The following is a 72,089-nucleotide window of genomic DNA, read 5'->3' on the forward strand; positions in this document are numbered from 1 at the left end:
AGATTTTACTCACCGGTAAATCTATTTCTCGTAGTCCGTAGTGGATGCTGGGCGCCCATCCCAAGTGCGGATTCTTTGCAATACCGTTGTATATAGTTATTGATTATCTAACGGGTTATTGTTGAGCCATCTGTTGAGAGGCTCAGTTATATTGATACTGTTAACTGGGTATAGTATCAAGAGTTATACGGTGTGATTGGTGTGGCTGGTATGAGTCTTACCCGGGATTCCAAATCCTTTCCTTATTGTGTCAGCTCTTCCGGGCACAGTATCCTAACTGAGGTCTGGAGGAGGGTCATGGGGGGAGGAGCCAGTGCACACCAGGTAGTCCTAAAGCTTTCTTTAGTTGTGCCCAGTCTCCTACGGAGCCGCTATTCCCCATGGACCTTACGGAGTCCCCAGCATCCACTTAGGACGTTAGAGAAATAGGGGCTCTTGTAAGACAAAGCCGCTAATTCAGACACCAGCCTTGCGGATGCCAAGGCCAACAGCATGACCACTTTCCAAGTGAGGAATTTCAACTCAACCTTCTGTAAAGGTTCAAACCAATGAGATTGCAGGAACTGCAACACCACGTTAAGATCCCTTGGTGCCACTGGGGGCACAATAGGAGGTTGGATGTGCAGCACGCCTTTCACAAAAAAGTCTGAACTTCTGGAAGGGAGGCCAATTCCTTTTGAAAGAAAATTGATAAGGCCGAAATTTGTACTTCAATTGAGCCTAACTTTAGGCCCGCATCCACACCTGCTTGCAAAAAATGGAGAAAAAGCCCCAGCTGAAATTCTTCCGTAGGGGCCTTCTTGGATTCACACCAAGACTCATATTTTCTCCAAATATAGTGGTAATGCTTCGCAGTTACTTCTTTTCTAGCCTGAAGAAGTGTGGGAATGACTTCACTGGGAATACTCTTTCGGGCTAGGATTTGGCGTTCAACCGCCATGCCATCAAACGCAGCCGCGGTATGTCTTGATACACGCATGGCCCTTGCCGTAACAGATCCTCTCATAGAGGAAGAGGCCACGGATCTCTTATGAGTAATTATTGAAGATCCGGATACCAGGCCCTTCTTGGCCAGTCTGGAACAATGAGAATCGCATGAATCCTTTTTTTTTCTTATGATCTTTATCACTTTTGGAATGAGTGGAAGTGGAGGGAACACATAGACCGGTTGAAACACCCACGGTGTCACTAGGGCGTCTACCGCTATTGCTTGAGGGTCCCTCGACCTGGATCAATATCTCTGAAGTTTCTTGTTGAGGCAAGATGCCATCATGTCTATTTGAGGAATTCCCCAACGACTTGTCACTTCTGCAAAGACCTCTTGATGAAGACCCCACTCTCCTGGATGGAGATCGTGTCTGCTGAGGAAGTCTGCTTCCCAGTTGTCTACTCCTGGAATGAAAACCGCTGACAGAGCGCTTGCATGTCTTTCTGCCCAGCTGAGACCTTTTGTGGCCTCTGCCATTGCCGCTCTGCTCTTTGTTCCGCCCTGGCGGTTTATGTACGCCACTGCTGTTATGTTGTCCGACTGAATCAAGATGGGCAGACCGCGAAGAAGATGTTCCGCTTGCAGGAGGCCATTGTAAATGGCCCTTAATTCCAGAATGTTTATGTGCAGACAAGCTTCCTGGCTTGACCATTTTCTCTGGAAATTTTCCCCCTGTGTGACTGCTCCCCAGTCTCGGAGACTTGCATCCGTGGTCACCAGGAGCCAATCCTGGATCCCGAACCTGCGTCCCTCTAGGAGATGAGAGCTGTGCAGCCACCACAGGAGGAAGATTCTGGTCCTGGAGGACAGGATTATTTTCCGGTGCATGTGCAGGTGAGACCCGGACCACTTTTCCAACAGGTCCCACTGAAACACTCTGGCATGGAATCTGCCAAACTGAATGGCCTCGTAGGCCGCCACCATCTTCCCCAGCAACTGAGTGCATTGATGAATCAACACTCTTGCTGGTTTCAGAATCTGTCTGACCAGGTTCTGAATTCCTAGAGAATTTTTCACTGGAAGAAAAACTCTGTAATTCTGTGTCCAGAATTATACCCAAGAATGACAGCCGTGCTGTCGGAACCGACTGTGATTTTGGCAAGTTTAGGAGCCAACCATGTAGTTGCAGAATTGACAGGGAGGGCGTAATGTTCTGCAGCAATTGCTCCCTGGATCTCGCCTTTATCAGGAGATCATCCAAGTACGGGATAATTGTGACTCCCTGCTTGCGCAGGAGAACCATCATTTCCACCATTAGTTTGATGAAAATTCTAAGAGCCGTGGACAGACCAAACGGCAACGTCTGAAATTGGTAATGACAATCCTGAACAGCAAATCTCAGGTAAGCCTGATGCAGGGGATATATGGGGACGTGTGAGTAGGCATCCTTCATGTCGACCAACACCATAAAGTCCCCCTCCTCCAGACTGGAGATCACTGCTTTGAGAGACTCCATCTTGAATTTGAATTTTCTAAGATAGAAATTGAGGGATTTTAGGTTCAGAATTGGTCTGACCGAGCCATCCGGCTTCGGGACCATGAACAGGCTCAAATAAAAGCCTTCATTCCTGTTGTGACGGGGGTACCGTGACAATGACTTGATTCTGACACAGCTTTTGTATTGCATCGCATACTACCTCCCTTTCTGGAAGAGAAGCTGGCAAGGCCAATTTGAAAAATCGGTGATGGCATGTCTTGAAACTCCAGTTTGTACCATTGGGCCACTATTTCTAATACCCAAGGATCCAGGGCAGAGCGAACCCAGACCTGACTGAAGAGTTTGAGCCGTGCCCCCACCGGTGCGGACTCCTGCAGAGGAGCCCCAGCATCATGCGGTAGATTTGGCAGAAGCCGGGGAGGACTTCTGCTTTTGGGAACCTGCCACAGCCGGTGACCGATTTCCCCTTCCTCTAGTAGCAAGGAAGGAAGACCCTCGCCCTTTTTTTTTATTGGGCCGAAAGGACTGCATCTGATAGTGGGGCATTTTCTTTTGTTGTGCAGGGACATAAGGTAGAAATGATGACTTACGCGCGGTAGCCGTAGATACCAGGTCAGCGAGGCTGTCACCAAACAAGACACCACCTTTATACAGCAGAGACTCCATAGCCTTTTTAGAGTCAGCATCAGCATTCCATTGACGAATCCACAATGGCCTCCTAGCCGAGACTGCCATGGCATTGGCCCTTGATCCTAAAAGGCCAATATCCCTCGCAGCTTCCTTTAGGTAGGCTGCTGCGTCCCTGATATAACTTAATGACAAGAGAATGCTATCCCTGTCCAGGGTATCAATCTCAGAGGATAAGTTATCCACCCATTTTTTATTAGCGCTACTCACCCCCCCCCCCCCCCCATGTTTTGTCCCTGATAGTTGTACAGTGGAGAGGAAGGCTCAGTGTCTCTGCATCTCTGTGGAGAGAAAATGGCGCTGATTAGAGCTGTGAGGGCTAAGCCACACCCCCTTAATGGCTCGCTTCAGTCCCGCTTCTTACTTCATATTTATACTGGCGGGGGTTCTGAATTTGTGCCCAGGCACTTATTAAACGTTTGCCAGTGGTCAGAGTCGAGGTTTTCTGCTGCCCAGGGCGCCACCCCTGAGCCCTTCAGTGCCGCTGTGTGTGTGGGAGCATGGCGTGCAGCGTGACCGCCGCGCGGTACCTCAGACACTGAAATCTTCTGCCGTCTAACTGAAGTCTTCTGATCTTTAATCTCTAATACTCACCCAGCTTCTTTCTTCTGGCTCTGCAAGGGGGGCAACGGCGTGGCTCCGGGAACGAGCATCTAGGTACAGCTAGCGATCAGACCCTCTGGAGCTAATGGTGTCCAGTAGCCTAAGAAGCAGAGCCTTTGAACTCGCTGGAAGTAGGTCTGCTTCTCTCCCCTCAGTCCCACGAAGCAGGGAGCCTGTTGCCAGCAGTGCTCCCTGAAAATAAAAAACCTAAATTAAGTATTTTTCAGAGAAACTCTGTAGAGCTCCCCTGTGTGTCCAGTCTCTCTGGGCACATAATCTAACTAAGGTCTGGAGGAGGGGCATAGAGGGAGGAGCCAGTTCACACCCATTAAAAGTCTTAAAGTGCCCATGTCTCCTGCAGATCCTGTCTATACCCCATGGTCTATGAAGTGTCCCCAGCATCCTCTAGGAAGTATGAGAAATGGATATATATAGAAATATTTAGGGTGGAATTTAGTCTCTAGGTCGACAGTAACTAGTTCGACAGGTCAAAAGGTTGAAATGAGTTTTTAACTTAATTTTTTTTACTTTTTCATACTGAACGATCCACGTGGACTACGATTGGGAATAGTAACCTGTGCCGAACGCAGCGGTAGTGGAGCGAGGCACCTTGCCCGAAGCATGGCGAGGGGACACGGTGCACTAATTGGGGTTCCCGGTCACTGTACGGAAAAAAACAACGCAAAACCCCCCATTAAAAACTCATGTCGACCTTTTGACCTGTCGACCTAAACACTATCGCCCCTATGAACCACACCCATTAAGGGTTGCTCTCTATTAATAAGCGGGAGACTTGTAATATTTCTCAACAGCAATTTTTATTTAAAAATATATATTTATTTTCAGCAGACAACACACAAAAAACCCCATAGTAACAGCGATATCACATATGAAAACAGCACATAATTAGAATGAAAAAACAACACATATAAAGTCAATTTTAAAACCACTTATTCATATGCTCCAATGTATCTGTATTACATTTGCAACTGAGTCATTAGTTTGCTAGAGGTCAGCAAAGCAGTAACCACATACGCTGCCAGTTCTCAGAGCTTGCAAATGTTTTTATTACAGATATGGAGCAGCTTTGATAATAAGCCGATATACAGTAGATGCGTGGTTAGTAATCAACTAGCATCCCAGTATATAATATTCACATGCAAGGCTCCATTGTGACTCTCTAATCAAAGAGTGACTTGTATTAAAGCTGTTCCAGCCGCTATATTTACCCCAGCTGTAGTGCAAGCGTTGCCACGCTATATGTATTTTGCAGCCACATATTTGTAAATCTTTGGAACCGTGCAAATGGAACAATTACATATTTTTTTAATACTAGTATGACGCAGCACCCCAGCTGTATGGAGACTGTGAGTCCAATGGGGATATTCAATTAGCCGTGGATTGCTGGAGCAATCCAATTAGCGGGAGTTATCCCACATGTGACTGCTCGATGTTGGACAGAACCTCGTAAATCAGTGTAAAAATGGTAAAAATAAGATTTTAATTACCGGTAAATCTATTTCTCGTAGTCCGTAGAGGATGCTGGAGACTCCGTAAGGACCATGGGTAGAGACGGGCTCCGCAGGAGACATGGGCACTTTAAGAAAGAATTTAGTTCCTGGTGTGCACTGGCTCCTCCCTCTCTGCCCCTCCTCCAGACCTCAGTTAGAGAACTTTGCCCAGAGGAGATGGACAGTACGAGGAAAGGATTTTTGGTAATCCAAGGGCAAGATTCATACCAGCCACACCAATCACACCGTATAACTTGTGATAACAATCCAGTAAACAGTATGACAATAACATAGCATCAGTTCACGCCCGATGCAACAATAACATAACCCTTATTGAAGCAATAACTATATACAAGTATTGCAGAAGAAGTCCGCACTTGGGATGGGCGCCCAGCATCCTCTACGGACTACGAGAAATAGATTTACCGGTAAGTAAAATCTTATTTTCTCTAACGTCCTAGGGGATGCTGGGGACTCCGTAAGGACCATGGGGATTATACCAAAGCTCCCAAACGGGCGGGAGAGTGCGGATGACTCTGCAGCACCGATTGAGCAAACATGAGGTCCTCCTCAGCCAGGGTATCAAACTTATAGAATTTTGCAAAGGTGTTTGTACCCGACCAAGAAGCAGCTCGACACAGCTGTAGTGCAGAGACCCCTTGGGCAGCCGCCCAAGAAGAGCCCACTTTCCTAGTGGAATGGGCCTTGATCGATTTAGGTAACGGCAATCCTGCCGTAGAATGCGCCTGCTGAATCGTGATACAGATCCAGCGAGCAAGAGTCTGCTTTGAAGCAGGGCCCCCAAGCTTGTTGGCTGCATAGAGAACAAACAGTGCTTCTGTTTTTTGGACTCTAGCCGTCCTGGCTACATAAATTTTCAAAGCCCGACCACATCAAGGGACTCGGAATCCTATAAGTCCCGTGTAGCCACAGGCACCACAATAGGTTGGTTCGTATGAAAGGATGAAACCACTTTTGGCAGGAACTGAGGAAGTGTCCGCAATTCCGCTCTATCCATATGGAAAACCAGATAGGGGCTTTTGTGTGATAAAGCCGCTAATTCCGACACTCGCCTATCTGAAGCCAGGGCTAATAACATGACCACCTTCCAAGTGAGATATTTCAACTCCACCGTTTTCAGTGGTTCAAACCAGTGTGACTTTAGGAAGTCCAAGACCACATTAAGGTCCCAAGGTGCCACCGGAGGCACAAACGGAGGCTGAATATGCAGTACTCCCTTAACAAAAGTCTGAACTTCTGGGAGAGAAGCCAATTCTTTTTGAAAGAAAATGGATAGGGCCGAAATCTGGACCTTAATGGAGCCTAATTTAAGGCCCAAATCCACTCCAGTTTGTAGAAAGTGAAGGAAACGGCCCAGATGGAATTCTTCCGTAGGAGTATTCCTGGCCTCACACCAAGAAACATATCTTCGCCATATACGGTGATAATGTTTTGATGTTACTTCCTTCCTAGCCTTTATCAGCGTAGGGATAACCTCAACCGGAATACCTTTTTCCGCTAGGATCCGGTGTTTAACCGTCATGCCGTCAAACGCAGCCGCAGTAAGTCTTGGAACAGACAGGGTCCCTGTTGCAACAGGTCCTGCCTTAGAGGAAGAGGCCACGGATCTTCAGTGAGCATTTCCTGCAGATCTGGATACCAGGTCCGTCGTGGCCAATCTGGAACAACGAGGATTGTTCTCACTCCTTTTCTTCTTACTATTCTCAACACTTTGGGTATGAGAGGAAGAGGAGGAAATACATAGACAGACCGGAACACCCACGGTGTCACGAGGGCTTCTACTGCTACTGCCTGAGGGTCTCTGGACCTGGCGCAATACCTCTGTAGCTTTTTGTTGAGGCGGGACGCCATCATGTCTATCTGTGGCAGTTCCCACCGACTCACAATCTGTGCAAAGACTTCTGGATGAAGTCCCCACTCTCCCGGGTGTAGGTTGTGTCTGCTGTGGAAGTCTGCTTCCCAGTTGTCCACTCCCGGAATGAACACTGCTGACAGTGCGCTTACATGATTCTCTGCCCAGCGAAGAATCCTGGTAGCTTCCGCCATTGCTGCTCTGCTCCTTGTGCCACCTTGGCGGTTTACATGAGCCACTGCGGTGATGTTGTTTGACTGGATCGGAACTGGTTGGTCGCAAAGTAAGGCCTCCCTTGACATAGGGCGTTGTATATGGCCCTTAGTTCCAGGATGTTGATGTGCAGACAAGTTTCTTGACTTGACCAAAGACCCTGGAAATTTCTTCCCTGTGTGACTGCTCCCCAACCTCGGAGGCTTGCGTCCGTGGTCACCAGGATCCAATCCTGAATGCCGAATCTGCGTCCCTCGAGAAGGTGAGCACTCTGCAGCCACCACGGGAGCGACACCCTGGCCCTGGGGGACAGGGTGATCAACCGATGCATCTGTAGATGTGATCCGGACCACTTGTCCAACAGATCCCACTGGAAAGTCCTTGCATGGAACCTGCCAAAGGGAATGGTCTCGTATGAGGCCACCATCTTTCCTAGGACTCGAGTGCAATGTTGCACGGACACCTGTCTTGATTTCAAAGGGTTCCTGACCAGAGTCATAAGTTCCTGGGCTTTTTCTATCGGAAGATAAACCCTTTTCTGGGTCGTGTACAGAATCATGCCCAAGAAAGGCAGACGAGTCGTAGGAACCAACTGCGACTTTGGGATATTGAGAATCCAGCCGTGTTGTTGTAACACTTTCAGTGAAAGAGATACGCTGTTCAGCAACTGCTCTCTTAATCTTGCTTTTATGAGGAGATCGTCCAAGTACGGGATAATTGTGACACCCTGCTTGCGCAGGAGCACAATCATTTCCGCCATTACATTGGTGAAAATCCTCGGAGCCGTTGAGAGACCAAACGGCAACGTCTGAAACTGGTAATGAGTCCTGTACCGCAAATCTTAGGTACGCCTGATGAGGTGGATAAATGGGGACATGAAGGTACGCATCCTTTATGTCCAGTGACACCATAAAATCCCTCCCTTCCAGGCTGGCAATGACCGCTCTTAGCGATTCCATCTTGAACTTGAACCTTTTCATGTATAGGTTCAGAAATTTTAAATTCAACATGTGTCTGACCGAACCATCCGGTTTCAGAACCACAAACATGGTTGAATAACCCCTTCCCTGTTGAAGGAGGGGAACATCGACCACCACCTGCTGAAGATACAATTTTTGTATTGCATTTAACATTATCTCCCTCTCTAGGGGGGGGGGGGGGGAAGACGGTAGGGCCGATTTGAAAAACCGGCGAGGAGGCACCTCTTCGAATTCTAGCTTGTAACCCTGAGACACAATTTCTATTGCCCACGGATCCACCTGGGAGTGAACCCACATGTGGTTGAAATTCCGAAGACGCGCCCCCACTGGCCCCGACTCCGCCAGTGGAGCCCCAGCGTCATGCGGTGGATTTTGCAGAGGCCAGGGAGTACTTCTGTTCCTGGGAACTAGCTGTATTGTGCAGCTTCTTTCCTCTGCCCCTCCCTCTGGCAAGAAAGGACGCACCTCGGACTTTCTTGTTTCTTTGTGAACGAAAGGACTGCATTTGATAATGCGGTGCTCTCTTAGGCTGTGAGGGAACATAAGGCAAAAAAATTGACTTTCCAGCCATAGCTGTGGAGACCAGGTCCGAGAGACCTTCACCGAACAATTCCTCACCCCTGTAAGGTAAAACCTCCATATGCCGTTTTGAATCGGCATCACCTGTCCATTGCAGAGTCCACAGGACCCTTCTGGCAGAAATCGACATAGCGTTTATTCTAGAACCCAGCAGACTAATGTCTCTTTGTGCATCTCTCATATAAAGGACAGCGTCTTTAATATGACCCAGGGTCAATAAAACAGTATCCCTATCTAGGGTATCAAACTCCTCAGATAAGGTATCAGTCCATGCCGCTACTGAACTACAGACCCAGGCCAACGTGATTGCCGGTGTGAGCAAGGTACCTGAATGTGTATAAATGGACTTCAGGGTACCCTCCTGTGACAGGTCGGTACCGTACGAAAGCACTTTCCGCTTTCGCGTCCCGTTGGCTGCGCACAGATTGGAAGGTCAAGTCACACGAGGCCTGACCACATAGGGGATTCCCGCTTACCGTCAGTAACCGCCTGTTACTGACTCCACCCACTGCGTTGTGGGCGGGTTTTTGCTGCCACCACCAAACTCCTAACCTGCCGTGGCGTTTGGAACCACGGTTCTGCTCTGTATGTGCCGACGCACTGCCTTACCACACCTGTGTGGTGTTGACGAATCCCCACTAGCCACTTGCTAGGCCTCTACCGGTAGCTGGCGGAACTTGGAGACGCTAGGTGCTTCCCTGGACAGCCGGAGGATGGGGCTAGGTTTGGCCTAACCCTGTTGGTCACAAGATGAAGCAGTCTTCTTGAGGCAAAAATGTTTATTGGCTCAATAACCTTTAAAAAGGCTCCTCCCTATTGCTAGGGGCAACAGCATACAATCAGATGTTTTCAGCAGAATAAGATGGAATAATACACAATCCTATGGGCCAACTGCCCTCCTTTTATCCCTCTCCAAGACCCCTTACCACAGGGGGTAAGCCCGCCCTGTGGTGCACAACCAATCAATGTTTACCCATTGTCCCCTATGGACAGTGGTCGGTCTCCTTTGACTCTCCCATCTTGGAGGATCGGGATACGCCCAGGTGCCGTTCAGTCTAGGCTGGGGGCGAGTTTTCCCTCCTAAACTGACTTCCAGAAACCTGCCCGGGACCTAGCCCACTGGCTGCAGCCTGGATTTGGGCTCCAGAGCTGGGCTGCCTGGCTCCCCGGTCCAAGTTTCTAGGCCACTACAGGTGATCTCCATGGAGCTCCAAGAAACCACTCAGCTTGTTTCATAGCTGAGCTGCTTCTCTTTCTCCCTGTGCCCCTTGGAAGTGTGAGGCTGGATGGGATAGCATTCCGTTTTTGGGGAAAAGGTCTGGGAGAATCCATCAGCCTGCACAGCCATGGATTCCCTCCTCCTGGGACACACAACCAAGTAAGTGCAATTTACCTTTAAATACATTACATTTAAATCACACTGTACATGTTATAATTTAAATACACTCTGAGCCTGCACAGGCTCCACATACCTAGGCACTGCAGTACCTTACAACACACTGTACTTTCTATTATGTTTTACACAATGTCTGGTTTGTGGAATACTGTGCCCTAGTCCTGCAGCCTGGCTGCTAGGACCCTGTCTGTGCTGGAGGTATGGGGCTGGCTTCCCCCATCCTCCAGCCTGCCTGTAATGCCTGCCACTGGGGTCCAGGGAGCTGGCTCTCCCTGTCCCCCCAGTGGGGCACTCATTTTGTGGCCTCGCCGCACTGAGCGGCGCACCCCCCTTCTGAACCCAGGCGGCTCGGAACGCTAATCCCGGACGCCGTGGCTCTGTGCCGCTGAAGCGCTGAGGCGCAGGGAGCTACGCTCCCTGTCCCCAGCGTCCAGTTGCCCTCACCTGCCTCCACCGCTAGGGAGCCGGCTATCCCCGTGTGCGGTGCACCCCCCTTGCCGCCCGGCAGCCCTGCCGCGACTGGCCACCTCCAGTGTGCTGAGGCGCCGGGAGCGGAGCTCCCGTCCCCAGCACAAGCAGACCCAGAGCGCGCTGCAGTGGGAGCTGAGCTCCCAGCCGCAGCGGCTCACCCTTCTCACCGGCGCGCACACTCCAGTGCGCCCGGGGCTGCACCGACCGCTGCCGGGAGCGGAGCTCCTGGACTCCGGCGGTCAGCGGCAGCCCTCTCCCCCGGCGCGCACACTCTGCTGAGCGCGCCGGGGGCTGCCCTCACTGCCGTGGTCTCCGGAGGGGTCCGGGACCATGGCACTTCTAAAAATACATGTCTAAAACAGTTTCTAAAACCCGGCGCCTAGCGCCCAACACATTTCAAATCTGGCGCCAAGCACCCTTTGTCCTTTAAAATGGCGCCGGGCACTAGGGGTTAACCCCTTCAGTGCCGCGGCGGCCATTTCCCTCGTGGCCATTCCCCCCCCCCCATTCAAGCGGGTCAACCAGCGACCCATGTCCCAACGATTTGGTCCCTGGTCCCGCAGTCCTTAATGAGGTTACCGGGAGTTCTTTGGGGGTTCAGGCTCCTCCTGACGTGACAGTCCATCTGCATTGCTATGAGCCTTGCCTTGCTTGTGGATAATATGGAAGTCATAAACCTGAAGAGCAAGGCTCCACCGCAACAGTCTGCCATTTTCCCCCGTGGTGTGCTGGAGCCACCGTAATGGATTGTGGTCCGTTACCACCGTAAAATGGCGGCCATACAAATAGGGCTGAAGCTTCTTCACAGCCCAAACAATAGCCAAACACTCCTTTTCAATTGTGGCATACCCCACCTCCCGCGGTAGCAGCTTTCTGCTCAAATAGGCCACAGGGTGCTCCTGTACATCCGGCCCCTCCTGGCTCAGTACTGCCCCGAGTCCGTACTGTGACGCATCAGTCTGTACAACAAAGTTTTTACTATAGTCCGCCGCCATCGGTACTGGGGCTTGTACTAGAGCGGTTTTCAACAACTGGAATGACAACTCACATGCGGTCGTCCAGTCAACTATCTTGGGGAGTTTCTTCTTCGTCAGATCAGTCAGGGGTTTGGCCACGGAACTAAAGTCGGGGACAAAACGTCTGTAGTACCCTGCGATCCCTAAGAAAGCCAGGACCTGTCTCTGGGTTGTGGGCCGGGGCCACTCGCGGATTGCCTCCACCTTCGCTGGTTCCGGCTTCACCTTACCTCCCCCCACACGGTGCCCCAGGTACTGTACCTCTGTCATCCCCATTTGGCACTTGTCTACCCTGATGGTCAGACCTGCCCACCGAATCCTCTCTAACACCAACCCCACATGCCCCAGGTGCTCTTCCCAGGTTCGGCTGAAGACAGCAATGTCATCCAAGTAAGCCTGGGCGAACTTTCGGAACCCCTTCAGCAGGTCATCGACCACACTCTGGAAGGTGGCTGGCGCATTCTTCATCCCAAATGGCATGGTTTTGAACTCAAACAAGCCAAAGGAGGTGATGAAGGCGGACCGTTCCTGAGCCTCGGGAGTCATTGGTATCTGCCAATACCCCTTGCTCAGGTCGAACGTAGAGATGTACTTCGCCCCAGCCAGCTCGTCTAACAGTACTTCAATGTGGGGTAGGGGATAGGCGTCTGATTTGGTTACTTCGTTCAACCGGCGGTAGTCTACGCAGAACCTGGTTGTCCGGTCCTTCTTGGGAACCAGTACAACGGAGACGGCCCAGGGACTGTTGGAGCGCGTGTTTACGCCTAGCGCTAACATCTCCTGCACCTCTTGGTAGATACTCGCCTGCGCCTCTGGTGAGACTCGATACGCGGGTTGCCGAATCGGCCTATGCTCACCAGTGTCTACATGATGGGCACGTAGAGAAGTCAGGCCGGGCTTCCTGCTGAACTGGGCCTCAAAGGACTGCAGCACTGACTCCACAGCTGCTCCCTCTTGGGGTTACCAAGCTCACTGCTCCAGCTAACTTCCTCTACACCACCCTCACCCTTGGCATCCGCGAGGAGGTCAGGAATGGGATCTTTTCTTGGTTCCTCCATCGGCAGGCAGCACACAGCGGCTACCGACTCCACACGCTCGTGGTATGCCTTCAACATGTTTATATGGTAGGTATGCTGTCTCCTACCATCGCTGTCAAATGACACCACGTAGGTGATGTCGCTTAGGCGTTTTGCGACCATGTACGGTCCCGCCCAGGCAGCCTGGAGCTTGTTCTGACGTGTGGGCACCAGAACCAGCACCTTCTGCCCTACTCCAAAGACCCGAGCACGCGCGCCCTGGTCATACCAAGTCTTCTGCTTGGTCTGTGCTTCCGCAAGATTCGCTTGCGCTAGTCCCATGAGATTCTCTAACCGATCTCTGAGCTTCAACACATACTCCACCACGGACTCATCCTGGTGGATAAGCTCCCCCTCCCAAGACTCCCAGAACAGGTCAAGAGGTCCACGGACTCTACGGCCATATAGTAACTCGAACGGTGAGAACCCAGTCGACTCCTGCGGCACCTCCCGATACGCAAACAGGAGGTGCGGCAGGTATCGCTCCCAGTCCCCCCCCCCTCCGAAGTCACAAATGCCCGTAGCATCTGCTTCAGAGTGCCATTGAATCTCTCGCAAAGTCCGTTAGTCTGGGGATGATAGGGGGCAGTGCGGAGTTGGCGCACTCCGCACCTCGCCCAGAGACACTGGACCAGATCACTCATGAACTGTGTCCCTTGATCAGTTAGGATCTCACTGGGGAACCCTACTCTACTAAATACGCCTAGCAGAGCGTCCGCTATCTTTTCTGCAGTGATGGCGGACAGAGCCACAGCCTCTGGATACCGGGTAGCATAATCCACCACGGTGAGGATGTATCTCTTCCCCGATCTACTGGGCACAGGTAGGGGACCGACTATGTCCACGGCCACTCGTTGGAAAGGTTACCCGACTATTGGCAAAGACCTCAGGGGAGCCCGAGCACTGGGGCGTCCAAGCCGTTGGCATACATCACAGGACTTACAGTAGGTCCGGACGTCATCCGACACTCCGGGCCAAAAAAAGTTCTGCGTCAGGCGCCTCAGTGTTCGGTCCCGCCAAAAGAATTTTGTGTGCAACTGACATCAGTTGCTCCCGAAAGCTCCTGGGAACCACCAGTTGAACTTGCTCCCGCACCGGCCTATCCCCTTCTACCTTGGCTACCCGGTACAGTAACCGTTTCCACCAGGTTACACTCCCTGCCCCCATCCCAGTAAGGCCGCGGCCAGCTTGGCACCTCATACCTTCCAGGGATGGGTCAGAGAGCTGAGCTTCCCTAAACTCCTGCCTGCGGCCCTCACTTTCTCCTAAGTTTGGACACTCTACAGGGGGAATATAAGGGTCAGTCAAGTTGGGGTCAGTCATGGTAGGGTCGGGGTAGTCGCTCATACTCACCGCCGGAGTTGGCAAACCACTAGGGACAGGAGCATCACTGGGCACCCCCACAGGATTCAACAAACTGGAACCGACATCCTCTGCGTTGCTAGGGGACGTAGGCCCACCAGAGGCAAGTGGCAGATGTGCCGATCTGGCCGCTGTGGTCTTTTCCTCTGGGATGGCTGACGCTGTGTTTGGCAGTTGTTCAGCCGCTGTGGTCTTTTCCTCGGGGCTGGGCGGTGCTGGCAGAGAAGATGAAGACTGTAGTCTGGCCGCTTGACTCTGGGTGATGGCGTTCGCGAAGGCAGTAACGATTCCTCCACCAAGATCATTCCCCAAGACGACATCAATTGGGAGGCCATCCATTACGGCAACATCTCTTAGCTCTTGTCCAGCTCCCCAGTCGAGGTAGACTCTGGCCATGGGTACTTCTCGCTCTAGCCCATCGGCCACTGTAACTTTTGCAGTGCAACCCTGCAGTACGGCAGCAGGATCGACCAGGTGGGGGCTTACAACGGTTATGGAGGCCCCAGAGTCTCTTAAGCCTTCGCCCTGCAGGGATCCCACTTGGACCGGCTGCAGGTACCGCCACATATTTGGTGGGGGCTTCTTAGCCATACAGGTGACTCTTTCCGTGGAGTCCACCTGTTTCTCGCCACACTCCATCGGACTGACTGGAGGGGGTACAGTCTCTGGAAGCTCATCTCCACGGGTTAAGCAAGCAATCCCGGCTCCAGCACTCGGATTTGGGGCACGAGTCTGGGTTGCTTGGGATGCAGGACAGTTCAACCTCAGATGTCCGATCTTCCCACAGCCATAGCACTTTTTGTCCAGGCGTGGCTCCGATGTCCTCTGATTACTGGCAGGGGCACTGCGGGTCGGTTGCTGGCCAAAAGCACCCGGGTTGGAAGATGCTTGCTTTGGGGGGCGATGAGCTGAAGAGGGGTGTCCCCCTGGTGGTACAGTCTTTTGGGGCTGGCTGCTGGTTGGGCGCATCTGCCCCTGCGGCCGAATTGCCACATACTTGTCTGCTAACTGGGCAGCCATCTTTAAGCTGGGTGGCTGCCGATCTAGCACCCACTCCTTCACTTCTGGGGCGCACCTGCGGTAGAACTGCTCTCTGCAGATCAGGTCGATCAGTGCGTCCCACGTAGTGGCTTCCGAATCCTTCACCCACTTCACCACGTACTGCCGCAGCTGGGTGGCGAACTGCTCATGGGTGCTGCTAGGATTCTTGGGCAAGTCTCTGAACTTCTTCCTGTAAGACTTTGGAGTGATGAAGAATCGCTGGAGGAGGGCCTTCGCGACTTCGTCGTAGTTCCCACAGTCCTCCGCGGCCACTTCTCGATAGGCCTCCAAGGCCTCTCCATGCAGAGTGGGCACAAGGTGTCTCACCCACTCTGACTTGGGTAGATCGTGTAGTTTACAAGTCCTTTCAAAGACTTGCAAATGTCCATCAATGTCCCCATCACTGTCTGCAAACTTGGCAAACTGAACTCGTCCTGATCTGTGTACAACAGCTGACAACGGCTCCCGGGGTACCACGGCCTGTGGTGCCCGCTCATCACGCCACATCTGGATGATGATCAAGCGCTCTTGCTCCGTTGCCCTTTCCCCCAATTCCGTTAGCCGATCTGTTTACCCATGAGCTGTGCATGCCTTGTTCTCATGCACAGCTTACATTGTCCCCTATGGACAGTGGGGAGTGGTTAGTCTCCTTTGACTCTCCCATCTTGGAGGATCGGGATACGCCCAGGTGCCGTTCAGTCTAGGCTGGGGGGAAGTTCTCCCTCCTAAACTGACTTCTAGAAACCTGCCCGGGACCTAGCCCACTGGCTGCAGCATGGATTTGGGCTCCAGAGCTGGGCAGCCTGGCTCCCCGGTCCAGGTTTCTAGGCCACTACGGGTGATCTCCATGGAGCTCCAAGAAACCACTCAGCTTGTTTCATAGCTGAGCTGCTTCTCTTTCTCCCTGTGCCCCTTGGAAGTGTGAGGATGGATGGGAAAGCATTCCGTTTTTGGGGAAAAGGTCTGGGAGAATCCATCAGCCTGCACAGCCATGGATTCCCCCCTCCTGGGACACACAACCAAGTAAGTGCAATTTACCTTTAAATACATAACATTTAAATCACACTGTACATGTTATACATTTAAATACACTCTGAGCCTGCACAGGCTCCACATACCTAGGCACTGCAGTGCCTTACAACACACTGTACTTTCTATTATGTTTTACACAATGTCTGGTTTGTGGAATACTGTGCCCTAGTCCTGCAGCCTGGCTGCTAAGACCCTGTCTGTGCTGGAGGTATGGGGCTGGCTTCCCCCATCCTCCAGCCTGCCTGTAATGCCTGCCACTGGGGTCCAGGGAGCTGGCTCTCCCTGTCCCCCCAATGGGGCACTCATTTTGTGGCCTCGCCGCACCCCCCTTCTGAACCCAGGCGGCTCGGGACGCTGATCCCGGACGCCGTGGCTCTGTGCCGCTGAAGCGCAGGGAGCTACGCTCCCTGTCCCCAGCGTCTAGTTGCCCTCAGCTGCCTCCACCGCTGGGGAGCCGGCTAGCCCGGTCCCCGTGTGCGGTGCACCCCCCTTGCCGCCCGGGACGTTCGTCCCGGCTTCCCGCCTCCAGTGTGCTGAGGTGCCGGGAGCGGAGTTCCCGTCCCCAGCACAAGCAGACCCAGAGTGCGCTGCAGTGGGAGCTGAGCTCCCAGCTGCAGCGGCTCACCCTTCTCCCCGGCGCGCACACTCCAGTGCGCCCGGGGCTGCACCGACCGCTGCCGGGAGCGGAGCTCCTGGACTCCGGCGATCAGTGGCCGCCCTCTCCCCCGGCGCGCACACTCTGCTGAGCGCGCCGGGGGCTGCCCTCACTGCCGTGGTCTCCGGAGGGGTCCGGGACCACGGCACATCTAAAAATACATGTCTAAAACAGTTTATAAAACCCGGCGCCTAGCGCCCAACACATTTCAAATCTGGCGCCAAGCGCCCTTTGTCCTTTAAAATGGCGCCGGGCACTAGGGGTTAACCCCTTCAGTGCCGCGGCGGCCATTTCCCTCGTGGCTGGGCCTCTCTGGCCACACCTCCTGTTTGCGATCAGCAGCATCCTTGAGGGTAGCTGTATCCTGGGACGGCAGGGCTACCTTTTTAATAAGCGTGTTAAAGCTTTGTCCACCCTAGGGGAGGATTCCCATCGTAACCTGTCCGTTGGCGGGAAAGGATACGCCATAAGAATCCATTTGGAAATCTGCAGTTTTTTATCTGGAGATTCCCAAGCTTTTTCACATAACTCATTCAGTTCGTGTGAGGGGGGGGGGGGGAAGTTACCTCAGGTTTCTTTCCCTTATACATATAAACCCTTGCATCAGGGACAGGGGTTTCCTCTGTGATGTGCAAAACCTCCTTAATTGCAATAATCATATATCGGACTAATTTAGCCAACTTTGGCTGTAACTTTGCATCATCGTAATCGACACTGGAGTCAGAATCCATGTCAGTATCTGTGTCAACAATTTGGGATAGTGGGCGCTTATGAGACCCCGACGGTCCCTACGACATAGGATCAGGCACGGGTTGAGACCCTGACTGTCTCAATTCATCAGCCTTGTCTAATCTTTTATGCAAGGAATTTACATTATCATTTAAAACCTTCCACATATCCATCCAATCATTTGCTCCCGCTCCTCTCCCACATCAGACATGTCGACACAAGCGTATCGACACACCACACACACAGGGAATGTCCTTTCTGAAGACAGTTCCCCCACAAGGCCCTTTGGAGAGACAGAGAGAGAGTATGCCAGCACACACCCCAGCGCTATATAACCCAGGAATATCACAGTAACTTAATGTTAACCCAGTAGCTGCTGTTTATATACTTTTTTGCGCCTAATTATGTGCCCCCCCTCTCTTTTCAACCCTTTTCTACCGTGTATCTGCAGGGGAGAGCCTGGGGAGCTTCCTCTCAGCGTGCTGTGGAGAAAAAATGGTGCTGTTGAGTGCTGAGGGAGAAGCCCCGCCCCCTCGGCGGCTGGCTTGTCCCGCTTAAATTTTATTTAGTTGGCGGGGGCTCCTACATATATACAGTGCCCAATTGTATATATGTGTTCATTTGCCAGAATAAGGTCCCAAATGCTGCCCATGGCGCCCCCTCCCCCAATGCGCCCTGCACTCTAACAGTGACCGGAGTATGTGTAGGTGTGTGGAGCAATGGCGTACAGCTGCAGTGCTGTGCGTTACCTCCATTGAAGATCACGAAATCTTCTGCCGCCTGTGAAGTCTTCTTGCTTCTCATACTCACCCGGCTTCAGTCTTCCGGCTCTGCGAGGGGGGCGGCGGCGCGGCTCTGGGATCGGACGGCGAGGGTGAGATCCTGCGTACCGATCCCTCTGGAGCTAATGGTGTCCAGTAGCCTAAGAAGCAGGACCTAGCTTCAGAGTGTATGGCTGCTTCTCTCCCCTCAGTCCCACGATGCAGGGAGTCTGTTGCCAGCAAAGCTCCCTGAAAATAAAAAACCTAACAAAAAATCAGGATTTTGGTACTTACCGATAAATCCCTTTCTCCGATTCCACAGGGGCCACTGGAGTGTAGTTACAATGGGGAGATAGTAGGTGGTATTGGTAGCTGGCACTTTAAAAATTCTCACACTGTGGCTAGCTCCTCCCCTACTATCTCCCCTCCAAGCCAGTCTACGTTAAACTGTGCCCGAGGAGAGCTGTAATAAACAAACCGTAAGGTAGAGGAGGTTAGCGACGCCCTGTAAACCAGGCGAACACAAACTAAACCTGGAACAGAACCTGACAAAAACCAGGCTAGCCTGAACCCAACAAGCAGTCATATGGTGATCTGCAATCGTTAATCAAACAAAAATCAGGAGAAACAGCGCTGGGCGGGCGTCCAGTGGCCCCTGTGGAATCGGAGAAAGGGATTTATCGGTAAGTACCAAAATCCTGATTTCTCCTTCATCCACTAGGGGCCACTGGAGTGTAGTTACAATGGGGACGTCCCAGAGCTCCCAAAAAACGGGTGGGAAAGCGCTGAGAGTCCTGTAAAAACTGCTCGGCCAAACAGTGATGCAGAGGCCGTAAAAGTGTCAAACTTGTAGAATTTGACAAAACGAATGTCGGTTTGACCAAGTAGCCGCCCGACAAAATATTCATGGAGACCCCGCGGGCGGCTGCCCACGAAGGTCTTACAATGCGCGTAAAGCGCGCTGAAATGGAAAACGGAGGCTCCCTAGTAACCGCCAAGAAGACTGTCTGATGATCAGATGTATCCAACTGTCCAGCATATGCTGGGACCCCGGCTACTTAGTACGGGAGCATCGTCCAGAGCAAAGAAGAAAAAACACTTCATCGAATAGCCTGAGACCTCTGTAGAGAGAGTTGACGAGCCCTGACAACATTCAGAGAGGATTGAAAACCACTAGTGTCAGATTTATATGAAAAATGGACCTCCCCTCTGGAAGAAACGACCGCTGAGGCCGAAGCACAGCCCGGGGAGTTGCCAATAGAGTACTCCCTGAACAAGAGGCCGAACTTACGGCCGCTAGGCTAATCTCATTTGGAAGAAAAGCGAAAAAGGCAGAGACCTAAAATTCCGGTCAGTGTGGTTTGAAGCGCAGCGGAGCAAAAAACCTCCCAGAGAAACCAAAGATGAATGGTAACTGGAAGAAGGGGGAAAAACCCCTTTTATCTTCATTATGTCCCATAAAGTCTTCCCAAAGTGGCAAAAGCGAGAAGAGGTAATAGACTTCTGAAATCGGAGCCCAGTAGGCCTAACCGAACTAGGGAACTCCTCCCTTCTGAGGTCTCGTGAACAGTCACACGGGTAACCGAAACCAGTGTAAAATTGAACAAGGAGAAAAAAGGAGCCTGTTGAAGTAGACAGTCCAGTCGAGGTAGGAGCCAAGGCTCCTCTACTGACAACAGGCGTATCTGTATCTTCAAGTCATGCGTGGCCCAACCAGCGCCACCGAGAGGACTAGCACGCATAATCCCCTCCTGTGTTACTGAACATGAAGTAGAAATAGAAAAGGAGGCAGGATAGAATAACCAGAAAACTCCCCGGAGCCCTGAGGGCCTCCACGGCTACTGCCGTCCGAGAGTAATAAAGGGTTAAAGAGTCAGTCAGAACGCCCTGAGGTCAATCCGAAATCTCCGCCCACAGCGGACCAGCTGACAAAACTCCGGGGCATGTTCCCTCACCCAGGAGTCTGACCTGGTGGCTTGATCTGGAAACAAGATTGTTGTCCCCCGCTCCGAGAGGAATGGAGGCGACCACTCATTGCGTCGCAACTTGACTGAAGAAATAGAGTCTCTGGTGCAGAGGAATGAAAAATCCTCTGACGGACCGTGTTGAGAAACGTCTATGCGGAGCATAAATTGGATCTGTGTCGAATCAGAAGCTCGTGGATCCTCCGGATATTCAGAAGCCACCTAATGTACAGAGTGGGATAGTAGCAGTAAATTGTCCCATTAGGGAACCAACGTCACCCACTGCCCTTGAAAAAGAGTTATTCTGTTATCTTCCTAAACTCTGTGGGAGCGGAAGAGAGAAGAGTAAAGGACTTACAGTGAAAATGAGAATCCTGTTAAGGGGGAATCTGAGAAAAACCTGTCCAACGGAAATCAGTAAACAGGCATCTCTGAAGACAAGGGACACGTAAAACTCCCTTTCTTGTTTAAACTAGCAATCACAGACTAAAAGGATTGTAAGGCCAGAATAGGCCTGTCCGAGCCACTTGGCTTCGGAACGTGAAAAGAAAACAAAGGCCTGAGAACTGTCCTAATTCAAATGATATGTGAAAAACAGGGATCAACACCCTTTGCGGTTAGAAACCTATGGAGCGCAGCCTGCAGTATGACTCTCTTGTCGTAAATCAGCCGACCCATGCCGAGGGACTCCTGAGACGGTTGTAACCGCCCAAGCCTTCTCCCATCGACCTGCGCCTACCCTGGGACCCTGCAGGTGTAATGGGTGTATAGGATGACATAAAATCAGACTGGACTGAGGATGTTGAACCTCTGCTTCAGCCTTTTTACCCTGAGAACCCCTGGCGACGAAGATATCACCCGTGTGGAGTCAAAAACCTGAAAGGGCACGGAAAAATCTAAAGGGAAGACCAGTAAAGGTCTGTCTTGGAGCTGGGGCAGTAGTAGGAGAAATCAAAGTGGACCTACCTCCATTGGTTCAAGAAATCCTGCAGAAAGTTCCTTCCCCAGAACCATCTGCCCCGTAGGATTTCATGTTTACTTGTCACTGTCGCAGCCCCAGAGGTCGTCGGGTTAAGACAGCCCAAGCGAAGATGCAGGGTCCGAGTCTGTAGACATGGAGACCTCCAAGGAACATAAAGCAGAATCGTGATTCTGACCTGTATCAAAGTATCAATTGATCCTGATGCGAAGCATCCTGTAACCTAGAGGACAATTGTTCCCCAACCTACCTGCTCCGGACACGGTAGAACCATGCTGCCGCATATGTCGATGGATCCCTGAGCAAGGTTGCCTCAGGAAAACGGCGGCTTGATGGACCGGCGATACACCGAGGTGTATACCCTAGAGAGGTTCTGATACCATCTCCTGCCATCTGCGGGGAAAAGATAGGAAAACAAACCTTGTTTGATACCTGATATTGTGTATTCGGGTGTCTGTCGGCCGCCTACCGGAGCCTGCCCAGCTCATCCGAAACTGAACCAGTCGCTATCATTTTCGTCAATGGCGTGGAACCCTGATGGACTTGACGTGTCCTCCTCCTTTACCTGCAGTATCAGATGAACTGCTGTATTATGTACCTGTATATTCTGAGACACTGGTTCAGATCCACAGAAAACAGACATCAGTAATGCATGGAATGTTAGCAAAGTTTCTTTTTGGAAAGGTGTGTTTGGTCCCGCTGTGATTTGATCCTGTGACCTTGGAAACCAAAGTCCAAGGGCTTACCTGATGAGCTATTGTCTGGTTAATAGTGACATTACCTGCATCATTGATCAAACAGGGGTGTGCAGGTGCGTGGAGGGCGAAGCAGATGGCTCCGCCGCATACCTCACACCTCAGAGGGAATTCTTCGACTATCCCAGGAGAGACAAACGAAAGGAGAAAAGGTGGGTTAAATAAACAGAGCCCTACGTAAGGTCTGCACTATAATGTGTAGTGACCGATACGATTAAAATAAACTTTCTGGAGCAGCGGAGACCTGAACCAGTAACGCTGCGCTGTGGGACAGGAGTCTTAGCCCTAGGCTATAGGAGTTCTCCTTAAAGTTTTGTTTGGATTCAAATCCCTGTTCAGATACCCGCTACTAGCGTACTGAGCCGCAGCGCTATTTGTCTGATGCCTTACACGCATTCCACAATTACAAATAGCATTAGTAACTAGTGACACCAAGGAATAATAAAGGGAAGGCAACACCCCGCCCTGTATTTAGTGTACCGCTAATTAAGGTGCACCAGATGTTTCTCGGAGGTTCCGCTGGCTTTTCAAAATGGTGACCAGCCTGTGAGAAAGATGGGGGAAAATGTTATGTGCAAGATGTTATTAGAAAACATTGCGGATTTTGTTTTATCCCCTATATCTGGTATTTTATGGATTTATCTATATACATACCTACACGCACTTAAATATATATATCTATATATATATACACATGCACAAACATAACTATATATGTATATATACACACACACCGTAGGTAAATAAATACTGCACAGTAGATTCTTTTAATTATTATTGAGCCGAGTCCCAGCTACTGTAATAGAGCAGGTTCCCTGATTTGCAAGTAGGGAAATGCTGGGTAGAGGACTCTACTGCAGGAGGAATGTATCTATATTTCAGCAGCCTGAAGTATCGAAAAGTTACAAATCCCAGAGACAGGGTCTGTTGCCTAGCGATGGGGAGACCTGGGAGCCCGCTGAGTAAAGCGGGTTAACTGTTAATATACCTGGGACTTTATTTGTATTTGTCTCTGAGTATGCAAGATTAGCCCACTGGGCTATAGGAGACACTGCAAATATGAAGCCAGGTCTGTGCAGGGAGGAAATGGCCGCCAGAGTGAAACTCCTCTGGGCTATGCGATAAAATCTATATAGTGGATAACTGGATTAGTGCTGAGCCACTCTGACATCTCCCCAGCACCATGTGCATTAAACTCACATAAATGCCTATTACACTATAACAGTGGCCGGGGAGCGGAGAATGCTGAGCCCGCTGTACAGAGCGGGAGTTAGCTCCGCCCCCCGGCTATGGCGCCTTATTGCAAAACTAAGCGGGAAGCGAGCTGTACCCTCCGCTGGGCCTGCGAGTCACCGCCGGGGAGCGGGGAGCGCTGAGCCCGCTATACAGCGCTAGTAGAGCCCTGTATCTGCTAGCCGCCGCCGGGGAGTGTTGCGCTGAACAGAGCGCGAGTCGCCGCCGGGGAGCAGGGAGCGCTGAGCCCGCTCTACAGAGCGGGACTTAGCTCCGCCCCCTCCGTACAAGGCGCCAAATTTAAACATTGCTTTGCGCTCGAGCGGGATCCCTGTGCCGGCTCTGTGAGTCGCGCTGAGTGGGGATCTGTGCGGGGGGTGCGGGGAGCTGGGGGAGCGGAGGGTTATCAGAATGACACACACCCGTTTTTCAGTCAGGGTTGTATAAACACATACTCAGCCTCCCCCAATCATCCTGTCTGTTTCTCCATGAGGAGGACAGGTAAGGATACAATAAAGTACATTACAGCCCCAGAGAGCCCTTCTGGAGTGGGTTGTACAACAATAAACAGTGCATTGCTCTAAAAACATACATAGCCACCACAAATAAAGTATACTTCACTCACCACTGTGTTCTTGGTGGATCGGCCCCGACACACGCCGCACGCAGCGGCGTCCGGCCGGAATCTTCTGTGGTGGGGTGGTCCCGACACACGCCGCACGCAGCGGTGTCCGACCATTTTTGATACTCACCGCTGCCATGCTGCCGGAATCTTCTGCTGGATGGAGTGGCCGCGACACGCGCCGCACGCAGCGGTGTCCGCCAACTCAGGAGAGCTCAGTGTCTCCCTCAGCCGGGGCCCATCCCAAGCCGCACGCAGCTGCGATGGGACCCCGCCGGCAGCTCCCACGGTGCAGACTGGCAGTGGCAGAGCTGCCAGTCTGTGAGTGTGTGTAAGAAAAAAGAAAAAAGAAGAAAATTCTTCAGCTAAACCCAAGTGAACCAGCTACCTCGGGCACTTAACTAAGACTGGCTTGGAGGGGAGATAGTAGGGGAGGAGCTAGCCACAGTGTGAGAATTTTTAAAGTGCCAGCTACCAATACCACCTACTATCTCCCCATTGTAACTACACTCCAGTGGCCCCTAGTGGATGAAGGAGAAACTTTCTTTTAGCAAACGCAGTAGAGCTCACTGAAAAGCACCCAGGTCCTCTGGGCACAGACTCAAACTGAGGTCTGGAGGAGGGGCATAGAGCGAGGAGCCAGTGCACAACCAGAACTAAATTCTTTCTTAAAGTGCCCATGTCTCCTGCGGAGCCCGTCTCTCCCCATGGTCCTTACGGAGTCCCCAGCATCCTCTAGGACGTTAGAGAAATTGTGGGTTTGCGTGGGAAAAACTCATTGATTCTGCAGTTTACATGGAATCAGTGGGTTTCCCTGCCTGAAACACGATTTTAAGGCACAGGAAAAAAGCTATTTAATTGTATAGCCTTTCCCAATCCCCGCTCCACATGGACTTTAGCCAGCATTTAGCCCACGGCTAACTGTTTACCCCCAGCTGGCAAACTACAAGCAGTCAGGTTGCATTAGTTTATTTTAACTAAACACGAAGTATTACAAAAATCTGACAGCAAATGAGACGGATTTCATTGTAAATAATCACAACTTTGTTCTGTACAAATAGCATAAACGAAATATGCAGCATCGCGGATCTCCCAGCCGGAATACATTTAGAAAAAAAAAAGCAGATAATAGACAAATATAAATGAACTCATTATGAAATAATACGGAACATATTTGTAGTTCTACAATGTGAGAGCTTCACGCTGGTTTAAGACTCTGTTTCCTCCAAGTATCCCTCTAAACTCTGGATGTGTAGCAGCAATATACTGGAAAACGCTGCGGAGCTGGGACGCATCCATATTTTTGATGTTGCTGAAGAAGATCTCTTTAGCGTCACTTTGTTTGGCCAGTTCCGGTTCCAGGCTGGAGCTGACGGCACACTGCGACACAGAAGGAACCGATTCATCTACAGTCTTTGGACTATAACCGACGTGCTCTGGATCAGCCTGGCCTGTGGGTGCTGGAGCCTGGTGACTGCTGGCGGGAGATTCCTGAACCCCCGTTGCGTTTGCTTGGTCTGGCTGGAATATCTTCAGCGCTTTATTACAGTTCTGAAGGATGATTTTAACAAACGAGGCGTCCTCCTCATTCTGTATCTCAAAGTCTCTCATGTACGCAAAGAATTCATCATTGTGTGTAAATGGCGATTGATCCAGAAGTTTCCATTTCTCTCGCTCTGCTTCATATTGATCGCTGCTCTTGGGGCAATCACTTTCATTATGGACATATTTGGCCATTTTGGCCGGTGTTGGACCCTTGTCGGCAATTGCTAACGTTTTCATTTCTTTTCTCCCATACTGAGAGTAAATCTCTCCTGCAACACGACGTATTGCTGTAAACCTGCCATACATTCTTACAATCTCATGCGTGGAGGAAGGTAATACTTCGGGATGGTGTTTTTGCAAATACTTCTCTATATGCTTCGTCTCACATAAATGGCGGAGCATCTCTAGTCTAGGCAATACCACAGGGCAGAGGTGACATATGTACAGGTAGCTGTCCATCTGCACTTCCACAACGTGCTCCAGGCCCAGTATGGGGTCATCCTTCATATGGGTGTCCAGGAAGTGCTGCATGCTCTGTAGCTGAGGAACCATTGCAGGACACTGCTTTTCCACCTGCACTCTGTGCTTATTCCCCAAAACATGTGCATTAATGGATAAGACTGTATTTACAGCAACATTGCAATACGTACACACATACATCAGCATCTTCTCCTATTTATCGGTCTCCTTGACTGCACTGAAGCCGCTGCTGCTACTCCGGTAGTGTCTAGGATGCCTTCGCCGGGAGGACCTAGTGCACGTCAGGCAATGGGCGGTGTTGGGGGCGGAGTCGAAAGAAGCATCGCACTGTCACTTCCGGTCGGGAGACGCACTTGGATCTACCATCTACTGGGTGTGGACGCCGGCGGCTTCAGAGTAAACAGTGCGCAAGCGCAGCTCGGATACGCTGGATCGCGCAAATGGCGTACAACGTACGGAGATGGCGCTGGGGTAGATGCTAGAATCAAGTGGGCTAGGGGACCTTCTCCGTCAGGGGGAGGGGCCACGACACAAGGAGGAGGAGCTATGCCAGCGGGATAGTTCCTCTACTATCCACGCCACCAACTATTACCATTAGTAATTCATACTTGCCTACCTGACCCTCTCCATGAGGGAGAAAATGCTCTGTTCCTGGACTTTCCTGGTAATGTGTGATTGCCATCACCTGTGGTGAGCTAGGTAATTGATAAGAAAGGTGTTTCACCACAGGTGATGGCAATCATACATTACCAGGAGGGTCCAGGACTAGAGCATTTTCTCCCTCATGGAGAGGGTCAGGTAAGCAAGCATGTAGTGATCAGGTGGCGAGCGTACTTTTCGGATTCCCTGTTTGCCCGTAGCTCCTCCCCCAGGTGACGTGTCCCCTCCCCTATGTACGTCAGAAGGTCCCTTCTCCCACTCCGATATAGAATCAACCGTTCCTTCACGGAAAGAAGGTGCTGCGAACTGGTGCCACAGCCGGATAAGGGGGAGGGGCGCCAGGCGGCCCGCGGGCCAACAGCAAGTATCCAGGGGGTAAGGGGGAGGTTGCCGGTGGGCAAGCCGGTCACCCTTTCAGCACGTGGCTGGCCTTGCTGGCCAGTAGAACTTAACATGGCTAATGGCTGGGAAGGGGGGCAGCGGGGGTATATAGCAGGTGGAGGGAATGGAGCCCTCTTACCTCGCTGCCCCAGCCAGGGCAACTTCCTCCGATGGTGATATCCGCATCCAGGACGCGCTCTGGTAGAAGCTGAAGCAGCAGACTGTTACCGTGGACAGGAGAGGGAGCAGCGATGGCTCAGCAACTGGCTGCAGCACGGACACTAACCAAGTGGCTGCTGCCCCGTCCTACTCCTCAGCATGTACCCTACTGTAGCCGCGGATATACTCTGCACAGACTGCAACAGCACGATATCAAGAGTGTCCAGCCGGGAGTATTCCTCTCCGGAGCATGCCCCACGGCCTCAACCACCAGGACCAGGCGGGAGAGGCGCAGGAGAGGTCACGGGATGCCGGGAGGCAGCGCACCACAGAGAGCAGCGAGGCAGAGCATCGGTCCCAGGGGCAGGTAAATACATACTCTCTCTCTCTCTGTCATGACTGAGGTTTTTGTGAACCCGGTGTAGTGAAGTCTGTGCGGGCGACTGGAGGATTATGTGAATACTACCACTGACCTGGTTTCTGAAATGCTGTGGACTCTGGGTTTCCTCCGGTGACTGGGAAGAGGAACCGCAGCAGAGATGGCCGAATCTAGGTTCTCCTCATGCAGGATTAGGTCGGCAGACAGGAGGCATGCTGAAGGTCTCCTGAAAGACAGAACTGGAAAGGCACTGATGAATCAGTGAAGAATACCAGGTATAATTGTGCTAACGGGGTGCTTGGAGACACTGAGGTGCTTGCGGACACTGAGGTGCTTGCGGACACTGAGGTGCTTGGAGACACTGAGGTGCTTGCGGACACTGAGGTGCTTGCGGACACTGAGGTGCTTGCGGACACTGAGGTGCTTGCGGACACTGAGGTGCTTGGAGACACTGAGGTGCTTGGAGACACTGAGGTGCTTGGAGGCACTGAGGTGCGTGGAGGCACTGAGGTGCGTGGAGGCACTGAGGTGCGTGGAGGCACGGAGGTACTGAAGCACGGAGATGCTGAGGCACGGAGGTGCTGAGGCACGGAGGTACTGAGGCACGGAGGTGCTGAGGCACGGAGGTGCTGAGGCACTGAGGTGCTGAGGCACGGAGGTGCTGAGGCACGGAGGTACTGAGGCACTGAGGTGCTGAGGCACGGAGGTGCTGGAAGCACGGAGGTACTGAGGCACGGAGGTACTGAGGCACTGAGGTGCTGAGGCACGGAGGTGCTGAGGCACGGAGGTACTGAGGCACTGAGGTGCTGAGGCACGGAGGTGCTGAGGCACGGAGGTGCTGGAAGCACGGAGGTACTGAGGCACGAGGTGCTGGAAACACGGAAGTACTGAGCTCTAGAGATCCCAACTACAACAGTAGAAAAACTGAAACACGACAACTGTGGTTTTAGTGGAGAACACGGAATTCTGTACTGTGCCTTTAAGACAAAACACTGCAGCTGTGCCTTTACATTGAGACTCAGGGAAATGGTGAAATCAATGGCAACACAAAAGTAAACCATACGGTAACAAGGGAACAGAGTTTCCACAGGAACTTAGGTACAAAGGTTACCTTTAGGGAGCTCAGCTTTTCAGACTCACACAAGGCTGTATGTGACACAAGGAACTGGCCCAGATTGCAACTCAGCCTCCTGATTTATACTTCCTGGTCCTTGAAGATTGGTGGGCAGGATTAGGTGATGTCACTGACATGTGACTACTCTAGCCAAGGCTGTGATGTAGAATGAGGCCTAGCAGGCCAAGAGAACACTGAAGCCAGGACTTCTGCAAAACACAGGATGCTTGCTTTTAGATTACTGAATTCAGCCTCACACAGGAGATCACCACAGGTGGAGCTGATTACCTCTCAGGCAGAGAACTCAGGAATACTCATAGTGCTGACAAGCTGTTTAACTCCGTGAGTGAAAAGACACAGGATCCAGGACAGATGGCAGGGGTAAGTCACCAAATATAAACCTACAGTCAGGATTGTGACAGTATCCCCCTCTTCAAGGGTGGACTCCGGACACCCATCTTGAATCTTAGAGGAACTTGATGAATAACTTGTACACAAAGCTTCTAAAAAGTGGAAACCAGAGGGACCAGAACAAAACTTAAGCTGGATTCTTTAGAAGTCTTCCTGATCTTCATCTTCAGAACAGGTAGACCATCCATCATAGACAAGACTGGAATTTCCTTCATCCGAAAGGACTGAGGAATAAACTGTAGAAGGTTCCAAAGGTTTAGGACTAAATTCTTTAACTACAGCGTTACTGAAAGTCTGTAAGTCATGGAACACAGGATCATTACTCTCAAAGAGCATGTTGGCCCACTCCAAAGCTCTTCCTCTGAATGCCAGGAACAGATATCGAGTAACGTTGGAAAGAGTTACTGCACCTGAAGGATCAGACTCCATCCGAGAGAGAAATTGTTCAACCAGAGCGGCATATTGCAATAAATCTCCATCAAAGTAAATAGGTGGAAAACCATCAGATGAAAGCTTAGAGGATGAAACTGAAGAAAGCTTTGGCTGGACGAGTAGGACTGGATTGGATCCGAGGATACTTGAATTGGCTGGAGCCAAAGGAGACGGACCAGGCTGGTCCTGGAGTATTGCTGGACCGGCTGGAACCGGGACGGACTGACCAGGCGGAGCCTGGAGTATTGATGGACCGGCTGGAACCGGAACGGACTGGCCAGGCTGGGCCTGGAGTATTGCTGGACCGGCTGGAACCGGGACGGACTGACCAGGCTGGGCCTGGAGTATTGCTGGACCGGCTGGAACCGGGACGGACTGACCAGGCAGGGCCTGGAGTATTGCTGGACCGGCTGGAACCGGGACGGGCTGAGCCCTTTCTTCACAGGGCTGGGCTGAGGCAAGAGCCCCCACTTCACGGGGCTGGGCTGAGGCAAGAGCCCCCTCTTCACGGGGCTGGGCTGAGGCAAGAGCCCCCTCTTCACGGGGCTGGGCTGAGGCAAGAGCCCCCTCTTCACGGGGCTGGGCTGAGGCAAGAGCCCCCTCTTCACGGGGCTGGGCAGCACTCTGTAGAATCTCTGGCTGGGCAGCACTCTGTAGAATCTCTGGCTGGGCAGCACTCTGTAGAATCTCTGGCTGGGCAGCACTCTGTAGAATCTCTGGCTGGGCAGCACTCTGTAGAATCTCTGGCTGGGCAGCACTCTGTAGAATCTCTGGCTGGGCAGCACTCTGTAGAATCTCTGGCTGGGCAGCACTCTGTAGACTCACTGGCTGGGCAGCACTCTGTAGACTCACTGGCTGGGCAGCACTCTGTAGACTCACTGGCTGGGCAGCACTCTGTAGACTCACTGGCTGGGCAGCACTCTGTAGACTCACTGGCTGGGCAGCACTCTGAAGACTCTCTGGGGCTGGACGCTCTGAAGACGCCCCTCCTGGGGCTGGACGCTCTGAAAACGCCCCTCCTGGGGCTGGACGCTCTGAAAACGCCCCTCCTGGGGCTGGACGCTCTGAAAACGCCCCTCCTGGGTCTGTGGACACGGACTCCTCTGTGACTGTAAATGGCTTGAACATTCTTCTCTGGACACCCAACTTGGGATAAGGTCTTTTAACCACCGGACCCCAGTCATAAATTTGAGTCTCTCTCAGAAGAGTAGCCTTCTTGATACCCCCGTCAGCAGCAGAAGAATCGGATACTGTGGATGACTTGTAGACATGAGCACTATGATACTGAGATTTGTCACTATTACCTGGCTTGCGAAGAATGCAGTCTTTAACAAAATGACCAGAATTTCCACAGTAAAGACAGAGATGTAGCTCCTTACGCCGCTGACGTTCAGCTTCAGAGAGCTTGGGCCGTGGATAGCTCTGATGAAAAACTTTCCCTTGCGCAGAGGAAGAGACTCTATTAACTGGATGGGACAAAACAGGATCAACAACGTTGGTAGTATTCCTGAGGAGATCAGGCATCACAGAGAGAATACTAGACAAAAGTTCTTGTAACTGTAGTAACATCTGGTAGAAAATCTGCAGTTGGTCAGGAGTCTTAGAGCAGAAGGTCATAGAATCTCTGGAGGACGAATTCCGCTGCAGACACTGTGCCAATCGATGCTGAGTCGACTCCAGACCTTCCAAGCGTCCTGCAATATTGCTTAGGAGGTCATGCGTCAGACTAACACTTTCGGCCGGGTCCATGTGGCCAGTTCCTACTGTCATGACTGAGGTTTTTGTGAACCCGGTGTAGTGAAGTCTGTGCGGGCGACTGGAGGATTATGTGAATACTACCACTGACCTGGTTTCTGAAATGCTGTGGACTCTGGGTTTCCTCCGGTGACTGGGAAGAGGAACCGCAGCAGAGATGGCCGAATCTAGGTTCTCCTCATGCAGGATTAGGTCGGCAGACAGGAGGCATGCTGAAGGTCTCCTGAAAGACAGAACTGGAAAGGCACTGATGAATCAGTGAAGAATACCAGGTATAATTGTGCTAACGGGGTGCTTGGAGACACTGAGGTGCTTGCGGACACTGAGGTGCTTGCGGACACTGAGGTGCTTGCGGACACTGAGGTGCTTGCGGACACTGAGGTGCTTGGAGACACTGAGGTGCTTGGAGACACTGAGGTGCTTGGAGACACTGAGGTGCTTGGAGACACTGAGGTGCTTGGAGGCACTGAGGTGCGTGGAGGCACTGAGGTGCGTGGAGGCACTGAGGTGCGTGGAGGCACGGAGGTACTGAAGCACGGAGATGCTGAGGCACGGAGGTGCTGAGGCACGGAGGTGCTGAGGCACGGAGGTGCTGAGGCACGGAGGTACTGAGGCACGGAGATGCTGAGGCACGGAGGTGCTGAGGCACGGAGGTACTGAGGCACGGAGGTGCTGAGGCACGGAGGTGCTGAGGCACGGAGGTACTGAGGCACTGAGGTGCTGAGGCACGGAGGTACTGAGGCACTGAGGTGCTGAGGCACGGAGGTGCTGGAAGCACGGAGGTACTGAGGCACTGAGGTGCTGAGGCACGGAGGTGCTGAGGCACGGAGGTACTGAGGCACTGAGGTGCTGAGGCACGGAGGTGCTGAGGCACGGAGGTGCTGGAAGCACGGAGGTACTGAGGCACGAGGTGCTGGAAACACGGAAGTACTGAGCTCTGGAGATCCCAACTACAACAGTAGAAAAACTGAAACACGACAACTGTGGTTTTAGTGGAGAACACGGAATTCTGTACTGTGCCTTTAAGACAAAACACTGCAGCTGTGCCTTTACATTGAGACTCAGGGAAATGGTGAAATCAATGGCAACACAAAAGTAAACCATACGGTAACAAGGGAACAGAGTTTCCACAGGAACTTAGGTACAAAGGTTACCTTTAGGGAGCTCAGCTTTTCAGACTCACACAAGGCTGTATGTGACACAAGGAACTGGCCCAGATTGCAACTCAGCCTCCTGATTTATACTTCCTGGTCCTTGAAGATTGGTGGGCAGGATTAGGTGATGTCACTGACATGTGACTACTCTAGCCAAGGCTGTGATGTAGAATGAGGCCTAGCAGGCCAAGAGAACACTGAAGCCAGGACTTCTGCAAAACACAGGATGCTTGCTTTTAGATTACTGAATTCAGCCTCACACAGGAGATCACCACAGGTGGAGCTGATTACCTCTCAGGCAGAGAACTCAGGAATACTCATAGTGCTGACAAGCTGTTTAACTCCGTGAGTGAAAAGACACAGGATCCAGGACAGATGGCAGGGGTAAGTCACCAAATATAAACCTACAGTCAGGATTGTGACACTCTCTCCCTTACCATTTTTCATATTTACTAACACCCTACTGCCGCATTTTCGGCGTCCAGGGTATAGCCATCTCTGGATGGAGATACCCTATAGAAGCCTATGGGCTTCTTATTGTCGACACCGCCACAGACGCCGACCCCCATCTTTCCCGGCTTACCTTCCTCCAGGCTGCCCCGGACCCGGAAGGTAGTCTCCTCCTCCCTCTAGCAACGCAGCCAGACGTCCTTCCGGCTGCAGGGGGAGGAGGAGGCGCCGGGGACAGCCTGCTGCTGCTTCCCGGCGTCTAGCCAGTGTGAGGACCCCTGGGAGGTGATGGAGATCCCCCGCAGACCACCTTACAGGTATCGCGGGGGGCCTCCGTCACCGAATCGTAATGTTGATCGCATATGTTAGTACATATGCGATCAACATCGCTGCGGTAACCGGCGAGGGGCGGTGACGTATCTTAATACATCCCGTCCTCTGTCTGGAACACACAGGGAAACTCACTAGAACTATTGCCCCAGCCAGGCCCAGATGGGCATCGGGACTCCCGGGAGCTGCCGGCTCCTCACGTCGGCCACATGCAGCTCGACCGGCTCACTCCCAAGGGGGACTAGAAGGACACCGGGGAGAGCCAGAGGGGGGGCCATGGGGGAGAGATGGGAGTGCAGAGGGCACAGTGCAACATCTCTGCCACACGCAGCCCAACAGTGAGCCCCCGCAACGCTTACAAAGTCACAGCCAGAAGAGTCCACCGCTCGGGCATCGCAGACAACACGGACGGCAGGTGAAGATGGAGACAGCGGGGACCTGACTGGAGAAACACCGGAGAGCCCACGGGAGCTCCAGGAGGTAGCAGACTGCTGGGCGGGCACCGAGTCGGAACTGAGGGGGCAGGTTACATGACATCAGGCCTGGAGCGGGTTAAGTACATGCTATCCATCCTCCCCCCCCCCCCCCCCCCCGTGGCATCAGGTGGCCTTTCCACACCGCCGGGCATTAGCTGGCCAGCCCAACAACAGTCGGCAGATGCTGGAGAACTCACAGGACCACCGAGAGGATCAAGACACGCACAACAGCAATGCGGAGCCGTGTTGCAGGGAGGGCAGGTTCACCGACACCTAACAGCCTCCCCCTCTAGGGTAGGCCAGGGTGCAATGGCTGCTAGGCCCCAGGCTGCATCAGCGGGGGCCGCCCCCTCAACCCCACCTTTCCCACCACTCTGCTGCCACCAAAGCCAAGAGCGCGCGGCCAGTGCGGTCCATGCTCCGTCCATCAAGTCGTCAGCACCGTATTACCAAATGCAGTCCTTTCGTTCACAAAAAAGCAAGAAAGTCAGAGGTGCATCCTTTCTTGCAAGAGGCAAGGGTAGAGGAAAAAAGCTGCACCATGCAGCTAGTTCCCAGGAACAAAAGTCCTCCCCGGCTTCCACGAAATCCACCGCATGACACTGGGGCTCCACAGGCGGAGCCAGGAGCGGTGGGGGGCGCGTCTCCGAAATTTCAGCCACCAGTGGGTTCGCTCACGGGTGGATCCTTGGGCTATACAAATTGTGTCTCAGGGATACAAGCTGGAATTCGAGGTGATGCCCCCTCACCGTTACCTAAAATCGGCCTTGCGAGCTTCCCCCATGGAAGTGTTGGCAGCAATTCACAAACTATATCTCCAGCAGGTGGTAGTGAAGGTTCCCCTCCTTCAACAGGGCAGGGGTTACTATTCCACCATGTTTGTGGTACCACAACCGGATGGTTCGGTCAGACCCATTTTGAATTTAAAATCCCTGAATATTTATCTGAAGAAATTCAAGTTCAAGATAGAATCGCTCAGAGCAGTCATTGCATGCCTGGACGAAGGGGATGCAAAGTGCTCACCTCCTCGAGGGCCGCAGGTTCGGCATACAGGACTGGGTCCTGGTGACCACGGATGCAAGCCTCCGAGGATGGGGGGCAGTCACTCAGGGAAGAAACTTCCAGGGGCTGTGGTCAAGTCAGGAGACTTGTCTGCACATCAATATCCTGGAGCTAAGGGCCATATACAACGCCCTGAGTCAAGCGGAGCCTCTGCTTCGAAACCAACAGGTGCTGCTTCAGTCAGACAACATCACTGCAGTGGCCCATGTAAACCGCCAGGGCGGCACAAGAAGCAGGGTGGCAATGGCAGAAGCCACCAGGATTCTTCGTTGGGCGGATAATCACGTACTAGCACTGTCAGCAGTGTTCATTCCGGGAGTGGACAACTGGGAAGCAGACTTTCTCAGCAGGCAAGACCTCCACTCGGGAGAGTGGGGAATTCATCAAGAAGTCTTCACGCAGATTGCAAGTCGATGGGAACTGCCACAGGTGGACATGATGGCGTCCCCTCTCAACAAAAAGCTACAAAGGTATTGCGCAAGGTCAAGGGACCCTCAGGCGATAGCGGTGGACGCACTAGTAACACCGTGGGTGTTCTAGTCGGTCTATGTGTTTCCTCCTCTTCCTCTCATACCAAAGGTGCCGAGAATTGTAAGAAAAAGAGGAGTGAGAACAATACTCATTGTTCCGGATTGGCCAAGAAGGACTTGGTACCCGGAATTGCAAGAAATGCTCACAGAGGACCCATGGCCTCTGCCTCTCAGACAGGACCTGTTACAACAAGGGCCCTGTCTGTTCCAAGACTTACCGCGGCTGCGTTTGACGGCATGGTGGTTGAACGCCGGATCCTAGCGGAAAAAGGCATTCCGGATGAAGTTATTCCTACGCTGATAAAGGCTAGGAAGGACGTGACAGCAAAGCATTATCACCGTATATGGCGAAAATATGTTGCTTGGTGTGAGGCCAGGAAGGCCCCCAACAGAGGAATTCCAGCTGGGTCGATTCCTGCTCTTCCTACAGTCAGGAGTGACTATGGGCCTAAAATTAGGGTCCATTAAGGTCCAGATTTCGGCCCTATCCATTTTCTTTCAAAAAGAACTGGCTTCACTGTCGGAGGTTCATACGTTTGTTAAGGGAGTGCTGCATATTCAGCCCCCTTTTGTGCCACCAGTGGCACCTTGGGATCTTAACGTTGTGTTGGGTTTCCTGAAATCCCACTGGTTTGAGCCACTTAAAACCGTGGAGCTAAAGTATCTCACGTGGAAAGTGGTCATGCTGTTGGCCTTAGCTTCGGCTAGGCGTGTGTCAGAATTGGCGGCTTTGTCATGTAAAAGCCCCTATCTGGTTTTCCATATGGACAGGGTAGAATTGCGGACTCGTCCGCAATTTCTGCCAAAGGTGGTGTCATCTTTTCATTTGAACCAACCTATTGTGGTGCCTGCGGCTACTCGTGACTTGGAGGATTCCAAGTTGCTTGACGTAGTCCGGGCTTTGAAGATTTATGTAACCAGAACGGCTGGAGTCAGGAAGACTGACTCGCTGTTTATCCTGTATGCATCCAACAAGCTGGGTGCTCCTGCTTCAAACCAAACTATTGCTCGCTGGATCTGTAACACGATTCAGCAGGCTCATTCTGCAGCTGGATTGCTGCATCCAAAATCAGTGAAAGCCCATTCCAAAAGGAAGGTGGGCTCTTCTTGGGCGGCTGCCCGAGGGGTCTCGGCATTACAGCTTTGCCGAGCTGCTACTTGGTCGGTGTCACAACTGAGGGCCTGAGCTGACGGGAGGCAGCCTCAGTTGTAGGGGCTGAGATGTACCGGAACCTGGGAGGTTGTATCAGACCCCTGGACATGTAAGTAACATGAATAATAACTGCCCGAAGGCGTGACCACGACAACTTAGATAAAAGTCAATGATGTTTATTATGACAACTCCGCATCACAGCAGCAATAAAAGAAAACGTAAAAGTCAGCAAAGAATAAATACAGTTCCTGAGTACTACAGCATGGCAGGAGCCACAGGGCACTGGTAGTGTGAGATAGTTCTTATGATCTTCTAGATGGAAAGTCCTTACCAGGCCCGGCTGTAGCAATGGAGATAACCCAGGATTGTACCAGCTGGTGTTCCAGGAAGAGCTGGGTTGCTGAAGGTAAAACAGCTGCTGTGGATACTGGCTGGAACCAGACTGTTGTTAGCACGGAGTGGATACTGGCTGGAACCAGTTAAATAATAAATGAACTTTGGGAGCGATGAAATGTGAACTGAAATGTAGAACTTGAGAGCGGAGAAATAATAATTCCGGTGGAGAGTGGTAAAGTGTAGAAAGGACACCGGCCCTTTAAGGGAAGCTGTACTCTGCTGGAAGCTGAGGCTGGAAGCAGGTAGTGTTGTAGCTGGAAACAGATGAATCCACAGTGGATTGGAGAGTCAGGCTACACCGCAGGTGGAATGCTGGTGCGGGTCTCTATGGTGGAAGTCTTGAGACAGGAGCTGGAACCTGGAAGACAATCATAGAAGAGAGACAAACAGGAACTAGGTTTGACAACCAAAGCACTGACGTCTTCCTTGCTCAGGTACAGCTTACTTATACCTGCAGCAAGGAAGGGGTTGGCTAGGCAATTATGCAAATCAACAACACAGACAGCAGATTGGTGGAAATGATCAGATGACAGAATCCAAGATGGCTGCGCCCATGCAGACACTTGGAGGGAAGTTTGGTTTGTAATCCATGTGGTCTGGGAAACAGTAATGGCGGCGCCGGCCACCGGAGACAGGAGACGCCAGGCTGATAGATGCACATTTAACCACGCGGGCACAGCGGAGGCCGCGGCTGATGAAAAGACCACTCTGCATGTGGAAACTCAGGAACAGCGGAATCCGGTCCTGGAACGCTGAGCCCGCCTTAGGAGGCATCTGAAGGGTAAGTAATGGCGTCCAGATACCCGGATCGTGACAGCACCCCCCCCTTTAGGAGTGGCCCCAGGACACTTCTTAGGCTTTAAAGGAAACTTTGCGTGGAAATTTCGGACCAAGGCAGGAGCATGGACGTCAGAGGCATTGGTCCAAGAGCGTTCTTCAGGACCATAGCCCTTCCAGTCAATGAGATACTGAAGTTGACCGTAACGGTGACGTGAGTCCAGGATCTTGGCCACTTCATACTCAACGCCTCGTTGAGTTTGGACTTTCGGAGTTGGTGGAAGTGAGGAATGAAACCGATTCAAGATTAGCGGTTTCAACAGGGAAACATGGAATGTCCTGGGTATTTTTAAGAAGGGAGGTAACTGGAGTCTGTAAGCAACAGGATTGATGACTTGATCAATTTTAAAAGAACCGATGTAGCGAGGTGCAAACTTCATACTGGGAACTCTTAACCTCAAATTCTTCGTGGATAACCATACCCGATCACCCACCTTGAGAGCAGGAACTGCTCGACGCTTCTTATCCGCAAACTTCTTGTACCTGAACGATGCCTTGAGCAGAGCTGATCGTACGCTCTTCCAGATATTGGCAAACTGATGCAAGGTGATATCCACTGCGGGAACAGAAGTTGCTGGAAGCGGTTGGAACTCAGGGACTTTAGGGTGGAATCCAAAGTTGGTGAAGAATGGTGTTGAGGAAGATGAAGAATGATACTGGTTGTTATGACAGAACTCGGCCCAGGGAAGTAATTGAACCCAGTCATCTTGAGAGGAGGACACATAGATGCGGAGGAAGGCCTCCAAGTCCTGATTCACCCTCTCAGTTTGACCATTGGTCTGAGGATGGTAAGCCGTGGAAAACTTTAACTTGACTTGGAGGACTTGACATAAACTTCGCCAGAATTTGGCTGTGAATTGAACTCCTCGATCTGAGATAATTTCTTCTGGAAGACCGTGGAGTCGGAAGATCTCTTGTATGAATACTTGAGCCAACTTGGAAGCTGACGGAAGACCGGTGAGAGGAATGAAGTGTGCCATCTTGGTGAACCGGTCAACTACCACCCAGATGGTATTGAACTTGTTGCACATGGGCAAATCTGTAATAAAATCCATCGACAAATGGGTCCATGGTCGACGGGGAACAGATAGTGGAACCAGTTGCCCCGCAGGCGACTGGCGGGATACTTTATGTTGAGCACACTTTGGGCAAGATGCAATAAACTCCAAAACGTCCTTTTTCAGAGTTGGCCACCAATAGGACCTAGAGATAAACTCCAGGGTTTTTTGGATACCTGTATGTCCGGCAAAACGGGAAGCATGGGCCCAATGCATGAGCTTCTTCCTTAGTGTCGGCTTCACAAAACTTTTCCCTGATGGGGGCGTAGAGTCCATCCCTACCGTGGAGAATGCCAACGGATTTATAATAGGATGCTTGTCTGAAGACTCTGACTCATTTTCTTGCTCCCATGAGCGGGAAAGGGCATCGGCCTTGCGATTCTGAGAGCCCGGACAGAACTGGAGTTTAAAGTCGAACCTGGAAAAGAAAAGTGCCCATCTGGCCTGACGAGGGTTGAGACATTGTGCGCCTTTTAGATATAGAAGGTTCTTGTGGTCTGTAAGGATGGTGATTGAATGAGAAGCTCCCTCCAACAGATATCTCCACTCCTCTAGAGCGAGCTTGATGGCTAGCAACTCCTGGTCGCCAATGGCATAGTTGCGCTCCGCTGGGGAGAACTTCCGTGAGAAGAAACTGCAAGGATGTAAATGACCATCTTTAGCCCTCTGAGATAACACCGCTCCTACTCCAACGGAGGAGGCATCCACCTCTAAGATGAAAGGAGAGTCGATGTCAGGCTGTTTCAGGACAGGTGCAGAGATGAACCTCTGTTTTAAAAGATGAAAAGCTTGCATGGCTTCTTCAGACCACTTGGACGGGTTAGCACCCTTCTTGGTGAAAGCAGTAATAGGCGCCACAATGGTGGAAAAGTCTCGTATAAACTTTCGGTAATAATTGGCGAACCCTAAGAACCTCTGGACCCCTTTGAGGGTTAAGGGTACCGGCCAATTCTGGATTGCTTGTAGTTTCTCAGGATCCATCTCTAGTCCGGAACCGGACACAATGTACCCTAGAAACGGAATGGACTTGACTTCAAAGACGCATTTCTCTAATTTGCAGTAGAGATGATTGACACGGAGACGGGACAGAACCTCCTTTACCCAGAAACGATGTTCCTCTAAATCGTTGGCAAAAATGAGGATATCATCTAGATAGACCACGACATGACGGTATAGAATGTCTCTGAAGATCTCATTGACGAAATGCTGGAAGACAGCTGGAGCATTGCTCAATCCGAAGGGCATGACGAGGTACTCATAATGTCCGTCACGGGTGTTAAATGCGGTCTTCCACTCGTCACCCTCACGGATCCGGATGAGATTGTATGCACCTCTCAGGTCCAGCTTTGTAAAGATGGTAGCTCCGCTAACTCTGTCAAAGAGCTCAGTAATCAGGGGTAAAGGATAGCGGTTCTTGATGGTAATGTCGTTCAAACCTCTGTAGTCGATGCACGGCCGCAGACCACCATCTTTCTTCTTTACAAAAAAGAAGCCTGCGCCGGCTGGAGAAGAAGAAGGTCGAATGAACCCCTTTGCTAGGTTCTCTTTAATGTATTCCTCCATAGAATGTGTCTCGGGGAGAGACAACGGATAAGTTCGGCCTCGAGGTGGAACCTTCCCTGAAACGAGATCAATCGGGCAGTCCCATTCTCTATGAGGAGGAAGGATATCAGCAGAAGCTTTACTGAACACATCCGTGAAATCTTGATATGGAGGAGGTGGAACATCAGACGACCTGGGGGAGGAAGAACAGACAGGCAACACTTTAAACAAACATGACTTAGTACAGGAGGAACCCCATGCCAGGATTTGCGTAGTCGTCCAATCAATTGTAGGATTGTGAAGACGGAGCCATGGAAGGCCCAGGACCACAGGATGTGTGGCTCTTGGAATCACTAAAAATGAAATAAGTTCGGAATGAAGAACTCCCACTCTCAGACGAACTGGTAGAGTCCTTAGAGAAATAACTGTATCAAAAATTTTACTGCCATCCACAGCAGTTAAGGAAAAGGACGAAGGAAGTCTCTCGGTGGGTAGGGACCACCGTTTAACATAGGCTTCAGTAATAAAGTTCCCAGCTGCTCCGGAATCCAGGAGGGCAATGACGTTCTGATAACGTTGAGCAACTTGAAGCGAGACTGGGAGGTTACAATCTTGAGGAGATGGAGAGGAGATCATTACTCCTAGCCGGCCCTCTCCTTGGCGAGCTAGGATTTGGAGTTTCCCGGACGTTTGGGACAGGCATTAATGGTGTGAGACGGAGCTGCACAATACAGACAGAGAAACTCGGAGAGACGTCTTCGGCGCTCAGCAGGAGTTAAACGGGAACGGCGAATTTGCATGGGTTCATCTGTAGTTGGTGACAGTTGGCGAGGAGGAGGAGTAGAAAATTTTGGAACAGATGATCTTCCACGCTCAGTTGCTCTCTCTCTGAAACGTAAGTCAACTTTCGTACAAAGTGAGATTAGCTCATCTAACTTGGAGGGTAAGTCTCTGGTAGCTAACTCATCTTTAATACGCTCGGATAAACCATGCCAGAATGCAGCATACAGGGCCTCGTCGTTCCATGCCAGGATCTGGAACTGTATAAGATATTGTCCTACAGTACGTGATTCCTGGCGTAAACGGAGAATCTCAGACGAAGCTGAAGTTACCCGGCCTGGCTCGTCGAAGATGCGCCTGAATGTTGACACAAATGCAGTGTAAGAAGATAGCAGGGTGTCGGACCTCTCCCATAACGGTGATGCCCAATCAAGGGCTGAGCCACTGAGAAGAGAAATAATGTAGGCAATTTTTGTACGGTCACTGGGAAAATTGCCAGGTTGTAGCTCAAACTGAATCTCACACTGGTTGAGAAATCCCCTGCAGAATCTTGGAGATCCGTCAAATTTTGCTGGCGTTGGAAGATGAAGACGTGGAGCAGAAATGGGTAAGGTGGGTGGGGTTATAGCTGGAGTCACTGTGGTTGACGGACCAGACGCGCCTGATCCACGGAGAGTTGTCTGAATCCCATCCAGCCGAGTAGAGAGATCCTGGAGACAGCGGATGATGTGGCCCTGTGCAGCCTCCTGATGTTCTAGTCGGGCTGCCAGTTCTTGCATCGGCCTGGCCGCTTGATCCTGGTCTCCGGCTGGATTCATTAGGTCAGTGCTTACTGTCACAACTGAGGGCCTGAGCTGACGGGAGGCAGCCTCAGTTGTAGGGGCTGAGATGTACCGGAACCTGGGAGGTTGTATCAGACCCCTGGACATGTAAGTAACATGAATAATAACTGCCCGAAGGCGTGACCACGACAACTTAGATAAAAGTCAATTATGTTTATTATGACAACTCCGCATCACAGCAGCAATAAAAGAAAACGTAAAAGTCAGCAAAGAATAAATACAGTTCCTGAGTACTACAGCATGGCAGGAGCCACAGGGCACTGGTAGTGTGAGATAGTTCTTATGATCTTCTAGATGGAAAGTCCTTACCAGGCCCGGCTGTAGCAATGGAGATAACCCAGGATTGTACCAGCTGGTGTTCCAGGAAGAGCTGGGTTGCTGAAGGTAAAACAACTGCTGTGGATACTGGCTGGAACCAGACTGTTGTTAGCACGGAGTGGATACTGGCTGGAACCAGTTAAATAATAAATGAACTTTGGGAGCGATGAAATGTGAACTGAAATGTAGAACTTGAGAGCGGAGAAATAATAATTCCGGTGGAGAGTGGTAAAGTGTAGAAAGGACACCGGCCCTTTAAGGGAAGCTGTACTCTGCTGGAAGCTGAGGCTGGAAGCAGGTAGTGTTGTAGCTGGAAACAGATGAATCCACAATGGATTGGAGAGTCAGGCTACACCGCAGGTGGAATGCTGGTGCGGGTCTCTATGGTGGAAGTCTTGAGACAGGAGCTGGAACCTGGAAGACAATCATAGAAGAGAGACAAACAGGAACTAGGTTTGACAACCAAAGCACTGACGTCTTCCTTGCTCAGGTACAGCTTACTTATACCTGCAGCAAGGAAGGGGTTGGCTAGGCAATTATGCAAATCAACAACACAGACAGCAGATTGGTGGAAATGATCAGATGACAGAATCCAAGATGGCTGCGCCCATGCAGACACTTGGAGGGAAGTTTGGTTTGTAATCCATGTGGTCTGGGAAACAGTAATGGCGGCGCCGGCCACCGGAGACAGGAGACGCCAGGCTGATAGATGCACATTTAACCACGCGGGCACAGCGGAGGCCGCGGCTGATGAAAAGACCACTCTGCATGTGGAAACTCAGGAACAGCGGAATCCGGTCCTGGAACGCTGAGCCCGCCTTAGGAGGCATCTGAAGGGTAAGTAATGGCGTCCAGATACCCGGATCGTGACAGTCGGGTTCAAACACATTTGCAAAATTCTACAAGTTTGATACCCTGGCTGAGGAGGACCTTGAGTTTGCCCATTCGGTGCTGCAGAGTCATCCGCACTCTCCCGCCCTTTTGGGAGCTTTGTTATAATCCCCATGGTCCTTACGGAGTCCCCAGCATCCACTAGGACGTTAGAGAAAATAAGATTTTACTCACCGGTAAATCTATTTCTCGTAGTCTGTAGTGGATGCTGGGCGCCCGTCCCAAGTGCGGACTTTCTGCACTACGTGTATATAGTTATTGCTTAATAAAGGGTTATGTTAAGTTAGCATCCATTGTTTGATGCTCTGTTGTTGTTCATACTGTTGACTGGGTAAGTTTATCACAAGTTATACGGTGTGATTGGTGTGGCTGGTATGAGTCTTACCCTGGATTCCAAAATCCTTTCCTTGTAATGTCTTCTCTTCCGGGCACAGTTTCCTTAACTGAGGTCTGGAGGAGGGGCACAGAGGGAGGAGCCAGTGGACACCAGGTAGTACTAAATCTTTCTTTAGAGTGCCCAGTCTCCTGCGGAGCCCGTCTATTCCCCATGGTCCTTACGGAGTCCCCAGCATTCACTACGGACTACGAGAAATAGATTTACCGGTGAGTAAAATCTTATTTTCTCCTTCATCCTAGAGGATGCTGGGGACTCCAAAAGGACCATGGGTTATAGACTGGATCCGCAGGAGACATGGGCACTTTAAGACTTTAAATGGGTGGGAACTGGCTCCTCCCTCTGTGCCCCTCCTCCAGACCTCATTTAGATTCTGTGCCCAGAAGAGACTGGTTGCACACTAGGGGAGCTCTACAGAGTTTCTTTAGAAAAACTTTTGTTAGGTTTATTATTTTCAGGGAGCACTGCTGGCAACAGGCTCCCTGCTTCGTGGGACTGAGAGGAGAGAAGCAGACCTACTTCTGTGAGTTCAAAGGCTCTGCTTCTTAGGCTACTGGACACCATTCGCTCCAGTGGGTCTGATCACTTGGTCTATCCTAGCTGCTCGTTCCCGGAGCCGCGCCGCCGTCCCCCTCACAGAGCCTGAAGAGAGAAGCCGGGTGTGTAGCAGAAGCAAGAAGGCTTCAGATCTTCCTGAGGTACCGCTCAGTGCTCCCTCACACAAGTGGCACTACATGGCTGCAGGGCTCAGGGGGGGCACCCTGGGCAGCAATAAAACCTCACTTTTGAGACTGGCATGACAATATACGTTGCATAGGCAATGCATACAGACCCCCGCCAGTATAAATAAAAGCGGGACTGAAGTGCGCCATGTAGGGGGCGGGGCTTCCTCCTTCAGTTCTAACTAGCGCCATTTTCTCCACAGCTTGCTGCGGAGACGCTGCTCCTGGCTCTTCACTGCTGTAGACAAGTAACGGTGCACAAAACAAGGGGGGGCACGGCAATTTGGTGTTGATTACTTTGGTATAAAAGCGTTTACAGGTCTGGGATATTATTTAATTCCTTTAGACCGGTGAGGCGCTGGGTGTGAGCTGGCAAACTCCCTTTCTGTCTCTCTGAAGGACCTTACTGTGGGTCTGTCCCCTATAGCCCAGTGTGTTTGGGGGTGTCGGTATGCGTGTGTCGACATGTCTGAGGTTGAATGCTCTTCCCAGGAGGAGGCTGGTGAGGGAGCTGAACAGAAGTGGGAGTGACTCTGTTGGCACCGCCGACTGCTGATTGGGTAGATATGTGGAAAGTTTTAAATGCAAGTGTGGCTTTATTGCATAAGAGGTTAGACAAATCTGAGTCTCAGAACCAAGCATGGAGACAATCCATGGGAAATGTTTTGTCACAATCTCAGACCCCCTCAGGGTCTCAGAAACGTTAATGTACCCAGATAGCGGACACAGATACCGACTCCAGTGTCGACTATAGTGATGCCAAGTTACATCCTAAGGTGGCTAAGAGTATTCAGTACATGATTGTGGCAATTAAAGATGTGTTACATATCACAGAAGACCCCACTGTCCCTTGGTGCTCCTATCTGTTCGTTCCCGGAGCTGCGCCACCGTCCCCCTCACGGAGCCTGAAGAGAGAAGCCGGGTGAGTAAACAAAGCAAGAAGACTTCAGATCTTCCGGAGGTACCGCGCAGCGGTCGCGCTGCGCGCCATTACTCCCCTCACACTACATAGGTTCAGGGCGCAGGGGGGGCGCCCTGGGCAGAAATTAATCCTCACTTTAGGACTGGCCACATATATATTCATTGCCTTGGCAATGTGTAGGGACCCCCACCAGTATAAAAAAAAACCCACGGGACCGAAGCGGGGCTTCCTTCTCAACTCTCACCAGCGCCATTTTCTCCACAGCACAGCTGCAGAGATGCTGCTCCTGGCCCTTCACTCCTTTACACAAGTAACAGGGTGCACAAAATGAGGGGGGGGGGCACGGCAATTTGGTGTTGATTACTTTGGTATAAAAGAGTTTACAGGTCTGGGGCATTATTTAATTCCTTTAGACCGGTGAGGCGCTGGGTGTGAGCTGGCAAACTCCCTTTCTGTCTCTCTGAAGGACCTTACTGTGGGTCTGTCCCCTATAGCCCAGTGTGTTTGGGGGTGTTGGTACGCGTGTGTGGACATGTCTGAGGTTGAATGCTCTTCCCAGGAGGAGGCTGGTTTGGGATCTGATCAGAATGTGGGAGTGACTCCGTTGGCACCGCCGACTGCTGATTGGGTAGATATGTGGAGTGTTTTAAATGCAAGTGTGGCTTTATTGCATAAGAGGTTAGACAAATCTGAGTCTCAGAACCAAGCATGGAGACAATCCATGGGAGATGTTTTGTCACAATCTCAGACCCCCTCAGGGTCTCAGAAACGTCAATTTACCCAGGTAGCTGACATGGATACCGACACGGATACTGACTCCAGTGGCGACTATAGTGATTCTAAGTTGCATCCTAAAGTGGCTAAGAGTATTCAGTACATGATTGTGGCTATTAAAGATGTGCTACATATCACAGAAGACCCCACTGTCCCTGACACAAGGGTCTGTATGTTTAAGGGAAAGAAACCTAGGTAATATTTCCTCCCTCTCATGAATTGAACGCTCTTTTTGAACAGGCTTGGGAGGCTCCTGACAAAAGACTGCAAATTCCCAGGAGACTTGCTATGGCGTATCCTTTCCCCTCGCCGGATATATGACGGTGGGAATCATCACCCACTGTGGACAAAGCCCTGGCGCGTTTGTACAAGAAGGTAGCGCTACTGTCCCCTGACACGGCAGCCCTTAAGGATCCTGCGGATCATAAGCAGGAAACTACCTTAAAATCTATTTATGTTACTACGGGTACGCTGCTCAGGCCGGCAGTGGCATCGGCATGGGTGAGTAGCGCTATTGAAAAGGGTAGACACCCTGGATAGGGATAGCGTAATTTCGACCCTGGGTCACATCAGGGACGCAGCGGTTTATCTAAGGGAGGCTGCCAGAGATATTGGTCTCTTGGGATCAAGGGCCAATGCCATGGCAATTTCGGCTAGGAGGGCGTTGTGGACTCATCAATGGAATGGTGATGCCGACTCTAAGAAGGCTATGGAGGCTCTGCCCTACAAAGGTGAAGTTTTGTTTGGTGAGGGCCTCGCGGACCTGGTTACCACAGCTACCGCGGGTAAGTCTTCCTTTTTGCCTTTTATCCCTCCACAGCAAAAAAAATGCCTCAATACCAGATGCAGTCCTTTCGGTCTCATATGTTCAGAAAAGGACATGATTCTTCCTTCCTCGCGGCCAGATGTAAGGGAAGAGCTAAAAGATCCCCGGCTGTCACCAGCTCCAAGGAACTGAAGTCCTCCCCAGCTTCTACCAAATCCACTGCATGACGCTGGGGCTCCGCTGCGGGAGTCCGCACCGGTGGGGGCGCGTCTTCAGTAGTGATGAGCGGGTTCGGTTCCTCGGAAACCGAACCCCCCCGAACTTCACCCATTTTACACGGGTCCGATGCATACTCAGATTCTCCCGTATGGCTCGGTTAAACCAAGCGCCCGAACATCATCATCCCGCTGTCGGATTCTCACGAGATTTAGATTCTATATAAGCAGCCGCGCGTCGCCGCAATTTTCACTCGTGCATTGGAAATGTTAGTGAGAGGACTTGGCTGGCGTCCTCTCCGTTTATTAATGTTGATGCATTGCAAATTTTTGTGCTTGCTGAATTGTGGGGACTGGGGAGCAGCTGTATTATATAAGAGGAGTACAGTGCAAAGTTTTGCTGACAGTGACCACCAGTATACGTTGTCTGCCTGAAAAACACTCCATATCTGTGCTCAGTGTGCTGCATGTATCTGTGCTCACACTGCTTTATTGTGGGGACTGGGGACCACCAGTATATTATATAGGAGGAGTACAGTGCAGAGTTTTGCTGACAGTGACCACCAGTCTATAGCAGTACGGTACGGAAGGCCACTGCTCTACCTACCTCTGTCGTCAAGTATACTATCCAGCTAGATTCTATACCTGTGGTGCATTTTAGTTTTGCAGTTTGCTGACAGTGACCACCAGTATATATAGCAGTACGGTACGGAAGGCCACTGCTCTAACTACCTCTGTGTCGTCAAGTATACTATCCATCCATACCTGTAGTGCATTCTAGTTTTGCAGTTTGCTGACAGTGACCACCAGTATATATAGCAGTACGGTACGGAAGGCCACTGCTCTACCTACCTCTGTGTCGTCAAGTATACTATCCATCCATACCTGTGGTGCATTTTAGTTTTGCAGTTTGCTAACAGTGACCACCAGTATACATAGCAGTACGGTACGGAAGGCCACTGCTCTACCTACCTCTGTGTCGTCAAGTATACTATCCATCCATACCTGTGGTGCATTTTAGTTTTGCAGTTTGCTGACAGTGACCACCAGTATATATAGCAGTACGGTACGGAAGGCCACTGCTCTACCTACCTCTGTGTTGTCAAGTATACTATCCATCTAGATTCTATACCTGTGGTGCAGTTTAGTTTTGCAGTTTGCTGACAGTGACCACCAGTATATATAGCAGTACGGTACGGAAGGCCACTGCTCTACCTACCTCTGTGTCGTCAAGTATACTATCCATCCATACCTGTGGTGCATTTTAGTTTTGCAGTTTGCTGACAGTGACCACCATTATATATAGCAGTACGGTACGGAAGGGCCACTGCTCTACCTACCTCTGTGTCGTCAAGTATACTATCCATCCATACCTGTGGTGCATTTTAGTTTTGCAGTTTGCTGACCGTGACCACCAGTATATATAGCAGTACGGTACGGAAGGCCACTGCTCTACCTACCTCTGTGTCGGCAAGTATAACATCCATCTAGATTCTATACCTGTGGTGCATTTTAGTTTTGCATTTTGCTGACAGTGACCACCAATATATATAGCAGTACGGTACAGAAGGCCACTGCTCTACCTACCTCTGTGTCATCAAGTATACTATCCATCCATACCTGTGGTGCATTTTAGTTTTGCAGTTTGCTGACAGTGACCACCAGTATATATAGCAGTATGGTACGGAAGGCCACTGCTCTACCTACCTCTGTGTCGTCAAGTATACTATCCATACCTGTGGTGCATTTTAGTTTTGCAGTTTGCTGAGAGTGACCACCAGTATATATAGCAGTACGGTACGGAAGGCCACTGCTCTACCTACCTCTGTGTCGTCAAGTATACTATCCATCCATACCTGTGGTGCATTTTAGTTTTGCAGTTAGCGGACAGTGACCACCAGTATATACAGCAGTACGGTACGGAAGACCACTGCTCTACCTACCTCTGTGTCGTCAGGTATACTATCCATCTAGATTATATACCTGTGGTGCATTTTAGTTTTGCAGTTTGCTGACAGTGACCACCAGTATATATAGCAGTACGGTACGGAAGGCCACTGCTCTACCTACCTCTGTGTCGTCAAGTATACTATCCATCCATACCTGTAGTGCATTCTAGTTTTGCAGTTTGCTGACAGTGACCACCAGTATATATAGCAGTACGGTACGGAAGGCCACTGCTCTACCTACCTCTGTGTCGTCAAGTATACTATCCATCCATACCTGTGGTGCATTTTAGTTTTGCAGTTTGCTAACAGTGACCACCAGTATACATAGCAGTACGGTACGGAAGGCCACTGCTCTACCTACCTCTGTGTCGTCAAGTATACTATCCATCCATACCTGTGGTGCATTTTAGTTTTGCAGTTTGCTGACAGTGACCACCAGTATATATAGCAGTACGGTACGGAAGGCCACTGCTCTACCTACCTCTGTGTTGTCAAGTATACTATCCATCTAGATTCTATACCTGTGGTGCATTTTAGTTTTGCAGTTTGCTGACAGTGACCACCAGTATATATAGCAGTACGGTACGGAAGGCCACTGCTCTACCTACCTCTGTGTCGTCAAGTATACTATCCATCCATACCTGTAGTGCATTTCAGTTGTGCGCAGTATATATAGTAGTAGGCCATTGCTATTGATACTGGCATATAATTCCACACATTAAAAAATGGAGAACAAAAATGTGGAGGTTAAAATAGGGAAAGATCAAGATCCACTTCCACCTCGTGCTGAAGCTGCTGCCACTAGTCATGGCCGAGACAATGAAATGCCATTAACGTCGTCTGCCAAGGCCGATGCCCAGTGATCGCAAAAATGCGCTATAGCGCGTTTTTTACGCGCTATAGGCAGTGAGGGACTCAATTTTGAAATATGAGCGGGTCCTGCAGGACGCGCTCTGACTCACCCACCAATCACCGCCCGCAGTATTCCCCGTCACAACCAATCACCGCTGCAGCGTCCCCAGTCTTCACAGCCAATCACTGCCGATGCCGGCAGTGGCTCCCGAGTCCCATCTCCCCATTCGATTGCGTCCTGCCGCCAGCACACACCCATCCTACCTCTGTGCAGCTTTAATCTGCATTTGGGCATCCTCCTCCACGGACTCCGGGTAACAGGATTTGCTGGCTTTTGCACTCATCAGCATCAGCGTGTTCTGTGCCGGCTAGAGGGTGGGCTCCCGTGCTGCTTAAGAAAACAGGCTGCATCTCACCAGGAACTGAGCGGCAGTGCACAGGCTAACCCCTTGTATTGAATATGCACTGCGATCAGCAACATTGGCGGCTTCGGGGCAGGGCACCAAGGTATGTGCTCCAGGACAGGGAATCATACTGTGCACTTACAGGGCTGCGGCAAGCTGATGCCCTTGTACAGTCTAATGCTGGCCGCACATAGCTTTAGGCATAGAGTAGAAACAGCGAGAGGACTGCAAGCTCCAGCCCCGCCCCCTCCATCCTGTGCGGCAGACCAGATTACAATCTAATGTCCCTCTTCTTTAACCCTCCCGTTGTCTCCCTCCTCCCAGTAGTAATAAAGTCTATTTCACTGTGTAGACTAGTACGGAGTTTGCAGACTGCAACCCATAACTCCCCCCTCCCACCCCCAGCCGACATAAGGCTGCTCTTCGTGCTCCTGGAGTCACAGGCAGCCTGCTGCTGGAGGGGCACAGAGGTTGTTGGACTTAAGAGCACTCTGGATTTGATTTATATGAAATCCCTGCACAATATGAACTTCAACTCTAGAGTGATTGCACTGGGAGACTGGTGTCCCCTGTTTAGCAGCTGTCTGCAAACTACAGGTATGAAGTACACTGTGTGTAGCCTCCCTCTGCTCCAACCCTGTGTACACTGACACTGTAAAGTCAATATATGCCCCCATCCTGTGTATACTGAGACTGCATCCTTGTCTGGGGGTTCAGTAGTGAAAGCTAGCGCAAGGGATCCCGACGTAAGAAATACCAACATCGGGATCCTGAGTCAGAAAAAGCAGAAAGGGATGAGAAAGGGGAGTTTTACCCTCTCCCCTACTCCCCCTCAGTGTCTAACCCTAACCTTCCCCGGTAAGGGTATAAACCTAACCCCCTGTCCCCGCTGCCTAAACCTATCCCTCCCACCCCACAGCCTAAGCCTAACCTTTGGAAGGGGGTGCCTAACCCCCCCCCCTTCTCCCTGCACCCTAACCCTCCCAGGAAGCAGGCTAAAATTAACCCCCTTTTCCCGCGACATACCTCTCCTGTGCCATGGTGTGTGGTATTCTGACTGGCAGGATCTTGGCTGCATCCCCTTGTCTGTGCTCTCACCCCGTGTACATTGGCACTATGTAGCCCACCTGTGCCCATTCCCAGTATACACTGGCATTGATCCAAAGGGAGATCGCTCCCTCAGTGATCGCAAAAACACACTATAGCGTGTATTTTACTCCATAATGAGTACCGGGGACGCGTGCCGTTGTAGGCAGTCCTGTAGCTCCTTTGATCTCTCCGCCGGGTCCCGCTGTCAATCCTGTGGCTTCTTTGATGTCTCTGCCAATCCTGTGGTGCCTTTTAGGTATCCAGGTCCAGCGGCTAATTACGTGGATACAATGTGGTCTCCCTCTCAAACCCTTCCAATAGCCGGGCTTCCGTGAGGACCATTAGACGGGGAGGAGGAGCTGTTGGTGCCTTTCACTCCTGTATGCAGCTGCGGCACCCGGCATACTCAGAAGGCGGACCGAACTGCAGCATTAACTGGCTTTCTCTGCGGCCACCTGTCTCCTCCTCATCCCGGCGCTGCTATTCACTTCTCCCCATCACCACCACGGGCACTCAGGATGCAGGGGCATGCGCCGGTGAATTCCAAGGCTCAGCGCGGCATCCGCAACGCTGAGTCCTGATTGGCCGTGGCGGTGAGGAGTAGAAGCGAAGTGCCATCACATGCGCCCCACCAACCACACAGTGCCCATCATACACACACTGCCTATTACACCCCCCCAATACCCACACATTGGCCATTATACACACTCACACAGTGCCAATTATACACACCCCCAATATTCACACATTGCCCATTACACACTCACACAGTGCCAATCATACGCACTCCCCACAACATGTTCACAGTGCCCATTATGCACACACCCATCTGACAACCCCTCCACTGACACCCGTGATCACTGTGTCTGGGGATGACAACTGGGGGTCCGAGATGGTGGCTACAATGTGTCTAAGTGGTCACCTGGCGCAATGTGTATAACGTGCTATGCCTGGCGCAATATGTATAACGCGCTCTACCTGGTGCTATAACGCGCTCTACCTGGTGCAATGTGTATAACGCGCTCTACCTGGTGCAATGTGTATAACGCGCTCTACCTGGTGCAATGTGTATAACGCGCTCTACCTGGCGCAATGTGTATAACGCGCTCTACCTGGCGCAATGTGTATAACGCGCTCTACCTGGTGCAATCTGTATAATGTGCTCTACCTGCTGCAATGTGTATAACGTGCTCTGCTTGGTGCAATGTTTATATGTGCTTTACCTGGTACAATGTTTATATGTGCTCTACCTGGTGCAATGTTTATATGTGCTCTACCTGGTGCAATGTTTATATGTGCTCTACCTGGTGCAATGTTTATATGTGCTCTACCTGGTGCAATGTTTATATGTGCTCTACCTGGTGCAATGTTTATATGTGCTCTACCTGGTGCAATGTATATAATGTGCTCTAACTGGTGCAATGTGTATAATAATGCACTCTAACTGGCGCAATGTGTATAACGTTCTCTGCCTGCGCAATGTGTATAAAGTGCTCTACCTGGTGCAATGTGTATAATGTGCTCTACCTGGAGCAAAGTGTATAGCAAGCTGTACCTGGAGTAAAGTGTATAACGTGCTGTACCTGGAGCTAAGTGTATAACGTGCTGTACCTGGTGCAATATGTGTAACGTGCTCTACCTGGTGCAATATGTATAACGTGCGCTACCTGGCGCAATATGTATAATGTGCGCTACCTGGCGCAGTGTGCATAGGCGGTTCTACCTGGTGCAATGTGTATAAGCGGCACTAGTGTGTGGTGTAATGTGAATTGGAACTTATGTGGTCATGCCCCTTCCTCATGAAGCCATGCCTCTTAAATTTTGCGGTGCGCACTGCCTATGCTTTGCGTTCTAGCAGGTGGAACACCAATTCACTTTATGCCTAGGGCACCAAAATGTCTAGTTACAGCTCTGGTGCAGAGTGTCCTGCATGCTACACAGCCCAGCAGCATTGTCACCCCATCCCACCACCTTGCAACACTTTTGTAGTGTCCAAACAAGATTAAGATTAATAAGAACCTTCATTCCGATGGGACCCAGAAAAAGACCGGTAGGACCCCAATTTTTAAAAGTGAGGGGTCCCTGGGACCCACTTTTTTTTTTGATCAGCGCGATCACTGGATGCCCAATGTCATAGTAGAGAGCATGTAAAATCCAAAAAACAAAAGTTCAGTAAAATGAACCAAAAAACAAAATTGAAAGCGTCTGATGAGAAGCGTAAACTTGCCAATATGCCATTTACGACACGGAGTGGCAAGGAACGGCTGAGGCCCTGGCCTATGTTCATGGCTAGTGGTTCAGATTCACATGAGGATGGAAGCACTCATCCTCTCGCTAGAAAAATGAAAAGACTTAAGCTGGCAAAAGCACAGCAAAGAACTGTGCGTTCTTCTAAATCCCAAATCCCAAGGAGAGTCCAATTGTGTCGGTTGCGATGCCTGACCTTCCCAACTCTGGTCGGGAAGAGCTTGCGCCTTCCACCATTTGCACGCCCCCTGCAAGTGCTGGAAGGAGCACCCACAGTCCAGTTCCTGATAGTGAAATTGAAGATGTCACTGTTGAAGTACACCAGGAGGAGGATATGGGTGTTGCTGGCGCTGGCGAGGAAATTGACAAGGAGGATTCTGATGGTGCGGTGGTTTGTTTAAGTCAGGCACCCGGGGAGACACCTGTTGTCCGTGGGACGAATATGGCCATTGACATGCCTGGTCAAAATACAAAAAAAATCACCTCTTCGGTGTGGAATTATTTCAACACAAATGCGGACAACAGGTGTCAAGCCGTGCGTTGCCTTTGTCAAGCTGTAATATGTAGGGGTAAGGATGTTGTCCACCTAGGAGCATCCTCCCTTATACGTCACCTGGACCGCATTCATCATAAGTCAGTGACAAGTTCAAAAACTTTGGATGACAGCGGAAGCAGTCCACTGACCACTAAATCCCTTCCTCTTGTAACCAAGCTCCTGCAAACCACACCACCAACTCCCTCAGTGTCAATTTCCACCTTACACAGGAAAGCCAATAGTCCTGCAGGCCATGTCACTGGCAAGTCTGACGAGTCCTCTTCTGCCTGGGATTACTCCGATGCATCCTTGAGTGTAACGCCTACTGCTGCTGGCGCTGCTGTTGTTGCTGCTGGGAGTCGATCGTCATCCCAGAGGGGAAGTCGGAAGACCACTTGTACTACTTCCAGTAAGCAATTGACTGTCCAACAGTCCTTTGCGAGGAAGATGAAATATCACAGCAGTCATCCTGCTTCAAAGCGGATAACTCGGGTCTTGTCAGCCTGGGTGGTGAGAAACGTGGTTCCAGTATCCACCGTTAATTCACAGGTAACTAGAGACTTGTTTGAGGTACTGTGTCCCCGGTACCAAATACCATCTAGGTTCCATTTCTCTAGGCAGGCGATACCGAAAATGTACACAGACGTCAGAAAGAGTCACCAGTGTCCTAAAAAATGCAGTTGTACCCAATGTCCACTTAACCACGGACATGTGGACAAGTGGAGCAGGGCAGACTCAGGACTATATGACTGTGACAGCCCACTGGGTAGATGTATTGCCTCCCGCAGCAAGAACAGCAGCGGCGGCACCAGTAGCAGCATCTCGCAAACGCCAGCTCATTCCTGGGCAGGCTACGCTTTGTATCACCGCTTTCCAGAAGAGGCACACAGCTGACAACCTCTTACGGAAACTGAGGAACATCATCGCAGAATGGCTTACCCCAATTGGACTCTCCTGGGGATTTGTGACATCGGACAACGCCACCAATATTGTGCGTGCATTACATCTGGGCAAATTCCAGCATGTCCCATCTTTTGCACATACATTGAATTTGGTGGTGCAGAATTATTTAAAAAACGACAGGGGCGTGCAAGAGATGCTGTCGGTGGCCCGAAGAATTGCGGGCCACTTTCGGCATTCAGCCACCGCGTGCCGAAGACTGGAGCACCAGCAAACAGTCCTGAACCTGCCCTGCCATCATCTGAAGCCAAAGGTGGTAACGAGGTGGAATTCAACCCTCTATATGCTTCAGAGGATGGAGGAGCAGCAAAAGGCCATTCAAGCCTATACATCTGCCTACGATATAGGCAAAGGAGGGGGAATGCATCTGACTCAAGCGCAGTGGAGAATGATTTCAACGTTGTGCAAGGTTCTGCAACCCTTTGAACTTGCCACACGTGAAGTCAGTTCAGACACTGCCAGCCTGAGTCAGGTCATTACCCTCATCAGGCTTTTGCAGAAGAAGCTGTAGACATTGAAGGAGGTGCTAAAACAGAGCGATTCCGTTAGGCATGTGGGACTTGTGGATGGAGCCCTTAATTCGCTTAACCAGGATTCACGGGTGGTCAATCTGTTGAAATCAGAGCACTACATTTTGGCCACCGTGCTCAATCCTAGATTTAAAACCTACGTTGTATCTCTCTTTCCGGCAGACACAAGTCTGCAGGGGTTCAAAGACCTGCTGATGAGAAAATTGTCAAGTCAAGCGGAACGTGACCCGTCAACAGCTCCTCCTTCACATTCTCCCGCAACTGGGGATGCAAAAAAAGGCTAAGAATTCCGAGCCAACCCGCTGGCGGTGATGCAGGGCAGTCTGGAGCGAGTGCTGACATCTGGTCCGGACTGAAGGACCTGCCAACGATTACTGACATGTCGTCTACTGTCACTGCATATAATTCTGTCACCATTGAAAGAATGGTAGAGGATTATATGAGTGACCGCATCCAAGTAGGCATGTCAGACCGTACGTATACAAACAGCCCTATACTGGCTCAACTAGGACTTTAAACTTTAGCAAAGCAAATTTTGAAAAGATGAGGGTATTTTTCAGGGATATTGAATGGGAAGGTTTGTTTTTAGGAAAAAATACTACGGAGAAATGGGAGGTACTAAAATTCCTGCTAGCTAAAAATACACTCAAATATATTCCTATGAGTAGCAAAAAAGGGAATAAAAATCATAAACCGATGTGGCTTAACAAAAAGATTAAGGAACTTATGGGCAAGAAAAGGCGAGCATTTAAAAAATACAAATCTGACGGGGAAGCAGAGTCATTTCAGCACTATAAGGAATGTAACAAAAATTGCAAAAAGGAAATAAGAGCGGCTAAAGTAGAAACTGAAAAACTAGTAGCAAAGGAAAGCAAAGCGAATCCCCAAAAATTCTTTAAATACATTAATAGCAAGAGATTAAAGAAGGAGAGTATAGGCCCTTTAAAAGACAAGTTGGGAGTCTTAAGCAAAAATGATAATGACATAGCGGACACACTAAATGAGTTTTTTTCCAACAGTATTAACTAGAGAGGACCCAATTCAGGGACTGACACACAATCTCAATAATGAAAATATCACACTGATAGGTACTTATTTAAGCGAGGAAGTAGTTTGTGACCGATTTAAAACATTTAAAGATTAATAAATCACCAGGGCCCGATGGTATTCATCCAAGGGTTCTAATGGGGCTTCACTCTGAACTGGCAAAACCGCTATCTTTGATCTTTGAGGATTCAGTTATATCAGGTATGGTTCCCAAAGACAGGCGTATAGCGGAAGTAGTGCCTATATTCAAAAAGGGAAGTAAAGCTGAACCAGGTAATTATAGACCAGTTAGTCTTACATCTATAGTGGGGAAAGTATTGGAAGGTATTCTAAGAGATAGTATTCAGAAGGTCCTTGAAACCAATAAGGTCATTAAAAGGAATCAACATGGGTTTATGAAGGACAGATCCTGTCAAACCAACTAACTTGGCTTTTATGAAACAGTAAGCGCAAACCTAGATCAGGGTAAAGACGTGGATGTAATCTTTTTAGACTTTGCCAAAGCGTTCGATACTGTACCACACATGAGACTTATCTACAAACTACAAGAATCAGGGCTAGGAAGCACAATATGCACTTGGGTCAAAAACTGGTTAGATAATAGGAAGCAGCGCGTTGTGGTTAATGGATCTTTTTCAACTTGGACTGAAGTGCTAAGTGGTGTGCCGCAAGGCTCAGTATTAGGAACGCTATTGTTCAATATTTTCATTAACGACCTAACAGAAGGTCTAGAGAGCATGGTGTCAATTTTTGCAGATGATACCAAATTGTGTAAGGCTATAAATACAGAGGAGGATGCTGAGTCTCTTCAGAACGACTTAGTTAAATTAGAGGCATGGGCAGCCAAATGGAGAATGCGCTTCAACACAGACAAGTGTAAGGTAATGCACTGTGGTAACAAGAACAAAAATTACACCTACCTACTAAATGGGGTAAAATTAGTGGATTTTGTACTGGAAAAAGCACTTAGTTGTCCTCATAGATAGCAAGCTAAGCAATAGTACCCAAAGTAGGACTGCAGCAAAGAAGGCTAATAAGATATTAGCATGCATAAAACAGGGTATTGATGCTAGGGAGGAGAGTATTATACTCCCGTTATATAAATCACTAGTGAGGCCACACCTTGAATACTGTGTACAATTCTGGGCACCGTACTACAAAAAGGATATCCTGGAGCTTGAAAAGGTACAGAGGAGGGCGACCAAACTAATTAAGGGCATGAAGACGATGGAATACAAGGAAAGGCTTGAAAGACTAGGCATGTTTACATTGGAAAAGCGGAGACTAAGAGGGGATATGATCAACATCTACAAATATATAAGGGGACAATACACAGAGCTTGCGCGGGACCTGTTTTTGGTTAGATCAACACAGAGGACTCGTGGACACTCGCTCAGGTTAGAGGAGAGGAGATTCCGCACAATACGGCGTAAAGGCTTTTTCACGGTAAGGACAATACGTGTTTGGAATTCCCTGCCCGAGGGAGTTGTAATGGCGGAATCTGTCAACACCTTTAAGAATGGGTTAGATAAATTCCTATTGGATAAGGATATCCAGGAATATGGTGCATAGTCATGCATTACAGTTACTATAAATAGGGATAAAATGCAATGGCTGACAGCAGCATCAGTCAGAAATTTTAGACAAATCATCATGCATAGGACACCACAAATAGGTTGAACTCGATGGACAATTGTCTTTTTTCAACCTCAGATACTATGTTACTATGTATACTGGCAGGAAAAAGAGGCAATTTGGAGGCCCTTGCAGAAACTGGCTTTATTTTACCTAAGTTGCCCCCCCTCCAGTGTGCATTCCGAAAGAGTGTTTAGTGCAGCCGCTCACCTTGTCAGCAATCGGCGTACGAGGTTACTTCCAGAAAATGTGGAGAAGATGATGTTCATCAAAATGAATTATAATCAATTCCTCTGTGGAGACATTCCCCAGCAATTGCCTCCAGAAAGTACACAGGGATCTGAGATGGTGGATTCCAGTGGGGACGAATTATTAATCTGTGAGGAGGGAGATGTACACAGTGAAAGGGGTGAGGAATCGGAGGATGATGATGAGGTGGACATCTTGCCTCTGTAGAGCCAGTTAGTGCAAGGAGAGATTGATTGCTTCTTTTTTGGTGGTGGCCCAAACCAACCAGTCATTTCAGTCACAGTCGTGTGGCAGACCCTGTCGCTGAAATTATGGGTTTGTTAAAGTGTGCATGTCCTGTTTATACAACATAAGGGTGGGTGGGAGGGCCCAAGGACAATTCCATCTTGCACCTCCTTTTTTCTTTCATTTTTCTTTGCATCATGTGCTGTTTGGGGACTATTTTTTTAAGTGCCATCCTTTCTGACACTGTAGTGCCACTTCTAGATGGGCCAGGTATTTGTGTCGGCCACTTGTTTCGCTTAACTTAGTCACACAGCGACCTTGGTGCGCCTCTTTTTTTCTTTGCATCATGTGCTGTTTGGGGACAATTTTTTTGAAGTGCCATCCTGTCTGACACTGTAGTACCACCCCTAGATGGGCCAGGTGTTTGTGTCCGCCACTTGTGTCGCTTAGCTTAGTCACACAGCGAACTTGGTGCGCCTCTTTTCTTCACTGCATCATGTGCTGTTTGGGGACAATTTTTTTGAAGTGCCATCCTGTCTAACACTGTAGTACCACACTTAGATGGGCCAGCAGGTGTTTTTGTCGGCCACTTGTGTCGCTTAGCTTAGTCACACAGCGACCTTGGTGCGCTTCTTTTTTTCTTTGCATCATGTGCTGTTTGGGGACAATTTTTTTGAAGTGCCATCCTGTCTGACACTGCAGTACCACTCCTAGATGGGCCAGGTGTTTGTGTCGGCCACTTGTGTCGCTTAGCTTAGTCACAGAGCGACCTTGGTGCACCTCTTTTTTTCTTTGCATCATGTGCTGTTTGGGGACAATTTTTTTTAAGTGCCATCCTGCCTGACACTTCAGTGCCACTCCTAGATGGGCCAGGTGTTTGTGACGCCCACTTGTGTCGCTTAGCTTAGCCATCCAGCGACCTCGGTGCAAATTTTAGGACTAAAAATAATATTGTGAGGTGTTCAGAATAGACTGAAAATGAGAGTAAATTATGGTTAATGAGGTTAATAATACCATGGGATAAAAATGACCCCCAAATTCTATGATTTAAGCTGTTTTTGAGGGATTTTTGTAAAAGAACACCCGCATTCAAAACACACCCGAATCCGACAAAAAATTTTCAGGGAGGTTTTTGCCAAAACGCGTCCGAATCCAAAACACGGCCGCGGAACCGAATCCAAAACCCGAAAAATTTCCGGTGCACATCACTAATAACATTATCGACTCTCTGTAGCCATTTTTACTGTTAATAATAGGATTTCAATACCTACCGGTAAATCCTTTTCTCTTAGTCTGTAGAGGATGCTGGGGACTCCGTAAGGACCATGGAGTATAGACGGGATCCGCAGGAGACATGGGCCCACTATAAGACTTTGAATGGGTGCAAACTGGCTCCTCCCTCTATGCCCCTCCTTCAGACCTTAGTTAGAAAACTGTGCCCAGGAAGACGGACATTTTGAGGAAAGAGTTTATTGTTTAAACACGGTGAGTGTCTCAACAGTTCACACCACGAACATACAGCAGAACGCGACATTCAATAGAACACCAGCCAACGGCATGAATAATACACAGCCACATGCTGAAAAAAATATGTAACACAACCTGTGTGTCAACACAACCAATAATAAGACAGTGCATGCCATGGCATGAAAAACAACGGCAGCAACAGCCTGACGGAAAAGAAAACACCACAAGAGTGTAACCATAACCAATAACTGCAGACTCAGTTCGCACTGGGACGGGCGCCCAGCATCCTCTATGGACAAAGATATGATAAAGCCTACTGTTTTTATCCTATATTAAACACTCTAAAAGGTTAAGAGACTCAGTACGCTATTGGAGTATTTGTACCGTAAGGGTACGCACTTTGCGTATCAGACGTTTAGCCGTGGACGAGACGCACGAGCGGCACGTTCGCTCATGGCGTAATGCGTAGAGGCAAGCACGCTATAGGCTGCCGACTACCGTAATGATACGCTAACAGCGTAGCGGACGCTCGGAACCACGAGGAGATCACGAGCGGCGCAGACGCTCACAAGATGGCAATCAGTAAACCTTGTATGTAACACACAGAAAGGATATTCTTATGCTGTAAACCTTGAACTAAACCACTGTAGCGATATAACGCTGTTTAACCTTGTTAATACTAAAGCTGTTTGAGCGATGCTGATGCTCCTATTACCCTTTGTAATGTAATGAACACTCAATACCGTGTTAAGGATCCAACACCTTTACTAACCAGCTTTTAGTTATATCGAAAAGGGTAAAACAGTTTACAAGTCATACACTACAAACTAACATATAATACTAACAGAATATCTAGACAGAAATATACACAATAGAGAAACGATCGCAACTACAAATACATAGACTAAGTGTGAATGGCTAACATTATACGGGTAACAAAGTGGCAACAGAGAAACATACCATACGGGGAACACTCGCAGGGGCAACCGGAATCCAGTCCTCCAATTATCAGTGATAACTGTTGAAGAGAGAGTACTGGCCGGTCTGGGGACAGTGACCCTTATATACACAACATACAGTGTACTACAAAGGGCCGTACAACCTTATTGTTCATTGGACACAGGAATGTCTCTCTGCACTATAACAAAAGGTCATAGGTTAGTTTGAACAGGTGGGCTGTGGCTATTACAATCAGCTCAGGTGGGTGGGAATCTCTGGATTCCTGCCGCATGGATAATGAACTGCAAATATATGAAATACCCAGAAACTACTAATGGCCATAACTATTATGCAGGAGCGATTAATCTGTACCTAACCAACACCGGATTATTGCTATTAAAATACTCTTTGGTTAGGTACCAGACACAACTGTTCTACCTTTATCAGACCCTTTGTACCACGTAAAGAGGGATTCCCAAGTCCGTGAACCAGTTACATTAACCAAACTTACAGTTAACACTAAGGGGAACATTACCTATAAAACCTGCTTTATGGATTTATTAAAGAGCGATTGAGTCGCTCGCTAGACGCACACAAACTCTACCGTAAGTGCACATACCATGCGCTCGAGCGCACGCCCGTTCATGCGCCGTCACGCATCTGCGAGTAAGTGCATGTGCAGCGGGCACGCGCATGAGGTGAATATATGGCAACGTGCAGCGCAATATTTTTCTGACTTTGACAGTCCACCCTTTGGCAGTCACCAATAACTGCCACTTCCTAAAACAGTTAAAAAAAGAAAAAAATGTATGTCATATGTAAATACATTTCTATGATTGGGTTAGGGAGGAGAGAGGTGTGAAGAGGGTATGACCTAGTGAGATAGCAGAAGTTTGTGTGTAAATCCATGTTTGGACGGTCATGTATCATCGTGCCGTACGTGTTTTAAATCAAGCTTCGTGGTATTGCGAAGTATACATTTGAATTCCTTCTTATCCCGTATTAAGGGTCTGTGGATGGGCTGTCAAACTTTACCGAGCTCTTTTCGGCTTTTGGTTGTAACAAAATGGGGGAGCACATTTTAGTTGATGATACATGAATGGGGGGGGGTATGTGATTGCTGATATCTGTGCCTATATTCCCTATCGACTATGTGTGTCATTACCTGAAGGTTGTAGAAATGAAGATAAAGAACAATTATGGTAAATGCAGTCATAAACTATGTGAGTTTAATAAACATTTGTTGATTGAAGTCTTGTCTGGTGTCTTGTCTTGATGTACATGTTGACTGTAGTCTCTTTGGGCTTTTGCCAAGAATGCAAGCAAAAGCTTTCTCAATGGCCTTCATTCAGAGTTGTTCGCTCGGAGTTTTTCATCGCATCGCAGTGAAAATTCTCTTAGTGCGCATGCGCAATGTTCGCACTGCGACTGCGCCAAGTAACTTTACTATGAAGTTAGTACTTTTACTCACGGTGTTTTCATCGCTCCGGCGAACGTAATGTGATTGACAGGAAATGGGTGTTACTGGGCGGAAACACGGCGTTTTAAGGGCGTGTGACTCAAAACGCTACCGTTTCCGGGAAAAACGCAGGCGTGTCTGGAGAAACGGTGGGAGTGCTTGGCCGAACGCTGGGTGTGTTTATGACGTCATCCGGGACCGAAAAGCACAGAACTGATCGCACAGGCAGAGTAAGTCTGGAGTTACTCTAAAACTGCTAACTCGTTTGTGATCGCAATAATGCGCATACATCGGTCGCACATTTAAGAAGTTTAGATTCACTCCCAGTAGGCGGCGGCTTAGCGTGTGTAACTGTGCTATAATCGCCTTGCGAGCGAACAACTCGGAATGAGGGCCAATGTCCATAGACTTACAAGAAGTGTTGGGCTAGCGTAAAGTTAAAGTCACTAGGGATATGGGGGGGTCTATGGCATAGTCCATCAGTTGTCTGTGTAAAAGGTTGTCAAATTCTTCTTCCAAACGGATGTCTTTTTACCTTGGAGGAAAACAAAGGAGAAACGGGTGAAAGAAACGGATCGTGGAATCACATTTTCATCACAACATTGTCTCAATGGTTGGGTCGTAAATCAAATCAGTCGTTGTTACTACAGTACCTTCACTTCTTAAACTCATCACTCGGGCGCTACATTTACACTTTGTTAAAACCCGAACGCATCTAAATATCAGACCGACCAATATGATGACACCCAGAATACACAAAAGAAATTTACCTACATCCATTATAATACCTTGGGCCCATTCTCCTAAACCAGAGAACCAATTTCGTGGGTTCAACCATGACACCCAACCGGTCAGCTCATTACCCACAGCGGCGAGGGTGAGATTGTGTTTCCTTCGGAACTCCGACTTTAATTGCAAAATGTCATCCATCTTTTGATCTATGACCTCAACCGGGTCCTCAGTGCTGTTTGTGATATACGTGCAACACTTTATTCCATACTGAGTCGCTAGGGTAACACAATACCCACCCGTCACAGCCGTGAGATAATTGAGAATCATCCTATGCTGAACCAGTTCTGTTTTGTAGGCTTGTAACTCTCTCCCAGTATACCTGAATGTGTCATCATACATTTCAGTGATATTATCTAATAAATTTGCAAGCACAGATATATATCTATAATTCATCACTCCTCTGGCGGTACGAGTGATATCTAACGCGAGTAGGACTTGAATCCCGGTGGATTCATGGATCAGGTCAGAGGCCGGATGCTCTGTTCTTTCTATCAGGTGCCGTTTAACGACGTGCTCGTAATGAGTGTGAGTGTAAGGAGCTTGGGCACCACGGTGAATATCTTTCACTTTTGTGTGGGATACAGTCATTACCTCAGGCAGTACTTTTCCAATATAACATAACCCTTCTGAGTTTGGGGCAAGCCACTTATACGCCTTCCTCCCGCATTTGAAATATGCATCATCGGGGAGAACATATGGGACGGAGTGTGACATAACCATATTACAAATTTTCCATATGAAATCTCCTAACCCTAATTCTCCCATCTGTTTAGTACACGTATCTGTTTGTACGACATGTGCACAGTATCCTGGTGATACTTCTCCAACTCGCATGGTCCTACTTCCTAAGGTGTACCTATACCGGAAGAATCTTCCATGGTCAGCTATCTGGCGTATAAGTTCCGTGTCTATAGGCAATCTGTCAGCTCTATGTGAGAATGTCATGGTCTGATTACTCCATGACACTTCCCAATTTCCCGGCTTTCGGGGATTGGAAATGTTAAAGCACACTAAGGACCTATCCACATGATATTGGTGGAGCTTCAAACTAGGAGGACTGGAGATATTAAACCTCCTGTCCACCGGCCTCCCACCACTTAGCTCAAGTACCTCTCCTACCGTTAAAGGGAATGGCACTAGCCCTGATTTGCTATGGCCTTGAGGTACTTGAGAGCATACCCAACAGTCTGTCTGATTTAGTACTTTACCCACTAAGGAGTGATAGTCACTCAATGGATGCCTATCCATATGGATATTAAAACTGGATTGACATTTCTTGATACACCCATCCTCAACTACGTTATTACAATGTCTACAGATGCAGTTTTCTTCAGCTAACAATCCTTCACAATTCCTTTTATTGTCAATGCTATCAGATCGTTTTCTGATACTCGCCTTTACTCGTTGATTATGCTGTTCTTGGAAAACTACGCCTCCATTCTGGTCATCAGAACCCATTCCCGAACCTCTCTCGACCTCCATGGTACTCTCGCCGGAACAGACTGCTCTGGTCAACATCATGGTCAACAGGAAAATCCGGATCACAGTCTCTTGGGGCAAGTCCATCTTAGAGGAGTAAAAGGAGAAAATAAGAAGGGGGAAGGGAAATATGAGGGAGGTGAGAACTGGAGAAAATAACAAATGGGAGAAAGAAATCTGGCTCGACAAGCTTCTGATCTTATTATCCTCAACGCTCAGGTGTCGTCTCAATCTTCCCTGAACAGACACTCTAGTGATACAACATCTACCGTCTGTTCTTTGTCACGGGACCTCTCTGGATCCGCAACCTTTTTACAATGAGACGTATGGACCCACGTCTCTCTCTCAGCAACCTTCAAAGCAGTTGTGCTGGTCAATAAGACTTGATATGGTCCTTCCCATCTGTCAATAAGGCAACCTGAGCGTAGAAAATTCCGTATCATTACATAATCCCCAGGTTCAATGTCATGACAATTACTATCTGGCAGATCAGGAATCACTAACTTCAAATTGTCATTCTGATTCCTTAGCTGTTTACTCATCTTAACCAAGTACTTTACAGTTACTTCATTGTTACACTTCAAATCATCCTGAGGGTTAATCATAACATGCGGTTGTCGACCATACAGAATTTCAAAAGGAGACAGATTAAGAGGGGACCTGGGAGTGGTTCTGATGCTGTATAATACAATTGGCAAAGCTTCAGGCCACAACAATCCTGTCTCGGTCATTACCTTGCTCAATTTATTTTTAATAGTGCTGTTAACTCTTTCCACCTTTGCACTCACCTGGGGGCGATATGGAGTGTGCAGGTTACTATTAATTCCCATCAACTTACACATTGTTTGAAAGACTTCACCGTTAAAATGGGTACTCCTATCACTTTCAATTATTCTAGGGATACCGTATCTACATACAAATTCCTGCACAATTTTCTTAGCAGTAAACATAGCGGTATTTGTGGCCGCTGGAAATGCTTCGACCCAATTTGAAAACACATCTATACAAACTAGTACATACTTCAAATTTCGACAAGGGGGTAATTGTATGAAATCAATTTGTATTACCTGGAAAGGGCCATCTGTTGGAGGGATATGAGATGGTTCTGTTGGTATTGCCTTTCCGATATTCTTCCTCAAGCAGGTGAGACATGCCATTGCTCTTTTACCCGCATGGGAGGAAAATCCTGGGGCGCACCAATAAGCTCTTACTAGCTTACACATCACTTCTTTGCCCAGATGAGTCAGCCCGTGTGCTGCTTCCGCTAGATTTGGAAGGTATGCTCTTGGTGTTATGATTCCCGTACTCCAGACCAGAGGAGATCTTATGGCAGAGGTCTGAGTACTGGGAAGGTATGCTGGTAGTGGGAGCAGGAGAGCCTAGTAACCCCTGGCGCCCTAACTCCGTTGTCTCGCCCGTGTTATCAGAAATCCCTTGCGAGACTATGGTTGCTTGAGCCCATGGCAGCCGCGTTCGAAGGGCGGATTATGTCTGGCCAACCCCGATGCCCCCGCAGGTCTTAATGGGAGACAAAGGGAAATCCGAGACAGGGTGATAACAAGGGGCCCTCTGACTAAGCAGCCAGGCCAGGGGTTACAAGCTAACTAACTTAAACCAAAGGTATGTGCGGACTAGCCGCCAGGGAAAAGGACAACCAAAGATCCACTGATCCGTTACTCCTATCCAGCACCGCTGGATACCAGAGTGGATCTGTGGGAGCGGAATCCTCCGCAAAAGCTCCAGAACACAAATAAACTAAACAATAAACAGTAAGCGGACAAGCCGCAACACACGGCTGCGCCGCGACTCACGAACACCACAGGATGTTAAAGGTGCTCGGTCAGACTCCAGGAATAGATGACAAACTTCCGAGTACAGGATCACTGAGGACAGAAACAACCGGATTGAGCAGGACTGGAAACTCTCTGTAGCAGACACAGGCAAACAGGAAGCTATCACCGGCGTCTGTAAGAAGTCCTGAGAGTGCCTTTATTCAGGAACCCTCCAATCAGGATCCAGACAAGGTAATCTCAGGTAATGCCGTGCAGCTTGCATGCTGCACGGCCAGCACACCATAATATAATTAGAACAGACCCAGCAACGGGGAACGCGGCCGAACGTGGCGTCCCCGTTGCTAAGGTCAGAGCGGCTCCGTGCGCCCGGCATCTAGCGTTGCCAGGGAGCCGGCGGCTGTACGCGCACGGCGTCCCTGGTTGCTAGGCGCCGGGCCGCACCGACGAGCGGACCCCGGCGCCTAACAGTACCCCCCCCTTGAGGAGGGGTCAAGGAACCCCTAAAGCCAGGTTTCTGAGGAAATTCTCGAAAAAATGCCCTTTTGAGCCTCGGGGCATGAAGATCCTCATCCCGGACCCAAGACCTTTCCTCTGGCCCATAACCTCTCCAATGTACCAAAAAATAAAGCCGACCCCGGGACAACTTGGAATCGAGAACCTTCTCCACCAAGAACTCCTGCTGACCCTGTACATTTATTGGTGATCTCCCCTGAGATATTTTACGAGGAAATCTACTAGACGAAACATATGGTTTCAGCAATGAGCAATGGAAGGTATTTCCGATTCGTAAAGTTTTTGGTAAACGTAACCGGAAAGCAACTGGATTGACTTTTTTGATAATGTGAAATGGTCCAATAAATCTAGGACCCAATCTGGCTGAGGTTTGTCGAAGTTTAATGTTGCGAGTCGACAACCACACCCTGTCTCCTACTTTAAAAGTGCACGGCCGCCGGAGCCTGTCAGAAATTTTTTTTTCCCGGAATGCTGCTTTTCTGAGAGCCAGGTGCACTTTTCTCCAAATAAGTTTAAGATGAGAGGTCAGGGCCAGAGAGGAGACAGAGGAATGTTGAAAAAATGAATTAGCTCTGGGGTGAAAACCAAAAACTGCAAAAAATGGAGACACATTGGTGGAGGAATGACAGGCATTATTATAAGCAAACTCTGCCAATGGAAGAAACTCAGACCAGTCATTTTGGAGTTTGGCCGAGTACAAACGCAAATATTGTTTTAGAGATTGGTTAACTCGCTCAGTCTGCCCATTGGATTGGGGATGATAGCCGGACGTTAAAGATAATTTCATCTTTAACGAAGCACAAAAAGACTTCCAAAATTGTGCAATGAATTGTGGACCCCGATCAGAAACAATATCAGTGGATAAGCCATGGAGTCTGAAAACATGGCGGAGGAACAAGACTGCCAATCCCTGGGCAGATGGCAATCGGGGAAGAGCAATGAAATGGGCCATTTTGCTAAAACGGTCCACTACCACCCATATGACTCGGCATCCGGCTGACAGAGGGAGGTCCACCACAAAATCCATGGAGATATGCGACCATGGCCTAAGAGGAACATTCAAGGGCATAAGTTGACCTATAGGCAAAGAACGGGGAACTTTATGCTGTGCACAGACCTGACACGAAAAAACAAACTCTTTAATGTCTTTGGAAAGACCAGGCCACCATACTGAGCGGGAGACTAATTCCAAAGTCTTAGCGATTCCCAGATGCCCGGCAACTTTGCTATCATGAAACTCCGTCAAAACAGTTGCTCTCAAAAACTCAGGGACAAAAAGACGACCAGCAGGAGTATTTCCAGGAGCTTGATGTTGAAGCAGCTTTAACTGGGTAAATACATCCTGTGTGAGGCCTGCCCGAATGACTGAAGACGGAAGTATGGGAGTAACAGGACTGTTGTCTTGAACTGGAAGAAAACTGCGTGACAGGGCATCTGCCTTAGTATTCTTAGAACCTGGCCTGAAGGTGATAATGAATTTGAAACGAGTAAAAAATAAAGCCCAACGAGCCTGCCGGGCATTCAGTCGTTTAGCTGATTCAATGTATTGAAGATTTTTGTGATCAGTCAAAACTGAAATGGTATGAGTCGCTCCTTCAAGCCAATGCCTCCACTCCTCGAAAGCCCATTTAATAGCCAGCAATTCCCGGTTACCAACATCGTAGTTGGATTCTGCAGATGAGAATTTCCTGGACATAAAGGCACAAGGATGTAATTCAAGGGAATCCGGATCCTTCTGAGAAAGGATAGCCCCTACTCCAACCTCCGAGGCATCAACCTCAACAATGAAAGGCAATTCTGGGTTGGGATGTCTAAGGACAGGGGCTGAGACAAAGGCTTGTTTCAAGGCCTGAAAAGATAACTCAGCTTCACGTGACCAATTGGTAGGATCTGCTCCCTTCTTAGTCAGTGCCACAATGGGAGCTACTAGGTCAGAGAAAGAGTGAATAAATCTTCTATAGTAGTTCGCAAACCCTAAAAAGCGCTGAATTGCTTTTAAGTTGGTGGGTTGCGCCCAACTAAGGATGGCTTGGAGCTTCTTTGGTTCCATACGGAATCCCCGAGGGGAAATAATGTACCCTAAAAAGGATACCTCCGTGACATGAAATTCACACTTCTCCAGCTTGGCATATAGGTGATTTTCACGTAATTTCTTTAGAACCTGACGCACCTGGGTAACATGTTGTTCTACAGATTCAGAATATATCAAAATATCGTCTAAGTAGACTACAACGAATCTTCCAAGAAATTCACGGAGCACATCGTTAATGAGATCCTGGAAAACTGCCGGAGCGTTAGACAGGCCGAATGGCATAACCAGATACTCATAGTGGCCTGACTGAGTACTGAATGCCGTTTTCCACTCATCCCCTGACTTGATTCTGATGAGGTTATATGCTCCTCTAAGGTCAATCTTAGAAAAAATCACAGCTGAACGTAGCTGATCAAAGAGGACAGAGATCAGCGGCAGAGGATAAGTATTCTTTACTGAGATTTTATTCAAAGCTCTAAAGTCAATGCAGGGTCTGAGTGAACTATCCTTCTTCTCTACGAAGAAGAAACCTGCACTTAAAGGGGATTTAGATGGCCTGATAAATCCTTTCCCAAGGCTTTCTTTCACATACTCATTCATGGCCACAGTTTCAGGACCAGACAATGCATATAACCTTCCTTTAGGCAACGTGGCACCAGGAATTAGCTCAATGGCACAATCATAAGGCCTATGGGGAGGCAGAATATCCGCATTGCCCTTGGAAAATACATCAACAAGATCCTGGTATTCCCCAGGAATGGGTGCGGGAACGGCGGCAGCTACTCGGATAGGAAGCGTAATACATTCTTTATTACAGATGGTACCCCATTGTAAGATCTCCCCCGACTGCCAATCAATGATGGGATTATGAAAGGCCAGCCAAGGGTGACCCAGAACCACAGGAACTGCTGGACAATGGGTAAGGAAAAACTCAATCTTTTCAGAATGCAGAGCTCCTACCGAGAGTAAAACAGGAGGTGTACATAGAGAAATAACCCCATTGGACAAGGGACTCCCATCTAAACCATGCATGGTGACACACCTACCCAAGGTTAACTGAGGAATACCTAAGGCCTTGGCCCATGTTAAATCCATAAAGTTCCCTGCAGCTCCACTGTCCACAAAAGCAGAGACCGAGGAACAGAGGCTGCCAAAGGAAACTTTAGCAGGAACTAACAGTGAATTAATTGAGGAGATAAGCTGCAGACCAAAGTGAACCCCCTCACAACTCACTTGGTCAGGAAGTTTCCCGACTTGTTCGGACAACTACGGGCAAAATGTCCCTTACCTCCACAGTATAAACAAAGACCAGAATTTTGCCTCCTGGTTCTTTCTTCAGGAGACAATTTGGAGAGACCTATCTGCATAGGCTCCTCCATGTCTACAGGAATGGAAAGAACACAAGGAGTAGACCCGACAAATGCCCCTTTTTCAGCCCTCTGCTCTCTGAGCCGACGATCTATCTTAATAGAGAGCTCCATGAGTTTATCGAGAGTCTCAGGAGCGGGATACTGAAGGAAACTGTCCTTTATAGATTCTGATAAGCCGAGGCGAAACTGACTGCGTAGGGCTGGGTCATTCCATCCACAGTCGTTCGACCAACGGCGAAACTCCGTACAATAATTCTCTGCGGGATTCCTACCCTGTCTAAGAGCACGCAACTGACTCTCAGCGGACGCCTCTCTATCAGGGTTGTCATACAATAGCCCTAAAGATTTTAAAAAGGCGTCTACAGACGATAAGGCCGGATCGTCTGTCTTTAAACCAAAAGCCCAGGTCTGAGGATCCCCCTGAAGCAGAGAAATAATAATTCCAACCCGCTGAGCCTCCGTACCTGAGGAGACTGGTCTTAAACGAAAATAAAGTTTACAAGACTCTTTAAAATTAAAAAACTGTTTTCTATCCCCAGAAAAACGGTCAGGCAGATGCATTTTTGGTTCAGGGATGACCCTCGGGGAAGTCCGTAACAGATCTTCCTGTGACCTCACCCGGAGGGACAGATCCTGAACCATCTGAGTAAGTTCTTGAATCTGACTAACTAGAAGCTGGCCAGGATTTGGCCCAACACCGGCGGGATTCATGAGGCCGACAAAATCTCCCAACTGAATAAGTGAAAAAAGATTAACTCCTGTTAATTTAAATTTTTTCTTTTGTCTGGCCGGTGATAATGTTATGATTCCCGTACTCCAGACCAGAGGAGATCTTATGGCAGAGGTCTGAGTACTGGGAAGATATGCTGGTAGTGGGAGCAGGAGAGCCTAGTAACCCCTGGCGCCCTAACTCCGTTGTCTCGCCCGTGTTATCAGAAATCCCTTGCGAGACTATGGTTGCTTGAGCCCATGGCAGCCGCGTTCGAAGGGCGGATTATGTCTGCCCAACCCCGATGCCCCCGCAGGTCTTAATGGGAGACAAAGGGAAATCCGAGACAGGGTGATAACAAGGGGCCCTCTGACTAAGCAACCAGGCCAGGGGTTACAAGCTAACTAACTTAAACCAAAGGTATGTGCGGACTAGCCGCCAGGGAAAAGGACAACCAAAGATCCACTGATCCGTTACTCCTATCCAGCACCGCTGGATACCAGAGTGGATCTGTGGGAGCGGAATCCTCCGCAAAAGCTCCAGAACACAAATAAACTAAACAATAAACAGTAAGCGGACAAGCCGCAACACACGGCTGCGCCGCGACTCACGAACACCACAGGATGTTAAAGGTGCTCGGTCAGACTCCAGGAATAGATGACAAACTTCCGAGTACAGGATCACTGAGGACAGAAACAACCGGATTGAGCAGGACTGGAAACTCTCTGTAGCAGACACAGGCAAAAAGGAAGCTATCACCGGCGTCTGTAAGAAGTCCTGAGAGTGCCTTTATTCAGGAACCCTCCAATCAGGATCCAGACAAGGTAATCTCAGGTAATGCCGTGCAGCTTGCATGCTGCACGGCCAGCACACCATAATATAATTAGAACAGACCCAGCAACGGGGAACGCGGCCGAACGTG

Source organism: Pseudophryne corroboree, chromosome 4 (genome assembly GCF_028390025.1).
Source record: "Pseudophryne corroboree isolate aPseCor3 chromosome 4, aPseCor3.hap2, whole genome shotgun sequence".
Classification (NCBI taxonomy): domain Eukaryota; kingdom Metazoa; phylum Chordata; class Amphibia; order Anura; family Myobatrachidae; genus Pseudophryne; species Pseudophryne corroboree.